Raw genomic sequence first — 71,067 nt, forward strand, 5'->3', positions numbered from 1 at the left:
AAGATTCATTGAGCCAGATATACATCTCTGGTTGTGTTCTCGTCCACATGAATGCAATACCTCAATGAAAAAATTGAATAGAGAGATAAGGGTGGTTTGGACCAGGCTGTTATCAGTGGATGGGGGGAGATGTGGGGAGATTCTGGATCTCTTTTATAGGTAAATCCTACAAGATTTGAGGATAGGGACTTCCCTGGCAGTCCAGTGGTTAAGACTTCACCTTCCAGTGCAGGGGGTGTGGGTTTGATCCCTGGCTGGGGAGCTAAGATCCCACATGCCTCGGGGCCAAAAAACCAAAACATAAAAAAAAGAAGCAATATTGTAACAAATTCAGTTAAGACTTAAAAAAAAAAAAAAAGATTTGAGGATAGATCTAATGTTAGATGTGAGGGAAAGAAAAGGGCCCAAGATAATGCCATGAGTGGGTTTGAGAATCTATTTTTACATTAGGAGTGTAGTATGTGTGATGGATTCTGGAGCTACTGGTGGCCACCCTTGCCTGCATGAGGTTAGAAACTCCACGAGAGTGGAAAAAACAATGAAGAAATCAAAGTCAAGATAGCAAGAGAGACACAGTCCTCACAATAACTTGTCAGCACCTGGATCCAGCCATACCTGAAGTCAGTACTCTGGGTTTCCAGTTATATAAATCAATAATTCCTTTCTTTTTCTTCCTTTCATTTGTAACTGAGGAGTCCAGACTGATACAACCTTTTCACTTGCTTCCCTCTGTCTGTCTACACCACCAGAGACCCTGTATAGAAGCTATATCCTTTCCTTACCATTTTCAACACCTGCTCTGCACTTTCTTTCCTCTGGACCTTTGTTCCTGTGGGTCCCTCTTCCCAGAATGACCTTCTTTCCCTTGCTTCCTTCATTCACATCAAAACTGTCCTCCTGTTCAAATCTATCCTGACTCCACCAGCTGAAATTTGGAGCTGGCAGGGCCCTTAGACACCAACTCTTTACCCCCACTCCCATTTTGTGGATGGGAATACTGAGGTCACTCTGTTAGATATGGGCAGATTTGGGACTTCAGTATCCTGACTCCCTCAGGCGTGTTTCATGATCCTCCTTGTTCAGCCTTTTCTGTCCCCACCCTTGCTCAGGACTGAACTGAACTCTTCACAATGGTTTACACTCTCTTTCACACTGCTGGCCTTTGCCCATGCTCTTTCTCAATCTGGGATGCATTATGCCCCCCGTCCTTCTGGAAGAGTTCCCACTTGAACTTGAAGACTCAACTCAAGGATCAGACTTCTGGAAGCCTCCTTTTATTCCCAGGGTGGGTCAGCGTCCTGCCAGGTACTGCCACAGCTGCCTCTGGTACCTCCATGAACCTATTCATCCCTCAGTATTGTGGGCGTCTGTTTCCTGTCTGCCTTACTTTTTGGGCAGGTTGTTCTGACAAAGAAGGTTCCCAGCCAGTGTTTGTTAATCAACAGACATGGAGTGAGAAAGAGCACTGCTGGGGAGGAGAACCAGCACTGGGTTTGGAGGCAGGAGGTCTGAGCCGCTGTCCAGCCGCCCCCTCCTCCCCACTCTCTACCTCTGTGGCCTCAGGCAAGTCATGTCCTCTCTTTGAGCCTCGGGTTTTTCAGCTGTAAAAAGGACGGGACATCATAATGGTTAAAACCTCAGGCAGCCTGAATTTGAATCCTGGCTGTGTGACTTTGGGCAGACGACTTAAATTCTCTGGCCTTAGTTTCCTCTTTTGTAAAATCAGGATAATAAATGCACCCACCTTGTAGAGTATTTGTGAACATTAAATTAGTGAATATAAAGTTTTCAGAATTATATTGGCACATCATATAAAAATCCTCAAATGATAACCATTAAGCAAAAGAAACCCTTGTCTTCCTGAGTGGGGATGAGAGCTTGGCAACCATCAAGTGCTGTATGAGTGGGCTAGGATTACTCTCATTAGGTAAGCTGCCTGGTAAAGGCTGGTCCTGACACTAACTAGCTGTGTGTCCTTGAAGAAAGCATATCACCTCTCTGGGCCTCAAACCCCCCATTTACGAAATGGAGGGGTTGGGGAATTCCCTGGGGGGTCCAGTGGTTAGGACTCCGTGCTCTCACTGCCGAGGGCCGTGGTTCAATCCCTGGCTAGGGAACTAGGATTCCACAAGCCATGCTGCACAGCCAAAAAATAAAATCAAATAAAAAATATAAAATATAAAATAAAATAAAATGGAGGGGTTGGTCTAGGGCAGTTAGAGTTAAAATATGAGCCTCTCTGAGGCCCGTCACCGCAGTGGGCCAGATAACTGCATATCTGTCGTGGGCTCCTGGGGAGGATTACGTAGGACAGTGCCTGCAGAGCACATGCCAGCCGTGCCTGCCACACAGTGAGTGCTCCGTAAATGTGCCTGACTTTACTGCCACTGTTATTCTGGCCCTGACAGTCCAGGGTTCTCTGAGGTGGGGCTGGACAGAGGATGAGCTGGGCACCCATAAAGTACCACCCTACTTCCAGTTTAGAAAAGCGAAAGCAGCTGTGTGACCTCTGGCCAGTGCCTGCCTGTCTCTGAGCCTTATCTGCTGGGCTGTGACGTCAGCGAGAAGGATGAGGATCACACCCACTGGAGAAAGAAGAGCACAGTGCCACCATGCCACAGGGATAAGCTGTGGCTGCTTTTTTGAGGCCTCGGATCTTCCAGGGCCAACAATGTCCCTGCCACATGTGACCATCTCAAAATTGTCACCTGCCAACTCTGGGGGCCTGGGAGTGGGAGGCTGAGGTGGGAAGAGAGAGCAAGGTCCAAATTCTGGCTGCTCCTCTTTCTTGCTGTGTGATCTTGAACAAATCTCTGTGCCTCTCTGTCCCGTTTCCTCACTTGTCACGTGGAGATGCTTTGAGTGCCTTAGATGGGAGAGTATACTCCAGACCTGGGGGGGTGGGGGGCGAATGTTGGCCTGGGCTGGGGCAGGGAGGCCAGGAGTATGAACTGTTCCCCTGGACGTTCCCCCAGGGTGAGTGAGAAGCAGTTGGGAGTGTAGAGGCCTCTCTCTGGGTCCTGTAGGCTGGTGGAGGCCCGGGGCTCATCTTGGGATGGAGACAGATTGGCAGACAAAGGGGAGGTAGGCGGGTGGGGCTGGGGTGCCCCTGCGGAGGGAAGGAAGAGAGAGGGGCAAGGACCAGGAGAAAAGAAGGCAGGGCTGTGTGTAGCCTCACAAACCTGTGAAGTCTCCAGCTGGGTGTTGGACTGGTCCCTTCCCCAAACGGGGTGGAGAGGGAACCTTGTTGGTTCAGCCCTCTGGATTCTTGGAATAAATGAGGGAGGGACTCGGCGGGTGGGGAATTGCTGAGACTGTGATAAAACATTCCCCCCTTCCCGCAGACCCACCTGCATCCCTATCCCCCACCGCACTGCCACTATGATGTCTGAACAATAGCTCTCCTCTCTTATGGCAGTTCTGAAAGTTGAGTGAGGTTGCTGGGCCCCACCCCCAGGTCTGGGGTGAGGCCTGAGAATGTGCACGTCTTACAAGTTCCCGGGTGATGGAGGTGCTGTTGGTTCTGGGGACGCACGTTGAGAACCACTGCTCCATTCTGAGTGCCCTGTCAGTTTGGGTCATTTAGGTGCAGACACTGAGATGGAGCCAGGAGAGTAAGAGGTTTATTGGGGCTTGATGCCTATGCCAGACAAGGGGGAGCAGAACTGGACAGGGAGAACTTGAGACCACCACACAGATCTGGCACCGCCAACCCAATGGGGAACTCCGGAGAAGAGTGTGCCCATCGGAGGAGCCCCACTCTGGGCAGAAGCTTCCCCTGCTGGTTTGGACACTGGCTGGGATTGCCCGGGAAGGGTGTGGCCTTGGCTCAAAAGCTGAGGTGGATCCTGAAGTTGCCGCAGCTGGAGGCTGTCAGCTCACTGCTCTCCTGGTACCCGAAGGGCAAGTTCTCCCTTGAAGGGAGACCGAGCACCCTGCCAAGGCTGCCATGGTGTCTACCATGTGCCAGGCTCTGGGCAGAACATTTACTTGGATGAGTGCAGTTTCAGACCCAGAGCAATCTGACAACTCAAATGTAATTGTCTCTATTCAATAGATAGGAAGAGTGAGGCTCTGAGGAAGGAGGTCATCTGCCCAGAGGTGGAGCCAGGATATGAACACCTCTCGTGCCATAGTGCTCACTCCTCTCCACCTGGGAGGTGAAGAACACTAGTGCCTTTTACAGCTGGGGAATCTGAGGTGTGGCGAGGTCAACGACTTGCCTGACCTTGAAGATGAAGTAAGTGGAGGCTCTGGGGTTTGAGCCCTGCTCTGACCTGTCTCTTCTAATTGCAAGGTGCTGTCCTTGCATACTTCCAGGAGGATGTAAAAGCAGAATCTTGGGGCTGGAGGGGATTTGACCAGTGGGGACACTGAGGCCCAAGGAGGTCATCAGCCATGTCTCAATTCCTCCCTGTGCCTGTTGTGTGTGGGGCGTTACCATCATTCATGCATTCAGCATATAGCATTGGGCACCTGTGGGTCAGCCTTCCAACCCAGGGCACTTGGGGTGGGGGAGGCAGAGGTGTACAAAGGGCTCTATACAGCCATGGAGGATGCACTGGGGATTGGGCAAGGTGACTGACTCATGTAGGGATGCATTTAGGGAGGCTTCCTGGAGGAGGTAGCTTGAGAGGAGAAGTGAGAAGGGCATTCAAGGCAGAGGGAAGAGTAGAAACAATGGCTTGGAGGTGGGAGAATTCATGCTGCTTTTAGAGAATTGATCAAACCCCAGCAAGTCTGGAACGCTGAGATAGTGGGGGGAAGGTATGGCCAGAAGTGAGGCAGAGAGTGGAAGACTGGCCTTGGGAGTGTCGTGAAGCTCTGGACCCAAACTCTGTTCAAGGCAGGGCTACTCTCTGCAAGAGACTTCTGATCTCCAGGGCTCTGAATTCTCCAGATTTTCCTCTCACCTCTCTGACTCCTCTGTGGCCTCCAGCCCCTAAGGTGGCCCCCAAGGATCCTCTTCTCCTGAGATTCACATCAACTTAGAATTCTAATAAAGCTGACCTGTGTAACCAGTAGGATTTTGTGGAAATGGTGGAATGTGACTTCCAAGGCTAGGTCATGAGATGTATTGCAGCTTCTGCCTTCGTCTCTGGGTTTGGTCACTCTGGGGAAGCCAGCTGCCACGCTATGAAGTCACTCAAGTAACCTGTGGAAAGGCCCACCTCCAGCTGTCACCATCTTGCCAGTCATATGAATGAGCCACTTTGGAAGCAGATCTTCCAGCCCCAATCAAGCCTTCAGATGAGTGCAGCCCCAGAACCACCCGGCCAAGCTGGTCCCAAACTCCTGACCCTGAGAAACCATGAAACCATGAAATTATGGTTGTTGTTGTAAGTCACTGAGTTTTGGGGTGATTTGTTACACAGCATTAAATAATGAGGGTCCTCCACACCCCTTCTTGGCTCCTCCTGTTTGTTCCTCTGGTGGCCTTCTGTAAATTGTTCACTCATTCATTTATGAATGTTTAATGTTTACTGTGAACTGGAGACACAGGTTACAATAGACCAGGTCCCTGTCCTCAGATTTCCAAGATTCAGGCCTCCTGTTCTACTATGATTTTCTAAATTCATCTGCATTAAGTCACAGACTGTTTGAGCTGAATATCTCTGAGTGACTCTTAACCTTTTGGGAGATTTAACCCTTTTTGAGAATCTGATGAAAACCAAAGACCAGAAAAGTTAATCTATACACAGAATTAAATTGGGGTGCACTTTCAAAGGGATCCTAAGCCATCCAAAACAGAATCTTGGGCCCCCAGACTCCAGAGGCCCCAACTGGCCCCCAGTGGCCACGTCACCTGAGTGAGGAGTAAGCAGGACCTCAGCAGCTGAGCTGATGTTTGCTTAATGACGCAGCCTGTGCTGACTGCAGCGGGCCTTCAGCTTGGTCCAGGCTGAATGTGAGTAGCCTGGGCTCCCTTATCTGTGCCCTCGGCTGGGGCTGCTGAGTAGGTCACTTTAAGAGGAAGAGGGTGAGCGTGCCCATAGGATTGTGTACAAGCTGGCTTCTCCAGCTGAGCTCTGCCTGCTGCTGAAGCTGATAGTTGGCTGGAGACTCCACCTTGTGAGGACAGAGGCTGGAGACTGTGGAGTCTGAGAGTGAAGCAGCCTCCAGGGTGGACTGTGGGCTCCAGCCCTGCACCAGAGCTTTACCAGCCCTGTGCCCTGGGGGACTTAACTTCACCTTCTGACTTTGGCTTCTTCAACTTTGAACTGGGGACAAGCCCCCCCTGGAGGGTGGCCGTGGGGTAGAAATAAGCCCTCCAGGCCAGGCACACAGGGGCTGACAGGCCCTCCAGTTCTTAGGCCCTCAACTTCCCCTCTCTGGCTCTGGGCCCCTCAGCCCCTCCCAGGAAAGCCACTGTTTCCAGGGGCCCAACTCTCCTGGTGTGCCTGTCAGGAAGCAGCTCGTGCAGCGGGGTGGGGGTGGGGGTGGGGGCTGGGGGGTGGGGGCGGGGAGGTGAGGGAGATGGGGGTGTAGAGGGAGAGGGCAGCCTCCCTCCCCCAGGCCCCCAAGGAGGGGCCTCCTTCCCTCCTGAATGTTTGCTTCTCTCTACTCCTCCACCCTTTCCACTTCTCTCTTCTTCCTCCTTCTCTCTCCTTCCATCTTCGTTTTTCTTTCTTTCCTTTTCTCTTTTTCTCCTTCCTCTCTTCCTTTTCCCTTCTCTCCTTCTCTCTGCCTTTCTAGTCATTCTTCTCCTTCCCCTCTCTTTTCCCTCCTCTTCATCTTCATAATGATTTAGAGCGTGGACCTTGGCAGCCTTGGGTTCAAATCCCAGCTCTGCTACGTACTGGTTGTGTGACTTTGGGCAAGTTACTTAATCTCTCTGAGCTTTGGTTTTCTGAGCTGTAAAATGGAGTGCTAACTAATGGGCATCTCTCTTGAGGTTGTTATGAGGAGCAACTGAGACCAGGGCCCAGCCCCCTGGGTGCTTGTGAGCGTCAGCTGCTCGCGTTAATATTTTTCCCTCCCCTCCTTTGCTCCTCACTGTGCGCGGGCTCCCTCCCTCCCTGCCGCCAGGCCCTGCGCTCCAACTCTTGCCCCTTCTCTGCCCGGATCTTGGGCCTGCCTCCTGCCCGTGCCTGCCCTGCTGCCGCATCTTTCCTGGCCGGGAGAGGCGAAGCAGGGAGCACAGGCTTGGGGCCAGGCTGCCCCGGGAGCAGTTGCAGAGCCAGGTGGTTGGAGCTCTTCCCCGGCCCCGCCCATGACGTTTGGAGCTGCCTTTGTGCCGCCGGGCGACAGCCTCTCTCCGTGCCTCCCTTGGCAGAACCGTGCCTCTGGCCTGGGTACAGCTGAAACGCTCAGCCTGGGAGGCAGCAGCCTTGGAAGGCTGGGGGGGCTCCGGGGCTCCTTTGTCATCCACTTGCTGGACCACTGGGCCCACAGGGACCCCCCCAGTGCCCAGCCCGGTGCCCACCGCACAGCAGGAGTTCAATCAATGGGCGGGCATAGAGGGTGGTATCAGCTAAGGCTTCCCGAGTCCTTGCTTTGGGCCAGTCGCTGCTCTAAGTGCAGATTTCTTTCATCATCACAGCAATCTTATGCCATAGGGACTGTTCTCATCCCCATTTTAGAGATGAGCAGACTGAGCCACAGAAAAGTGTAGGAAGCTGCCCCGGGTTGAATGAGTGGATGAAATGACAACCTCGGGAGGGAAGGCATTTTACTGAGGGGGAAACCAAGACGAGCGACTGATCCACAGTCACACAGGTGGTGAGTGGGAAAAATCAGGACTTGAACCCAGGAATCCAGCGCTGCTTTTCACCTGCCTGTAACCACTAGAGGACAGTGTAGCTGGCGCTCAGACATGGCTCCCTCCCCAGGCTGGGCCTGAGCTAGGAGGAGCAGCAGTGAGCAGAGCAGCAGTGGGAGTGAAGCACTGACCAGAGGGCCACCACCATGCTGAGGGCAGCGCAGCCAGTGTCCCAGTCCTTGCCACACTTCTTTGAGAGTATTGTCCTTATTCTCCAGGTGAGGAGCCTAAGGCCCAGAGAAGGCAAGCAACATGCCCAAGGTCACACAGCCAGTGGGTGTGACTCCCAAATCCCACTTTCTGTCTTCCAGGAGTGAGGCCTGGGGTGAGAAAACAAAGAAAGAAGGCCTTGACCGACACCAGCCCCTTCGTTCTGTTTCTGTTGCCAAGGCTACATCTCGGTGACCCTCTGCCTACCATTTGCAGAAAGGTCTGGGCATGGGCCTCTCCCCTTGGTCCTGGAAGCCAGGCTTGGCAAAGGTCATTATGCTCATCTTTCTTCCTTCTCTTTGCTTTCCTCCCTCCCTCCCTCCCTCCCTCCCTTCCTTCCTTCTTTTTTACCTTTTTATTAAGGTATAAAATATACACACTAAAGTACCTAGAGCACACACATCTAAAGTGTGCAATTAAATGAATTTTTATGTAAGTATACACCTGTGTGACTACCATCCAGATCTATAGAACATTTCCACCACCCAGCAGGCTCCCTCCTGCCCAACCCCCAGGTAACCACTATTCTGATTTTTATCACCATAAATGTTGCATGTTCTCAAAATTTGTATACGTATACTCACCGTGCCCATTTGACAGATGAGGAAAATATAGACCAGAGACCTGCTGGCAGCTCAGAGCCCAGCACTTGTGTGCACAGTTTTGAGCGAAGAGACATGGGTTGTAGGCACTGTCCATTCCTCCCTGGCACGCTTACGCTTTATTTATCTAGTCAGAGGGAATGCAACTCCTAACTCCCTGCTGATAGGATGGTCAGACGCTTGATACTGCTCATCCAGAGGGTCTCACAGGAATCCTGGGGTTTTTTGCAATCCAGAAAATGTGGGGAGGGTCAGTTTCCTTCAGGATCACCAGGGAGATGCTTGTTGAGGTTGAATAACATCCCCCTCCCCCAAATTCGTGTCTACCCATAACCTCAGAATGTGACCTTATTTAGAAATAGGGTCTTTGCAGATGTAATCGTTGAGATGTGGTCATAGTGGAGTAGGGCAGACCCTAATCCAATGCCTAGTGTCCTGATAAGAAGAGGGAAATTTGGACACAGACACAGACATAGAGAGAGAATGCTGTGTGACGATGGAGGCAGATATGGGAGTGATGTGTCTACAAGCCAAGGAATGCCACAGATTGTGGACAAGCCCTGGAAGTCAGGAGAGAGGCCTGGACCAGATTCTTCCTCAGAGCCCCAGAGGGAAGATGGCCCTGCTCACACCTTGATTTCAGACTTCTAGCCTTCAGAACTATGACACAATACATTTCTGTTGTTTTAAGCCATTCAGTTAGTGGTGCTTTGTTACAGCAGCCCCAGAAAACTAATACAGTCTCCAAGCCTGAGGTCTCGGGAGCTGCCACCTTTGACCCCAAATTTGGGTGGGCTCCATTTCAGGAAAGAAAACGCTAGACCCATAAAGAAGCTGCCAAGGACCCCCTAGCAAGATCCTGGAGCTCAGGGCACAAACAATCATTGTGTTGGGGTGGAAGATAGAAGAATACCCCTCCTCTCAGGTGCTGGCTGTAAAAGCAAGAGCCAAAAGGCATCTCAACAGGTGACCTGATGGGTGACATAAGCACATTCGAGCTTTCACACAACCATGAAACTAAGTTTGCAGCTGCCACGACAGCTGACCTCTCTGCCAGGCAGAGTCTGCTTTCATCTGGCAACATCCCCTGGAGGTTTTGTTATTCCCATTTTACAGATGTGGAAATGGTGGCTCTGGGACATTATGTGACCAAGGCAGCAGGCGTGATGGCCCAGGCTTTGGGACCTTGTGACTTTGGGTGGTACGTTACTTCCCCTGCCTGAGCTTCCGGATGCTGAACCACAAGTAACACAATGCACTACTGATGGAGCTGCGTTCTCAAGCATTATCCCACTACACCTTCACACAATCCTGGGAGGCAGCTATCACCAACCTCGCCTCATAGTTAAAGCCCTATGTCTTGAGGAAAGTGATGCACAAAACTGGAAAATGTAAAAGCAAATCTCCTCTTGCAGTGATGTCATGCAATTTGAGTTGAGTAAGAGATAAGAATGTGGATGAGTCTGGCACAGAGACGGTGTTTACCCAGATCTGTCACCCTAGAGTCAGCCTCTAAGCTCCTTCTTCCTAGTGAAGCCCTGAGGAAGGTGCCTGGCACAGAGAGAGGCTTCAAGAAAGGTTAACTGGTTCAAAGTATTATTTTCAGAAAATTGAAAACACGAAGCTCATGCAAATATGTAGTAAGCACATGTCAAAGCTTTATTTAACTCATTAATGGGGGAACCAGCAGGATGGTAAAGCTGGTTCAATGGAGGACAAGACGGCCAAGTTAGGTGAATGTCTTACAGAGCAACAAAATCACAAGCTTTTGCGTTATTTTTACTATAGGACAGAAATCATTTGCAACTGTGCTTATTTATTTATTTATTTATCTATGTATTTATTTGTTTTTTGGCCGCATTGGGTCTTCATTGTGGTGCCCAGGCTTCTCACTGTTGCAGAGCACTGGCTTCTCTTGTTGCAGAGCACAGGCTCTAGGTGCCTGGGCTTCAGTAGTTGTGGCGGGCGGCTTCAGTAGTTGTGTCTCGCAGGCTCTTCAGTGCAGGCTCAGTAGTTGTGGGGCATGGGCTTAGTTGTTCCGCAGCATGTGGGAATATTCCGGGACCAGGGATTGAACCCATGTCACCTGCACTGGCAGGTGGAGTCTTAACCACTGCGCCACCAGGGAAGTGCCTGTGCTTCTTTTTACAAGATAACTTGTAAGTTCACTGAGTAAGGACATTGATCAATAAAAAACAGCAAAGTCAAACAAAGGTGTTTGAGAACAGGTGTAGAGAAGGTTTGAGAAAGGTGTAGAGAATCAGGTGACCCAGGCAGGCTGATCAGACAGTGCTTAGGATGACATTGAAAAGACACACAGACTTCCTTTTGTCTTATTTCTTATGTTTTGGATATTTCTGCTTAACAGTTGCTGCCGCTGTTGTTGTTATTATTATTATTTTTCCACTTCTCTCTGCTGAAAGGCAGCTCACAGACCTGATAGGTTCCCAGAAGCCCAGAAACACACAGATCCCACCCCACCCCCATTCACACAGGGACGCAAGGACAGAACCTTCTCCCACAGGGGGAAAGGCACACAGGCCAGGCAGCAGATCACACCCAGGCTGAAGGGGGGTGGGGGTGGGAGCTGACAGAGGGGGCCTTCGGTAGCGTTGTTCTGTAAACAACCCAGCCACGGAAAGATCTCTACCACATTCCTTGTCAAGTAAAGTAAAGCGACCCGTAGATAATAGGTAGTGCATGATTCCATTTAGGGTAATACATGTGTGTATATGCAGATACATTTATGAGTGTGCATGCAGAGAAAGCTCTCTGGAGAAATAACCCCAAACTGACAGTCGTGGGGAGGGGGGTGGTGAGGATGAAGGGGGAACAGTCCTGTAAAACCTACTGCATTCTTTAAATTGGTTACCTCCAGCTTGTTTTCCTGTGTTACTTGTATCCTCTTTAAAATATATTCCTATTAATTAAAAAAAAAAAAAAATATATATATATATATTCCTATATGTACCTATATATGTTAGAAGGTTTCTGGAAGCTTTTCTTGGGGAACTAGGAACGGGGGTGCGCTTTCCCACTGGTTCCCTCTGTACTCTTTGGCTTCTCAGCATTGTTATTATTTCTGACCATGAACGCACCTCCACCCGCGCCGTCTTTGAGGACGGACCGCAGGCTTGCAGGAGGGATCCCCGGCGCCCGCTCTGCGGGTCCCGCGGGCCAAGGCGGAGGAAAGAGGTGCGGGCTTCGCAGGCAGCCCTCGCCGGCTCCGGGCTGGGCCGGGTCCGCAGCTGACGGCGAGGGCGGGGGTGGGGAGCAGGAGCAGATGGACGGGGCGCCGGACAGCTCTGGGTCCCCCGGTCCCGTCCAGGTGGCTCGGGCCGACTCCGGGCCAGCTGCGGGGGCTGGGGAGGGGCCGGCAGCCCGGATGGGGAGGGGACCCCGTTTACCATGACAATGCCGAGGCGGCGGGTACAAAGGCGCCGCAATCAGCGTTTTATTGGTTCGAGTTAATTATCTGAGGCGGGGAGGGGGCGGGCGGGGCTGGGCGATTCCCTCGTGGGGCTGGGGGTGTGTGTGTGTCGAGACCCAAAGAGGAGGGGCGGTGGGAAAGCGGCTCTTCCCAGTCTCTTCCACTCGGTGCTCCGCGGTAAAGCGCCACCGCCCCCTGGTGGGTACTTCATTCATTCGTTCACTCATTCATTCATTCGTTCACTCATTCATTCATTCGTTCGCTCACTCGCCCATTCACGGTGTTGCTTTGAGTTAGGCAAGTGTAAGTGCTGAGAATAGCGCCTGACAAGTGGGTCACGTTTTTTTAAATGCTGCGTCCTGGGCTGGGCCCCTCTTGGTTACCCCCTCACCAGCCAAAGGCTCTCCAGTGCTGCAGGGTGACTTCTATACAATTATAACACAGCCTGGAAAATGCTAGAGGAAGGGCAGCAACAGGGCGTGGGCTCAGAGAAGGACTTTCGGCAGAGGAGGGAGCCTGAGAGGGCTTGCTGGAGGAGGCCCAGTCTGAGATAAGGCCAGAGAGGCAAGTGGAAATTAGCCAGGTGAGGGGGTAGAGGGATGTGGCAGATGAGGGCTTTGCCCATAAAAGGGTTCAGCAGGTACAAAATGTTGCAGTAAGAGCAAGTACGGTGTACCTGGGAAGATTGGCTCACTGGGGAGGGGCCTGGAACTTACTGTGCAAGGGGGTGGCCAAACAGGCTGGGGTCAGATGAAAGCGTGGGCTGTGGGTGGGGTGGGGTGGGAGCACCTGTCCTGTCATTTCTAGTTTATCATTCTCTCCTTTAGATTTGGAAAGAATTTGGCTGTCCCACCCCATCACCCCCCCCTTCCCCACCTAAACTGCTCTCATGAGGGCTTAGGCCTTATCATTCTCCCCCTTTACCACTGTCCCGGTGTCTCCCTGATTTCCTTAGCCCTTCAGTCTACTTGCACTCTGTCCCTCAAAATGACCTTTCTAAAAGCAAAGCTATGTGGCACTACTTTTCAAACTTACAAATGCATAGGATCTATAACCCAGTGGCCGCTTGTGACAGAAAACCCATATTAATAGTGATTTAAACAAAGTAGAGGCATTTCTCCCTCATGTAAATAAAGTCTGGTGGCTGGCAGTCTAGGGCTGGCAAGGTACTCCATAATTCAGAGAACTGGACTCCTTCTATCTTTTTACTCCACCACATTCAGTATATGGCTTCTACTTCATGGCCCAGAATAGTTGCTCAAACACCAGCCATCACATCTGCATCCCAGAGGGAGAGACTTCCGGTCATTAGAAAGGAGTCAAAAAGGGAGGGAAGTCCCTTTAAAGACCCTTTCTGGAAGTCAAATGTGATCCTTTTACTTACATTCTTATGGCCAAAACTTGATTCCATGGCTACAGTAAGCTACAAGAGAGGCTGAGAAATACAGTGTGTGTTCCAGGCATCATGTGTCCAGATGAAAACAGTAGGTTCTGTTTCAAAGGAGGAAGTGAAGCCTGGATTTTAGAGGACAGCCATTAGTCTCTGTCACACTCAGGACTTTTACTTCTAGGAGTGTGTCCTACAGGTGCACTCACTCATGTGACATGTGACATATCTACAAGGTTATTCACAGCAGTATTGTTTGTAACAGCAAAGGACTGGAAACAACCTCAATAAGGGACTGGTTAAACACATTTTGGGACATCCATACACTGGAGCACTACACAGCCATAAACACAAACGAGGACACTCATGGTGCACTGACATGAAACAGCATTTCAGATATTCCACCTTGGAAAACAGTTTAGCAGTTTCTTTCTTTCTTTTTTTTTTTTTTTTTTAATAAATTTATTTATTTATTTATTTTTGGCTGTGTTGGGTCTTCGTTTCTGTGTGAGGGCTTTCTCCAGTTCCAGCGAGCAGGGGCCACTCTTCATCGCGGTGAGCGGGCCTCTCACTGCCGCGGCCTCTCCCATTGCGGAGCACAGGCTCCAGACGCGCAGGCTCAGTAGTTGTGGCTCACGGACCCAGCCGCTCTGTGGCATGTGGGATCTTCCCAGACCAGGGCTCGAACCCATGTCTCCAGCATTGGCAGGCAGATTCTCAACCACTGCGCCACCAGGGAAGCCCCAGCAGTTTCTTATAAAGGTAAACATACACCTACCTATGACCCGGCAACTTCACCCTCAGGTTTTTGCCCAAAAGAAATAAAAATATATGTCCCCACAAGGACTTGTACACAAATGTCCATAACAGTTTCATTTGTAATAGACAATAAATGGAGGCAGCTCAATCTCCATCAACAAACTGGCGACCCCACATCGTGGGATGCTTCACTGCGGCACAATCACTGAGGGATTGTGTGATCTGAAGTCCTGACCCCTGGCACCTGTGAATGTGACCTTCTTTGGAAATAGGGTCTTTGCACATGTCATCAAGTACGAGGTCATATTGGATTAGGGTGAACCCTAATCCAGTGACTGGTGTCCTTATAAGAAGAGGGAAATTTGGACACAGACACAGACACAAGAAGGGAGAAGGCCATGTGATGATGGAGGCTGAGGCAGAGTGATGAGTCTACAAGCCAAGGAACACCAGGGATTGTGGGCAACCCCCCAAAGCTGGGGAAAAGCAAGGAAGTATCCTTCCCTAGAGCCTTTAGAGGGAGCATGGCCTTGCTGACACCATGATACTGGATTTCTAGCCTTCAGAACTGTGAGAGAATAAATATCTGTTGCCTTAAACCATCTAGTTTGTAGTAATTTCTTAGTTCAGCCCCCGGAAACTAATATTCATACTAGACCAGTCAACACCTGAGACAATTCTAGGTAGTGACAAGTGCTTTGGAAAAGTGAAACAGCTTGTAAACAGGGCATGTATAGAGAGTGACTGGGAACAGCAGCGCCGCGTCAGCCAGGGTGCTCAGGGAAGGCCTCTTGGAGGAGGTGGTGTTTCTAGATGAGGAGTCCACCACCCGAGGGTCACGCAAAGGTGCTGAGGGCAGGGGGTGGGCTTGGGGGTTTGTAGGCTACTGGCTGCAGCCCTGACAATGGAGGACACCTTGCTGGGGTCTTTGGGGGAAGTCCCCAGAAATGAACTAGGAAGAGACTGTCCTCTCTCTGCCTCTGTAGGTCTTAGAATCTGCTGCATGGCTGGTACTGGTCGTCCCTGGCCTGGGCCGGCTGGCAGTCAATGAAGGAGGCCAGCCTCACAGCTGACACTCTGTGCAGTAATTGTGATTAACTACCGGGTCCTCTTCCCTGCTTGGGCCTGAGGCTGCGGGTGTGACAGCTGCAGAGTGAAGCAATGAGGCCAGGAAGGGGTTAATGGGCTGCCCCTCCATCTGAGCCCGTCAGACAATGAGAGGAGGTGGGGAGGTCTCTGGTGGGGGGTGTGTGGCATCAGCTGGGGTGAGTGAATGGAGAGGACAGAGGCCTTGTCCCGGGGGGAAAGGGCATGAGTGCTCTGTGGGGAGAGGGGTCAGAACCCTCCCCCTGCTATTATTTTCATCCATCCCCAGCATCCTCTCCCCTCCCCCACCCAGCCAGCGCATCCCAGACAACTGCCCTCTTGGCTCCAAAGTGGGCCGCATCTTCAGCTTCACAGAATTTTGAAGGAAAGCGTCTGACAGCCAGAGAACTGGAGAATCGTGAAATGTCATCACTGGAGGGAAGCTCATCCATTCTCGTCATTTTCAAACTTTTCTGCTTAATTATTAGCAGTGGAACGCAGAAGGCCCACCCCACCTCATTTTTCTCCCCATGTAATAAATAGCGCATTGATTACCTTGAGAACAGTCTCAGTGCCAAGCCTGCTTCATTCATTCCCAGTTCTGCCACTTACAACTGGGGGAGGCATGACAAATGTATAAGTTATGCAACTGTCACCACAATTGATATATGGAACATTTCCATCACCCCCCAGAGTCCCTCATGCCCCTTTGTAGTTAACCTCTTTTCCCCTAATCCCTGTATAGTAGGTTGAATAAGGACCCCGCAAAGGTCCGAAATTCTAACCCTGAATTTCGTAAATGTACCCTTATTTGGAAAAAGAATCTTTGCAGATGTGATTAAATTAGGGGTCTTGAATTGAAGATTACCCTGGATTATTTAGGCAGACCCTAAATGCCATCACATGTCCTTATAAGAGAGAGGCAAACATGCAGAGGAAGAGCTGATGTGACCACAGAGGCAGAGATTGGAGTGATGTGGCCCCAAGCCAAGGAATGAGCCACAGAAGCTGGAAGGGGCAAGAACAGCTTGTCCTTGGGAAACTGTGGAGGGAGTGCAGCCCTGCCAACACCTTCATTTCAGACTTCTGGACTTGGAGTATTAGAGAACAAGTTTCTGTTGTTTTAAGCCACCCAGTTTGTGGTACTTTGTGTTACAGTAGTCCTCAGAGATGAATACGCCTAATAACCATGACCTGTTGTCTGTCTGTGTAGTTTTGCCTTTGCAAGAATGTTGGATAAATGGAATCTTACAGTATGTAGCCTTTTGAGTCTGGCTTCTTTCACGCAGCATAATGCATTTGAGATTCATCCATGCGGTTCCATCTGTCAGAAGTCTGTTCCTTTTTATTGCCGAGTAGTATTTCATTGTATGGATACACCATGACTTATTTCTCCATTCACCAGTTGAAAGGCATTCGGGTCAGTTCCAATTATTGGTGATTATACATAAGGTTGCTATGAACATGTACATGCAGGTCTTTGTGTGGACATGAGTTGTCATTCCTCTAGGGTAGATACCTAGGAGTGCAATTAGTGGGTCATATTATAACTGTATTTATAATTCTATAAGAAATTGACAAACTGTTTTCCAACATGACTGTACCATTTTGCATTCCCACCAGCACTTAGTATTGTCAATTAAAAAAAAAAAAAATTTAGGGCTTCCCTGGTGGTGCAGTGGTTAAGAATCCACCTGCCAATGCAGGGGACGTGGGTTCGAGCCCTAGTCTGGGAAGATCCCACATGCCGCGGAGCAACTAAGCCCGTGAGCCACAACTACTGAGCCTGCGCGTCTGGAGCCTGTGCTCCGCAACAAGAGAGGCCGCGATAGTGAGAGGCCCGCGCACCGCGATGAAGAGTGGCCCCCGCTCGCCGCAACTGGAGAAAGCCCTCGCACAGAAAAGAAGACCCAACACAGGCAAAAATAAATAAATAAAAATTAAAAAAAAAATTTAGCCTTTTTAATAAGTACCTAGTGATCTTAGGGTCACAAGTTTATTGTGAGGATTAAATGAGTATATCGCTGAGAATAATGTCTAGAACATGAGTACATGGTCCCTGTCTTGGAAGCATTAGCACCTCCTTTTGTTATCACTGTGGGGAGGCCAGGACACAACCAAGGATGGAGAACTCGAATGCCAGGTGGGCTAGGCCAGGGCCTTGGGGAGCAGGCAAGCACATGCCTTTCTTGAAGGTCAGGGTTCCCAGGAAACAGACCACGAGATGGAAATTTGGGTGCAGGTGGATTTCCAGGGAACGCTCTTCAGATATCGGGGGAGTGAAGGTAGCAGGGTTAGGCAGTTGCAACTGCCTTGGGCAGTCCCATCAGGAGCTCTAGAGTGGGGACAGCCTAGAAGGGGACAGCCCTTCAGAGATGTCACAGTCTGAGACAGGCAGGTCAGGCCTCTGTGCTCTGCACTGACCAGTCTTCGGAGTGAGTGACCCTGGGAAAGGTGAGCCATCAGTAGCCAACACTGTAGGCATGTGGGGGCTGGTACCTTGATCCAGGTGATGTCGGCCAGGTGGGAAAGCAGGCCCAAGTGGTCAGAACTTCCAGTTTTTCAAGAGTAGCAATAAATCTACATTTTGATGTTGTCTCCCAATTTTTAAAAATGCTGGAAACTCTTTCAGACTTTTAGAACATGCTATGAGGAGCTGACATGCCAGGCGCAAGGGTTGAAAGGGGCCTGGGGCTGCCTGCTGCTCTCCCCTGAAATAAAAGCCACTCTGTCACCAGCTGACATCTCGTTAGTGCCTGGTTCCCCATGGAGTGAGCTCCATGGGGCAGGAAGCTTCGGGTTCTGCTCCCCACAGCATGCCCATCATATAGGGCAGGGCTTGGCATGGACTGAGAGTGAGTGGAAAAAGGCAGAGCCAAAATGTGTGGTTTGCTGCAGCGTGCAGGGTATATACTTGCCAAGAAAGGAGAAAACAACAACAGAAACCAAACAACCCAATGAAAAAATGTCCAAAAGACTTTATTAGACGTTTTTCCAAAGAAGATATACAAATGGTCAATAAGCACGTGAAAAGATGCTCAAAATTACTGATCATTAGGGAAATGCAAATCAAAATCACAATCAATGAGATACCACTTCACACCCATGAGGATGATTATTATTAAAAAAGAAAAACACAGAAAATAACAAGTGTTGATGAGGATGCGGAGAAAATGTAATCCTTGTGCATTGCTGGTTGGAATAGAAAATGGTGCAGCTGTTGTTGAAAACAGTATGGCAGTTCCTCAAAAATATTAAACATAAAATTGCCATATGATCCAGTAATTACACTTCTGGGTACATAGCTAAAGGACTGAAAGCAGAGACTTGAACAGATATTTGTACACCCGCGTTCATAGTAGCATTATTCGGAACAGCCAAAAGGTGGCAGCAATGCCAGCATCCATCAACAGATAAATGGGTAAATAAAACGTGGTATATATAATGGAATGTTATTCAGCTTTTAAAAGGAAGGAATTTCTGACATATGTTGCAATATAGGTGAACACTGACGATGTTAGGCTAAGGGAAATGAGTCACACCAAAGGACAAACGTTGTATAATTTCGTTTACGTGAGGTACCTAGAGTCATCAAATTCATAGAGACGAAAAGTAGAATCGTGGTTGCCAGGAACTTGGGGGAAGGGGAAATGGGACATTATTTTTTATCAGGTACAGAATTTCAGTTTGGGAAGACGCTAAAGTTCTGGAGATGATTGGTAGTGATGGTTGCACAACAATGTAAATGTATTTAGTGCCACCGAACTGTATACTTAAAAATGGTTAAAATGATAAATTTTATGTTATATATATTTTACAACAATTAAAAAAAAATAAGACAAAAAAAAAAAAAAAAAAAGGAAAGGAGAACAATTTTCTTCTTATGTGGTAGCCAGCTCCAAGATGGTGCCCAGGGATCCATGCCTGCTGCCATTCATGCCTTGATGGCTGCCTGTGAAGCCAACAGGTAGTGCAGGAATGAGAGAGTGTGACTTCTGAGGCTAGGTCATAAAAGGCCCTGCATCTTCCATCTTGTTCACTTGGTCACTGGCTGGGGGCCCAGCAGCCATCGTGTCATGAGGACGCTCGAGCTGCCCATGGAGAGGAACTGAGACTCTTTGGCAACAGCCAGCACCATGTGAGTGATCTACCTCGGAAGTGAATCCTCCAGCACCAATAAGCCTTCAGAGGACTGCAGCCTCAGGAAAAATTCTGAGCCAGAGCCACCCAGCTAAGCCATTCCTGAATTCCTGACCCACAGAAACTGTTTGAGATATAAATGTTTATTGTCATCCTAAGCCACTAAGTTTTGAGTTCATTTGCTATGCAGCGCTTGATAACTAATGCCTTATTACAAAATGTATGCAATATATTTTATTACATAGCATAACAATTTCTCTCACACCCACATATCAAATTCATCAAATTCTGTGAGCTCGTCCTTCAAAACAAATCCAGACTCCAAATCCTTCCTCCCACCTCCAAAGCTGCCACCGGGGTCCAAAGCCGCCACCGGGGTCCACCACCACCACCGGGGTCATTGCCACGGCCTCCTCACGGGTCTCCCTGCTTCACTCCCGCTCTTCGCCAGCCTGGGCTGCCGCAGCAGCTAGAGAGATCTTGCCTTCAGTGCATAAGTGGAGCTGCCACAGGAGGGGTGAACTCCTGGTGTCTGGGGGGCTGCAGGAAAATTTCACAGAGGAGGCTCCCTTGGGGAAATGGGAGCATTTAGCAGAGTCCTTCCAAGGGGAGGTCTCCCCCTCACCGCCACAGAGGAGGGGCTCCTGATGTGGCCAGACAGGGAAGGTGGTGTCATGGCCAGGTGAGGGGTGCGTTGTGGCCCTGTTCACTTCATAGCACCCAGGGACCTTGCACTCTGTACAGTTTGGAGCCGCCCTGGCTGAGAATGTGAGTACGAGAGGAGGGTGTGTCCGTGCATCCCGTGTGCCTCAGCAGGCCAAGGAGTGCAGTGGTTTAAAGCAGAGACTCTGGAGTTAAAATCCCAGCTCTTTTGCTTTGGCTGTGTGGCCTTGGGCAAGCTGCCCAATCTCTCAGTGCCTCCATTTCCTCCTCTGTAACCTGAAACTAAAAATGCTAATGCCTACCTCATAGGGCTGTTATGAGGATTCAGTGAGTTAATGTGTACAGAAGGCCTTGGGACAGTATTAACACATGTAGAAGGGTTGGCTGTTAATATTATTATGGGCAAAGATCAAATCCCAGCTCTGCCATGGACTTGCTGTGTGAGCTAGCACAGTTCACTTTGCTTCTCTGGGCTCAGTTTTTCTCACCTGTAAAATGGAATCACGTTGGCACTACCCATAAGACAGTTGTGAGGATTCAAGGAGATCTTGTATGGGAAGGCCTCCTTCCCGTGCAAGGTCGATCCTTGGTTATGCACATATGCAAGATGCTGGGTGTGTCTGCCTGTGTGGGCATGGGAGGCACTCGTGTGACCTGGACTACTACCTTCCCTCTGAATGCCCCCCCCACCCCCCATCTGCAGGACCCCAGCTGATCAACCCTCCAGGCACACCCTTTTCCTGCCCTTTCTCCTGCTTCTTGGGCTGCAGCGCCACCTGCTGGCTCAAAGTTATGCATCCAGAGCCCACCATCTGTACGGAGGGAAGGGAGTAAACACAAGAGCCCTTGCTGCGTGCAGAATACATACATATAATGTATGCATTATATATATGTACACAGATGTGTATATGTACATATACACATGTTGACGTAGGTGTCAACCTCTATCTATAGAGACTGGGCCTCAGGGAGGTCACACAGAGCCAGCTGTGAAGCCGGGATTCTAATCCACACGCCCTTTCTCTCCACTCCAAACACCCTCCCTGGGTGAGTTCAAGCTCTGCAGACGAACCCCTCCTCCCCTCCGCTCAGAAAGGAGCCAGAAGTGGAGGTCGGGGTCTTTGGGAGAACGTCACGGTTGTCCCCCAGGGCCCAGATTGAAGAAGAAAGAGCACTGGCCTGTGAGTCCTCAAGCTGGGGTCTCACTCCGGCTCTCCCAACCACCAGCTGAATAGCCTTTGGAAAGTCCCCACTGTTTATTCTAGCGCTTGTCATTTTGAAACGATAGTTACTGCAGGGAGATCATTTAACGTGGGTGTTAGGTTCTAATGTGAGGAGAAAATTATAAAAATAAACATATTTTTTAAAACTCTGAAAAATTCTTTCAATCTCTCATAAAGAAAGGTATTGGCAGTCTTCTGAATATAGTCCTTTGCAGTAATAAATACATTCTGAACATAAGAAGTGGCAGTGTGTGGTAGCCATCGCATTGGTTTGCACACTGTAATTTTAGGTTCGGCTCTCACTCAGATGTGTGGGATTCTGTCCATGCCCCCAGCATCTTGCTCACAGCTGGGCTCCTGTCCAGGTGGAATCGCCCACACCATGTACTCATTCTCCCTTCTCTCTCTCTTTCTGGGCACACAGAGTTGCATTTCTGAAGTTACATAATAAAAACAGCTAACACTTATTGAGCATTTATTATGCAGCAGGCACTGTTCTGAGGCCTTTGTCTGCATTAATTCATATCATCCTCCTAACAATGCTATGAGGTAGGTACCATTATTACAGATGAGTAAACTGAGGAGCTGAGAGATTAAGTAACTAGCCCAAGATCACACAGCTAGTAAATGGTAAAGCCTGGACTTGAGACCAGGGAGTCTGGGACCAGAACCCACCATCTTAACTGTCATGCTACCCGTTTGAAGGGAGGCCCTATGGGAGCCACGTGTATGTGTCTGTGTGTCTGTTGTCAGTCCACAAGCTCCGTTAGGCAGGCTAGAACCTGGTCTGGGTCATCTTTGCATCCCCAGTACTGGTCCAGTTCATCTGGGGCCCACTCAGAGTGTATGCTCAGTAACTGTTGAACCAATGCATCAGGCTCACTGAGCCCCAGCTTCTTCATCTGTAAGACAAGAATAAGAGTCAGCACTTCAGGGCTTCCCTGGTGGCGCAGTGGTTGAGGGTCTGCCTGCCAGTGCAGGGGACGCGGGTTCGAGCCCTGGTCTGGGAGGATCCCACATGCCGCGGAGCAACTGGGCCCGTGAGCCACAATTACTGAGCCTGCGCGTCTGGAGCCTGTGCTCCGCAACAAGAGAGGCCGCGATGGTGGGAGGCCCGCGCACCGCGATGAGGTGTGGCCCCCGCTTGCCGCAACTGGGGAGGGCCCTCGCACAGAAACAAAGACCCAACACAGCCATAAATAAATAAATAAAAATTAATTTAAAAAATGGATTATAAACATCATTATCTATTAAAAAAAAAAAAAAAGAGTCAGCACTTCAGATTGCTGAAGGGCCCAACGAGCTCCTCGGTGGGAAACCTCTTTAAAGATCCTCTGTCCTCCCTTGCCCACCTCCCGTTGACCCCCTCCTTGGGCTTTCAGTCTGCACCAGCCTGGGAGAGCTGATTGTGTGCATCTTTTCCCAATGCTGCTTTCAGTAACATATTTGTAGCTTGAAACCGGCAACAGTGAGAGTAATTACACCATGGAAATTGGCAGTGGTACAAACAGGGGGATTTCCCTTTAGAGATGTTAAACATTTACCACTGCCAGGAGGAAACAGATCCTCTAATGACTACTTTCAGGGAGCGGCACAGTGGAGTGATCTCACCTGTTGGCTCTGGAGCCACACTACCTGTGTTCAAACTCTAACTATTACTTACCAGCTATGTGACCTGGTTCAGCTACTTAACTTCTCTGAGCCTCAGTAGTCTCATCCATAAGATGATTACCTATTTCATTAGGGGTTTCATGAGAGCATCCATGTTACTCCATAATTATTGCTCTCTTTGAACAATAAATGTTACTTATTAATATTATAAATCAGCCTAGGAGGTGGAGGAACTTTCTTGTTTCCCCACTCTAGGAAAGGGAGTGATGGGAATGGGACTTGCCGTGTTAAAGAGGGAACTTGACAGAGACTTCCCTGGTGGCACAGTGGTTAAGAATCTGCCTGTCAATGCAGGGGACACGGGTTCAAGCCCTGGTCCGGGAAGATCCCACATGCTGCAGAGCAGCTAAGCCCATGTACCACAACTACTGAGCCTGAGCTCTAGAGCCCGCGAGCCACACCTATTGAGCCTGCAAGCCACAACTATTGAGCCTGCATGCCACAACTACTGAAGCCCACGCACCTAGAGCCCGTGCTCCGCAAAAGAGAAGCCACCGCAATAAGAAGCCCGCGCACCGCAACGAAGAGTAGCCCCCCCTTCTTGCCGCAACTAGAGAAAGCCCGAGCGCAGCAACGAAGACCCAACGCAGCCAAATAAATAAATAAATTTATTTTTTAAAAAAAGTGGGTGGGGCGGAACTTGACCAGGGCAATGTGTATCCTCAGGTCAAGGGCCCTGTGTGGCTGAACCACACGGATTCCATTTGGCAGTTCCATCTTAGACCTGCAGTCCTACTCCCTCCCCTTCTGTGTGACTGACCTTTAACCTACTCACAAAGAATGTGCCCAAGCCAGAAAAATTCCTTATCAACTTTTACCCTTTCCTTCATCTGATATGAAAACTGAAAGAATGCCTTTTGCTGACACAGATGGTTAATGGTCTGCAAGGAATAATGGCCATGAGACCCCCCGGGAGAGGAAAAAAACCCCCGGTTCCCATCAGTGCAGACGTACTTCTCCCTTGCTAGTCAGATTCTGTTTTTAACTTTGGCCCCTTTAAATCCTCCTGTATCCCTTTTGGCTGCGCAGAGTGCCTCTGGATTGCTGTCTGCTCAATTTTGCCTGTCTGTAAGTTACCCACAATAAACTTCATAATTGCACTTTATGGAGTTGCCTGCTTCATTTTTAGGTCTCAAAGTTCCTTCTCAGTTTGGGGGATATTATTTAATATTCCTGCTATCCAACAGCCCTAATGGAGGGTGTCTTGAGGCACCAGCAGGCCAGATCTTTATGAACCTTTTTGGCTGTGTGCATGGCAGTTAGGGGATAAGGAGACTCCTCGAGTTCCTTGGAGGGAAAGCTGTTATTAGCTTTGGAGCCTGGAACAGATTTTGGGGGAAGCAGGTGATCTAACCAAATATTCCCTCCTCTTGCCTCCCTTCTTGCTAGTGAACACTCCTAGAGGGAGTGTTGTGGGCTTTTTAAACATATAAGATGTAATGCATATAACAAGAATAGTACAAAAAGGGGGAAAAAGAAATAGAGCAATAGAGGAGTAACACTTCTATATCTCACTGTAATTAAGTTAGTGTCAATCTGACATAGATTCTGATAAGATGTATATAGTAAACCTAGAGCAGTCATTTTAAAAAAGTGAAAAAACTATTAAAGAAGATAAACGGTTATAATAAAAATTACTCATTTAATATAAAAGAAAGCAGTAAGGAAGAATAGAGGAACAAAAAAGACATGAGACATATAGAAAACATAAAGTAAAATGGCAGATGTAAATCTAGTTCTATTCTTAATAGCATTAAATTTGAATGGATTCGATCAAAAGGCAGAGATATTCTGACTGGATAAAAATACCAAGCTCTAACTATATACTGTCTACTGGAGACACATTCTAGATTCAAAGATACAGATAGGTTGAGAGTTAAAGGATGGAAATATATATATCATGCAAACAGCAATATCAGAGGGTCAACCCATCAGGATGATTTTATAAAAACTATAAACACATACACACCTAACAACAGAGCCCCAAAATACATGAAGCAAAAATGGGGACTTCCTTGGTAGTCCAGTGGTTGGGAATCTATCGTGCAACTCAGGGGATGCCAGTCCGATCCCTGGTCAGGGAACTGAGATCTCACGTGCTGTGGTGCAACTAAACCCACGTGCCACAACTACAGAGCCTGTGTGTCGCAAGTAATGAGACTGTGTGACACAAATAGAGAGAAGCCCATGCACCACAATGAAAGATCCTGCATGCCACAACTAAGACTTGACGCAGCCAATAAATAAATAAATAAATAAATAAATATTAAAACAAACAAACAAAAAAACCCAAAACAAAAATGGACAGAACTAAAAGGAAAAATAGACAATTCAATAATAATAGGTGGACACTGTAATGCCCCACTTTCAATAGTGGATAGAACAACTAGGCAGAAGATCAACAAGGAAATAGAAGACTTGGACAACACTACAAACTAACTAGATCTAAAAGACATTTGTAGAACATCCCACCCAACAAGAGCAGAATACATTCTTCTTAAATGCACATCGGAAGTTCTCTAGGATAGACCATATGTCAGGCCACAAAATGAATCTCAATAAATTTTAAAAGATTGAAATCATACAAATATCTTCTTTGACCACCAACTCTAAGAAGTCTCTGAAATGGTTCCACATGAAGATTTAGCCAGAGGATTTCATGGTGGTTGTCTGAAAGCTGGAAGATTCTAGAAAACTTTCAGGGCATCTGTCTAAGCATTACCTCATGTCACCCTGTTGTGAGCATTAAATTAGTTAACTCTTGAGAAGCACTTAGAAAAGTGCTTGGCATGCAGTAAGCATGTGATAAATTTTAGATGTTATTATCCTCACTATAATGTTATGGAGCAAGCTTCGTTATTTCCCGTATTTTACAGGTGAGAAGATAGAGACTCAGAGATGCACGGTATGTTGCCTGAGGTCACACAGTGAATAAGCAGGGGAGCCAGACTAGAAGCTTCAAAACTCCACACAAGTGCAGAGAGGCAGGTCTCAGGACTGGTCTCACTGTGTTGTTTTCAGTAGCTTAAAATTGGAAACTGCAGAGGTCCATCAACAGAGCTTTTCTGTAAACCTGGCATGCCCAGCCAGGGAGTGCTTTGTGCTGGTTACAAGAAATGAGGCCACCCTACACATAGGGACATGGAACCATCTCCAAGACATTTTGTTCAGTAAAAAGAACATCTGAAAAAAAGTTCCACAACCCACAGGAAACAAAGCCAAATATTCTGTAAAATCTTATGTTCGTGTGTGTGTGTGTGTGTGTGACCTATGAAGGCTCATATGAAGCAAATGAAGGTGATTTAAACAATAGGATCTATTTATAGGATGCTCCCTTTCTTTAGGCTTTTCTTTATTTTTGTCAAGTTTTGAAATAACACATGCTCAAAGAAAAAAACTCATATTACAGCAAAGTGTCAAGAAGAAGAAAGAAATCACCAGAAATCCCTTCCTCCAGAATTAACTAGGCTAACATTTCAGTATATATCTTTCCAGGTCCTCTCCTCTTTCTGTGTGACTGACTGTGAGCGTGTGAGCGTATGTATGCATATATATATATATATATACACACACACACACACACACACATATAGAGAAACATACATATACAAATATGAGAATTCCACTGCTGTAACAAAATGTCCCCCACATTACAGACGCTTAAAAAGCAGAAATTTATTTCTCTGTCACGTTAAATCTGGGTTCCAGGCAGAATGGTAGCTCCACAATCATCATGGTTTCAGCCTCCTTCTATATTCTTGCTGTATTATTCTCAACTTGCGGCTTCCTCCTCTTGGTCTAAGGTAGCTGCTCCAGATCCAGTCATCACATCTGCATTTCTGCCAGCAGGAAGGGGGAAATGGGAATTGGAGGTCCTGCTCTGCCTTTTAAGTACACAACCTGGAAGTTATAAGCGTTATTCTTGTAACATTTGTCTAAACTTAGTCACGTGGTCATTCCCAGCCACAAGGAAGCCTGGGAAATGTGGCCTTTATTCTGGGCTACTATGTGCCCAGCTAAAATCAGGGGTTCTATGGACTTCCCTGGTGACGCACGGGTTAAGAATCTGCCTGCCAATGCAGGGGACACGGGTTTGAATCCTGGTCCAGGAAGATCCCACATGCCGCAGAGCAACTAAGCCCGTGCACCACAACTACTGAGCCCGCGCGCTGCAGCTACTGAAGCCCACATGCCTAGAAGAGCCCCGTGCTCTGCAACAAGAGAAGCCACGGCAATGAGAAGCCTGCGCACCACAGCGAAGAGTAGCCCCCGCTCACTGCAACTAGAGAAAGCTTGCGTGCAGCAACAAAGACCCAATGCAGCCAAAAATAAATAAAAAATAAAAATAAATAAATAAAAAAAATCAGGGGTTCTATGACTATGAAAGAGACAGGAGAATGGACATTGTAGCAACTAGCAGTGCTATTTGTTGCTTATCTTTGTTCTCTTAATAATAGTATCTTTCCTATCAAGAGAGAAAGCTACGTATCTTACATTCTAACCACTGAGCCCTGTGAGAAGACACGGGTCTGGGCCAAATTGCAAGTTGTAATAGAGCAGCCTTTCTTTCTTAAGGCACACCCAGAAGCCAGCTGATAACCCACCAGTTTCCAAATGAAAGGCAGAGTCCTGGAAACACCAAAAATTGTCATGGCACTTCCCCCAGGTTTTACCTCTATAAACATCATGAAGTGAATCAGGAAAGGCCCATGCAATGGCAAAATCAGAATTTCAAGGCGTTGTATGTGACAAAACTCTGGCAACTTCTAGCGCCTCTGCTACTCATTCTTAAAGGAATACCACTAGTCTCTGCATGTGTAAATCACATCCTGCCTACAAAAGCACTAATTTCTTCTTTTCACTTCCAGAGGAGTTGGAGTGTGCATGTGTGTGTGTGTGTGTGTGTGTGTGTGTGTTGGATGGTGATGAAGTTGGGGCCAGGTGGATTGGAGTTTTCTGTTTCTATTTCAAACCAGATGACTATGAGCCCGGGAGGCGCTGTATCTCTCTGTGGCCCAGTTTCCTCGTCTGAAGCCAAGGTTTTCCTGACGAGTTCACGTGCTTTGAGACTCATGTCGCTGACACAGAAAGATCATGTAATACAGAGCCTAGGCATTCTGGGTCTTGGTTCTGCCACTCACTGGCTGTGTGACCTCATGTAACTTAACCTTTCTGTGCCTCAGTTTCTTCATGTGCAAAATAGGACTGATAATAATAGAAAGTATTTCATAGAGCTTCTGTGAGATTTAAATCAGTAAAGGCTCAGGAGGAGCCCAGGTCATATGGAGGCCCTTGGCAATGGCCCTGTGCCCTGGCATCTGGCCCACCAGGAAGGGCAGCAGTGGGAAGCTCTTTATAGCCACTAAGTTAATGGTCACCATGGTGGACATGAGTGGGGGTAGACATGGTGGATGCTTCTCTTTTGGGGATTCCAGTGCTGACCAACCCCGAGGAAGCATGTTGGAATGCCTCTCAATTCCCTTTCAGATGACTCTGTGGGTCTCTCCTCAGAGCAGTCCTGATTTTATGCTTCCAAGTTCTTGGGACCACCTTTCTCCAGGATAAAGCTGACATGTGATACCTCAGTATTTATGCCAACAGCTCATTAGAAAGAACCCTAGATTCAGAGCCAGTGTCTGTGCCCTGTCTCTGCAGCCCATTTTCTGGGGCACTCTGGCTCGGTCACTCCCCATCTGGACCTCTGCTTCCACATCTGCAGTGTGATGTCGGACTCTGGGGGTGACTGTCATAATGCACGTGAATGTATCTTACAAGCTTAAAGGGGCTGTGAGAACAAGAGAGGGAACACCACTGTATCCGTTTTCTGTTGCTGCTGTAACAAATTGCCTCAAACAGCAGCTTAAAACGATGTCAATTTATTATCTCACAATTCTTAAGTTAGAAGTCGGAAACAGGTCTCACAGGGCTAAATCAAGGTGTCCACAGGGGGAGAATCTGCTTCCGTGCCATTCAGGTCACTGGCAGAATCAAGTTCCTTGCAGTTGCAGGTTCCTGCTTCCTCGATGGCTGTCAGCCAGGGCTGCGCTTGGCTCCTCAGGGCCTCTCTTGGTCTTTGCATGTGGGTTTTTCCTGAATCTCAGAGCCAGGACACTTGGCATCTCTCTGACTTCTGCCAAGTCTTTGTTTTTTCCTTCCTCCCTTCCTTCCTTTCTTCCTTCCTTCCTTCCTCCTCCTCCTTTTTCTCCCTCTTCTTTCTCTCCTTTTTTCTTTTTCTTCCTCTCTTTCTTTTCTCTTTTCTCTTCCTTCCTTCCTTGCTTCCTTCCTTCTCTCCCTCCCTTTCTCCCTCCCTCCTGCTCTCCCTTTCTCTCCCTCTCTCTCTCTCCCTTTCTCCCTTCCTTCCTTCCTCTCTCCCTCTCTCTTTCTCTCTCTCTCTCTCTCTTTCTTTCTTTCTCCGTTCCTCTCTTTCTTTCTCTCTTCAGCTTTATTGAGATATAATTGACATGTAACACTGTGTAAGTTTAAGGTGTATATTCTGATGATCTGATACATGTATAATATACGGTTACCACAATGAGGTTACTTAACACATTCATCACCTCAAATAGTTACTATTTTGTGTGTGGTGAGAATATTTAACATCTACTCTCTTAGTGACTTTCAAGCATATAATACAGTTAAAAAAAAAAATAAATTCATTTATTTATTTCTGGCTGCATTGGGTCTTCCTCATTGGGTCTTCGTTGCTGCGCGCCGGCTTTCTCTAGTTGCGGCGAGCGGGAGCTACTCTTCGTTGCGGTGCGCGGACTTCTCATTGCGGTGGCTTTTCTTTTGCAGAACTCGGGCTCTAGTCGCGCGGGCTTCAGTAGTTGTGGCACGCGAGCTTTAGAGCGCAGGCTCAGTAGTTGTGGTGCATGGGCTTAGTTGCTCCGCGGCATGAGGGATCTTCGCGGAGCAGGGATCGAACCCATGTCCCTTGCATTGGCAGGCAGATTCTTATCCACTGCGCCACCAGGGAAGTCCCAATACAGTTTTTTTGGTTTGTTTGTTTGTTTGTTTTTGCTGCACCGCGTAGCATTGGAAACATGGAGTCTTAACCGCTGGACTGCCAGTGAAGTCCTCAAGTATACAATACAGTATTATTGTTAACTATAGTCATCATGCTGTACATTACTTCCCCAGGACTTACTCATCTTGTAACTGGAAGTTTGTACTCTTTGACTAACATTTCCTCATTTCCTCCACCCCCCAGCCCCTGGTGAAACAGGAGGGAAGGGGGCAGGGCACAACCTTTAAAAGAACAACATAGCCATATGACAAGACATAAATGGTTAGAACCAACTAGGTCCAGGATGGCAGACAAGACTTCCACTAGACCTTAAGCCTCAGTATACGCTGAGGCTTATACACATCAGCACACTAAATGACATACCCACAGGCTCCATGACCGTTCCAAGGCTGACCATAAAGGTCAAAAAGTGGGCGGTGGCCCAATTCCTGGAAATCCCTGCCCCTTCCCCCAAATATCTGGACTACTCCTCCCACTCATCAGCCTATGAAATTACCCACCCCTATAAAAACTGACAACCCCATACCCTGGGGCTGCTCTCGCCTTCTGAGATGGGCCACGCTCTGTCTATGGAGTGTGTTTCTCTCTAAATAAATCCACTTCTTACCTATCGCTTCGTCTCTCACTGAATTCATTCTGTGATGAGACATCAAGAACCTGAGCTTCATTAAGTCCTGAGACCAGGTGTGTGATTACAGTTAAAAGACCGTGGGTTCAAGTCCCAATCTGGGTTTTGGCTGGGTACGAGTCCTGGCGTGTGGGTTCAAGTCCCAATCTGAGATGCACGGTTTCACCAGCAACCACCAATCTACTCTGTTTCTATCAGTTCAGTTTTTTTAAGATTCCACATATAAGTGAGAATATACAGTATTTGCCTTTCTCTGTCTGACTTACTGCACTTAACATAGTGCCCCTCAAGGTCCATCCATATTATCACAAATGGCAGGATTTCTTTATTTTTTATAGCTGATTATTATTCCACTGTGTATAAAAATACATTTCTTGATCCAGTCATCTGTTGATGGACACTTAGGTTGTTTCCATGTCTTGGCTATTGTAAACAATGCTGCAATAAACATGAAGGTGCAGATATCTCTTTGAGATAGTTATTTTATTTCCTTCAGTTATATACCTAGAAGTGCGACTGCTGGATCATCTGGTAGTTCTATCTTTATTTTTTTGAGGAACCTCCATACTGCTCTCCATAGTGGCTGCGTGAATTTACACTCCTGCCAACAGTGCACAAGGGTTGCCCTTTCTCCACATCCCCACCCACACTTAACTCTTGTCTTTTTGATAACAGCCATGTGGTAGATATCTCACTGTGGTTTTAATTTGCATTTCCCCGATGATTAGTGATGTTGAACACCTCTTCATGTACCTGTTGGTCATGTGTGTGTCTTTTTTGGAAAAACATATATTCAGGTCCTTTGTCCATTTTTAATAGGATTGTTTGGGTTTTTTGCTGTTGTAGTGTATGGTGTTGCATCTTTCTTCTCATTTCTTCAACTGAATCTCTTCTGATTCTCTGTTTTTTAAAGATTCATGTGATTAGATTGGGCCCACTCAAGAAATCCGAAATAACCTCGCTATTTTTAGGTCTGTAACCTTAATTCCAACAGTAAACTCCCTTTTGCCGTGTAATGTAACATATTTACAGGTTTCAGGAATTAGGGCACGCACAGCTTTGGAGAGGCCATTCTTCCCACCACTAAGTAATATTTGCTGAGCCCTTCTCAGGGCAAGGCATGGTGCTGAGGCCTGTGGGTCCAGGATAAACAGTCCAGATGCAAGCCTTCCCTCATGGAGCTCGGAGCCCTGAAGAGCAAGGACCACTGCTCGCACATGACCCCATTTGCAGGGCCTGGGACCCACTCAGAGGCCCATGTGCCATCTGTCTAAAGCATTAGAAGGTATGAATCAAACCATACCACCATGCCCCCTGCTCTCTGCAGTTTCTCTGGAAGGTGGTTTGCAGGGTGTCTCCACTGCAGAAAATGACAGGGCGGGGCGGAAGCTGGGTTCGGGTTCAGCGCTCTTGGACAGAGGCTGGCTGGACTTGCCTAAACCTAGGGCAGCTCTGACCAGGTCAATCTCCCCAGAGCACCGGGGCCTGTGAGACTCCTGCCCCAGGTGCCACTTTTCAGGCTCTGTTTTCCAGACAGTTCTAAACATTTCTCAGAGTATACTACCAGCAAAATGGTGGGAGGGAATGTCTCCTGGGGACCCCCACTCGGGAGTTTGGGTGGCCAGCTTCAAACCAGAGCAGCCCCTCTTGCTCTGGTTTCTTGGGGCAGAGGCTGGGACCCTACCTGCTCTCCATACTCAGATCCCTTTAGCCCCCATCCATGGCCTGGGGTGGAAGGAGGGTCGTTCTGTCCTTTTTATTTAGAGTCCCTTTGCTCAATCAGTCATTGACTTCCAGGAAAATTTCTTAGGAGACCAAAAAGGACAAATCATATATTTCAGTCTGTGTGATAAGCTGGCCTTTGCATGGCTCACCCAGTGCAGGGCCCTTTCTGCCCAGATGGCTGCAGTAGTTTCCAAGTCTGTTTGTATCTGCTGTGGTTCCCTGCAATATCACCACCTCCCCGCCAAAACCCACAGAGGCCAACACAACCCTCCACCCCTACACAACCTTGGCCTCTCAGGCCCTTGCCTCTGTGCCTGCCCCTGGCCTCCCAAACCTGGCCTCCTTTTAGGTGCTTGAATGCGGCCTGCTGCCTCCTGCCCCACCTCTTTTGCAAGTGCAGTTTCTGCTGCCCGGAAGGCCCCTTCCTTCTTGCTTTACCTCCTTCCCTCCAACCACCTTGAGATACCAGCTTGGGAAGCGGGGTTGTCCTCAGGGATGCCCACCCGCTGCCAACCCGAGGCAGAGTCCAGAGTCCCGCTCTCATTCTTCAGGGAAACTTCCTTGGTTGGACTGTAGAGACATCACGTGACGTGGGTCAACTGGACTTAAGTTCAGGGAGGGGGTGGGTGGGGGTGGGGTGGAAGGGGCATCCAGGGTCCATAGCAGATATTCTCTCAAAGTGGAAGCTTTTTAATGACAGTTATTGAACACTCACTGTTTGCAGGTGTGGGGCTAATTAACCCTCGCAACAACCCTGAGAGGGAGGGGCTTTTATTGTCTCCATTGTACAGAGGAGGAGATGGAGGACAGCTGACTTGTGCCTGGTAACTAAAAGGTTGTCAAGGTCACAAAGACTTCCAAGGAGGAGGGCCAAAGCAAAACCATAGAGAGGGCTGTCAGATGGAGGTGCCTTTTCCAAACAGCAAGTCACCCGCCCTGCCACCTAGTGCTTGACAGAGTGTATTAGCATGGCTAGCACCGCACTCTACACGTTCTGCTGCATCTGCTTCCCGTGTGTGTAATTAATCTCGGAGCATCTTCCCACGTCAGTACAGGGAGATGGTCTTCTTGCTCATTACCTACTCCAATACCTTTTCTGGGAGAGAACGACTGAAAACAACCCAAATGCCCTTGTAAGGGCAAATACAAATAAAAACATTTCTTTCTGGTGCCAAAAAGGGAAAGAGACATCCCCACTCCCTTTTCTTAAGAGCATTTACCTTAGAAAACATAAATTCTTTCTCTGCTCCTTTTTGCATGTATGCGAGGCTTTTAAAAAAGCTGAATGATAAGGACAATTAGCTAGCACAGAGAGCCACCCCAATCACTAGCTGAGTTCAGGATGACAAACGGTGTTATCTACTTCTCTTGAGGTTATCATTTGAGAACCTGATGTAATAGGTTGTGTCTGCTGGATTATACAGAAGGGTAGAGTTTCTTTCCGCCTGTGCAATCTCTTTAGCAGACTGTCTGTGATGTGCACCACAATCAGGTTGAACATATATTCAAGAGTAAAACTATTTTCTTTCTTTTCTACTTTTGTGGAGAGGTTTTTGGGGTTGGTGGGAGATTTAGTGCTTAATTTTGTCTCCAACACCTTCAAATGTCTTTCTACGGAGGGCTGGTTGAACAAATCTGGCACCTCCACACAGTGGAATACTATGCAGTCACGACAAAGAAGAAGACGGCTCTCCGCATTTTCACTGTTGCTTGAAAGTGCAAAGTACACAGTAGTTTACTACTTTTTATGTAAAAAGGCTCTATATTTGAATTTGCTTACATCTGCATAATCTCTGGAAGAGTAAACAGGGAACAAATAAAAGTGCTCATGTATGTGTTAAGGGGAACTGGGCAGAGGCGGGAGTGGACAGGGACGGAATTTTTTTGCTGAACATCATTTTATATTTTCTGATTTTTGAAACATGTGACTATATTATCTATTCAAAATTAAAAAGGAAGGGTGGTGGCAAGCAAACAAAACAAACCTCTAAAGAAAAGAAGTCCCAGGACCAGACATTCTCTAAGCCCTTGATTCTGTTTATTCCTGAGCTCGGCCTTGACCTTAGAACCAACTGAAAGCTGATTATATTGAAACTTTTTTTTTAACGTTCATGCTGGACTTTTTCTTGGAAGGCTGACCTTAGTGTAAAAGCAGGGAATGTCTTTATTTAAAAAAAGAAAAACAAAAAGTAAAACCAAAAAACTATCAGGTAGCTAACATACTCTTCCCCACTCTCCTCCTCCCCCCAGTTCAGAGGACTGCCTCCCAGTTCAGTGTCGGCCGGTGAATGGGGTGGGGGGACTCACGTTCAGAGTCTTGCTGTGGCCCCTCCGCCCCAATCCTCTCTCTGCCTCTTAGGAGGTCACTTAATCTCCAAGGAGTGGGCCTTACTGGGTCAGCAGGGGGTGACAGGAAGGGGTGCATGGGGTGCAATGTTCCTCCATACTGGGAATTGGGAAGCCAAGGTGCCTGAGATTCTACTGTTAGCCATCTGTCTTCTAGAAGCTTCTCTGAAACGATAGGGGGAAAAAGGATACGGGGAAGGGGTCATCTCTCAACGCCTCTGGCCACTTCTAGGCTTTGTAGATTGTCACTCCTGTTATTACTGTTGGGCGTCAGATCAGGATGTGCTGGGTGCTTCTGCATTTTATCCCTGTGCCACACCTATGAAGTAGGTGCTATTTATTATAATCCCCATTTTATGGATGAAGAAACAGAGGGATAGAGCAATCAAGTGACTTCCCCAAGGTCACATAGCTTATAAAGGGCAGCTCAACCTCCCAGCTGTTCCGCTTCTAACATCCTCCAGCTGGGTGCTGCAGATCAGTTAAAAGCTCTGCCTCCCAGCTCCCTACCACTGGCTCTGTGACCTTGGGCACACGCCTTGCCTCGAGGGGTCCCAGTTTCCGGGTGTTAGTAACGGGGGCGGGGCCTTATGATGGACCACGCCACTTCAGTTGGCCTAGGTGGAGCACTGCAGGCTGCAGAAGTCAGCGGATGAGAAGAGTCTCAACACGTTGACCAGTGGGAACATGATAAGCGCTCCGAGGAGCGAGCCCAGCTGCACCGCCGCCCCGCACCACAAGAGGGCGCTGCGGCTACGGTCACGCAGGATCACGCCCAGCATCACCTTGACATAGCTCAGACAGCCAATGAACAGCACCCACGAAGCCACCTGCGGGGATTGGTTGGGAGAGACTCAGCAGTGAAGGTAACTTTGGGGCGAGCCCCAGGGGCGAAGGGCGCTTCTAGGGTGACCTAACAGGGCTAAGGGGACCCCATGGAATAACCTCTAAGTTCAAGGAGACCCTTTTGGGGGTGACTCTGCTGGACTAATGGGGCCCCCTGAGTTGACCTCCCCAAGGACAAAGGAGAGCCCAATAGCTTTTCTGTCTCATGATCAAGTCAAGGGCAACTAAGAGAAGGCCACGCTGACATACACATAGTGGAAATAGTGTGGCATTCAGGGGAGAAGCTGGACTGTCACCTTGGACCAGCCGGCTCACCTTCTTAAGCCTCTATTCCCAAATGAGAAGCATCCCTCCCCCTCCCCCCAACGTTGGGCTTCCTGAGTGAGTAACCACAAAGACTTTGGTCAATAGAAGGGGCTATACTCTCGACCTCCCAGGCCTTGGCTAGCTGGGGGGTGGGAGGTGGACAGCTCCACAGGCCAGATACTTACGATGAGGACTTCTCCACCCCAGTGGCCCTGCATGAGGGGGCAGGGGCTCATCACGGCCATGGCCATGTTGTAGGCCCCAAAGCCGGTCCCGAGCGCTGTAAGGACCCCCAGGAATGGCAGAGACCTAGGACAGAGCGGGGGACCGGGGTGAATGGAGGAGGTGAGTAGCCTGACCTCTGCCCCTACTCCCCCACCCTGCCCCAGCTCCAGGGGGCCACACGGAGTGGTCAGCGTCTCCAGGCTTAGAGGTTAGACCCATGTGGAAACTTCCAGGCTACCCAGTTCAAGTGGGTCAGCGACGTTCCTGGGGTCAAGGCTGGCCTAAGTCATCCTGAGTGTTAACGGCAGGGCCTAGCATCCCAGCAGGAAAAACAGAACAGACTCTAGTGCTACGTGAGCCTGGTTCAAATCCCAGTTCCACCTGCAGGACTGGCCCTTAAGCCTCAGTTTCCTCACCTGCGTAATGAGTCTTGTGGGGCTGGGGAGCAGAGTGTGCAGGGCCTGGCCCCGGCTGTGGGCCCACCTGGTACCATCTGCTGCCATTTCCTCCTGCGATACTCCCCAGCCCAGCCAGGAAGCCGCGCTGATGAGCGGGAGGCTTGGATCATGGCACTGGCACTGCAGGGTGCGCTGTGCGACCTCGGGTGACCCTTCTCCCTCCAGCCTCAGCTACCTTGTCTACAACGTGAGGTTTGCATGATCTGGGGGTCCTGGTGGCTGGCTTAGATGCACTACACTGGTGGCCTTCCACGTGGGCCCTCGGTCTGACCACTGAGGACACCATCCTTCACTTGAGGCCTTTTCCCTGGGGTCTCCCTGGCCACATTCTTCAGAACACTGACAGGTATGCACCCCTAGGTGAGAGCGGAGGGGCTGCCCTGCCTCTAAGGACTCGTTCTGCTCCAAGATTCTTGAATTCTGGGACTCTCAGACTCTGTATTGCTAACATTCTGGGCGTCTCAGCGTCCACAGGTCTGTGGCCTCTGGTCCTGCTCCCTCAGAAATCTCCAGCTTCCCTCCACAGTTTTTAAACCTCAAGGGAGAAAAATCAGCTTTCTGGCAAAGTGACATCTTCTGTCCAGCTCTCCTGTCTTCATTACTCCTCCTTCCCGGGCTGGGGGTGTGAGGGGTGGGCAGGGCTGAGAGGCTGTGAGGCCAGGCAGGGCAGAGGAGCACGTGGGAGGCAGGGAGACCTAAAGTTTCATGACCCCAAGGTGGGTGTTTCTCCTGTGCGGATCCGAAGTCCCTACATCAGAACCACTTAGGTTGCTTATTAAAATTTGAAATTGGGACTTCCCTGATGGCACAGTGGTTAAGAATCTGCCTGCCAATGCAGGGGACACGGGTTCGAGCCCTGGTCCGGGAAGATCCCACATGCCGCGGAGCAACTAAGCACGTGCGCCACAACTACTGAGCCTGTGCTCTAGAGCCCGTGAGCCACAACTGCTGAGCCCGTGTGCCGCAACTACTGAAGCCCGCGCGCCTAGAGCCCGTGCTCCGCAACAAGAGAAGCCACTGCAATGAGAAGCCCGCGCCATCGCAACGAAGAGCAGCCCCCGCTTCGCCGCAACTAGAGAAAGCCCGCGCACAGCAACGAAGACCCAACACAGCCATAAATAAATAAATATTTATATTAAGAACAAATTGAAATCTAGGCTGGCTCAATCTGCATTTTATCATTTTGCCCAGCCATTCTTCTAGAACTGCAGCTGTAAGGGAGCTGACATGGGCTGGAGGCAGGAGGGCAGGGCTGAAATCCTGGGAATTAGACCATGGCAGACCCTTTCTCCAAGCCTCAGGGTTTCCATTTGTAAATGGGGAGCTCAATTCCTGCTTGCTCCTCTACATGGGCCAATGGTGGTGACGGTGGACCTGACATGAGCCACTGCTCTAAAAGCTTTACGAAATTAGCTCGTCTTATGCTCCCAGCAACCTAGGAAGAAGATCAATTATTATCCCCATTTTTTAGATTCCTGAGGCACAGAGAGGTGGAGTGACTTGTCCAGTGTCACAAAGCTAGTAAGTGGCAGAGCCGGGATTTGAACCCAGGCAGTTGAGCCCCAGAAACCATATTCTTAACCACTACACATCCAGCCTGATAGGTGGGTGTGGGATTCTGGGTCCTGACATGAAGTGTGCCCCCAACCAGAGTTCTCCAGGGCCAGGTGGGGGTAGACCTGTTAGGCAGAAACATGGAGAGGAAGCAGGCGAGAGGGTTGGCCACGGAGCTGAGGGTGGCGGACAGGTGGTAGGCCACAGGCCCGTAGGACAGGCAGGAGTAGGTCTGCACGGAGGGTAGCACGCCGTTGGTGAGCGCGTTCACAAAGGCCACCAGGATGTAGATGAAGGTCAGGTGGGCCAGGTGCCGGGGGGCTGTCTTCTCCTCCAGAGGCTCCTGGCCCTTGCCGCTGTCCTCCGGGCCTGGGGGGCCCAGGTCCTTCCCTTCCTGCGGCCGGATGGAGTGGAGGGTGACCTGAGAGGTGAGGAGGTCTTCTATGGAAGCTTCCCAGCGCCTGGGTTGACGCTGGAGGAAAAAGAAAGCAATGAGGCAGCAGGCCATCATGAAGGAGAGCAGGAGGAAGAAGACCAAGGGCGAGAAGTTGGCGGGGAGGTAGTGGCTTTCCAGATGGACCACGGAGGGTGCCGTCCTAGCGAGCTCAGACACCAAAGTGCTGCTAGCTCCCTGGGAAAGACAAAACAAGGGTCAGTCGGATCCGTGGGTGATATCAGGGTACAGGTAACACAATTAATGATGACAATACAGGCACACCTCGCTTTATTGTGCTTCACTTTGTTACACTTCGCAGATATTGCATTTTTTGTGTGTGTATACAAACTGAAGTTTTGTGGCAACCCTACATCGAGCAAGTCTACTGGTGCCATTTTCCCAACAGCATTTGTTCACTTTGTACCTCTGGGTCACATTTTGGTAATTCTCGAAATATTTCAAACCCTCCACTAACAAAAAGATTACGACCTGCTGAAGGCTCAGATGATGGTTAGCATTTTTTAGCAATAAAGTATTTTTTAATTAAGGTATGTACATTGTTGTTTTAGATATAATGCTATTGTACATTTAATAGACTACATATAGTGTAAACATAACTTTTATATGCACTGGGAAACCAAAAAATATTTGTGTGACTCTCTTTATTGCAATATTGCTTTATTGCAGTGATCTGGAACCAAACCCTCAATTATCTCCAAGGTCTGCCGTATACAATAATATTAGGCATTATTATTAATAAGTAAGTGATGGATAATAAATGCTCACACTGACTGATTGCTCACTGGGCAGCAGCAGTGTGCATGTAGCAGCTCGTGTGCGCCTTCTGACGGCCCCGTGCAGTGGGGTCCATTACCCCTGGTTTTAGAGGGCACAGAGGTGTCAGGACGGTTTGTCTTACCTGAGGGTCCCGGGGAGTATGTGGCGAAGCCAGTGCACTTGGTTCTTTCTGACCCGGAAGCTACAGCTTCCCCCCCCTTACTGCCCTCCAGGGCTGGTAACCACAACATACATGTTCAGAGGAGGGGCTGGCTGGAGACGGGAAAGCAGCCCCACCCAAAGGTGCCCTGTGGCGACTTTTTTCCAAGAGATGTCATGCATCTAGATTTATGTGTGTGAAATTTCAAAAAATTTAAATGTTATCAACTAATTCAAACTCTCGAAAAAGAAAAATGCTTTCAGGCTATGGTGGCCCAGGCCACTGGTTTGCAACCATGGCTGTACTGCGGTGGTTTGGATAGTGTTAGATGTATATATTGTCCAATATCTGGTGAGGAAGTTTGATGTTGTAACAAGACGAGGTATTGAAGCAATGGCTAAAGTCTATGGTTCTCAGCCCTGGCTGTACATTAGCGACACCTGGGGAATTTTGAATACATACAAGTTTACAATCCCTTATCTGCAATTCTGAAATCCAGAAAGCTCTAAAAGTCAGAATTTTTCTGTGACTCAGTTGACAGCAACACTTGAGCTGGATATGAGTCTGTTTACAGCCTTCGTCTGCCTACTGGGCATGAATGCCCCGGGCTGTGGGCAGCGGGGGTCACTGTGCTGCACTGCTGAGTCACAGGCCCTGTCCCAGACTTGGGGTAAGTGTGTTCTAAAATCTGAAACTCCAGATTCCAAAACACATCTGACCCCAAGGATTTCAGAGATGGGGGTCAGGGGGGTGCCCGCTGGTACGTCTCAGCAGCTCCCCCAGGTGATCTGAAGTGCTGTCAGGTCAAGAACGCTGGTCTACCCAACATCTGGGAAACACCAGCCCTCCGTATGACCTTGCTTATGACCAAGAACAGAGCTGCAACAGCTCTGGGTAATGCCAGGTACCTGTGGGCTGTCCATGTTCCTGGTGGTCTCAGGGATCGGGGTGGTGTCTGATGTCTCAGTGATGTTGACACAGGTAGTGAGACCCGAGCCCTGGGCAAGAGCCACCAGGGCAGGCAGGAGGCCGCTGAGTCCTTCACCCACAAAGAAGGTGGTGAGGTGGCGGGTGGGCAGCCTGCTCATGAAGGGCAGGAAGGTGACGGAGGAGGTGCAGTCCACCAGGGCCAGGAAGAAGGTGAGGACCAGGAAGGCGATGCTGTGGTGGCTGCCCAGCACCCAGGAGGTGACATTCCAGAGGAAGGCGAAGAGGGTGCAGGCGACGGTGCCCACCCCCAGCACAGTGAAGATGACAGGCACCTCAGAAAGGCAGCCGGGTTGGAAGTGATGGAGTAGGGTGACCAGCAGGGGGCCGATGTTGGCCAGCTGGATGATTACTGTGAGGTAGGAGGGCAGGTACCAGCCCTCGGGCAGCTCCGTTACCAGCAGGGGCAGCTCTACCCAGAGCCCGTGGATGGCCACCCAGGAGCCCATCCCGAAGGTACAGACCAGCAGGTGTATCAGGAAGGCCATGGTGACGTCTGCCCTGGGCCGGAGGCTGCTGCCTCCACAGATCAGCCTGCAGTGTTTGATGGAGAAAAATACTAGGTGAGCAATGTCAGGTTCACCATCTAGCAAAGGACTGTGCTTCTGGGCCCTCCCCATGAACAAGGTGGCTTTTTATTAGCAGAAAACATGGACAAATTCCTTTATAAGTAAGCTTCCAGTGGGGCAGGCTTTCCTAATCATGACTTGTAAATCCAGAGACTACAAAAGAAAAATTTGATGCATTCAACTGCATAAATATTAGAACACACGAAAGCAAGCAAGCAAACAAACAGACAAAACAGCCTCTGCAAAAACTGCCAAAAAATACCACCAACAAGATCAAAAGACAGATGACATCCTGGGTGAAAATACTGCAATGTAAATCACAGACAGAAGATTTATCTTCCTAATGTATAAAGAGTTTTATAGATTAAGAACAAAAAGACCCAATAGAGAAGTAGACAAAGGATATGAACAGCTCAGAGGAAAAAGTACAAATAAGTCTTAGACATGAAAAGATTACCTTCATTCACCATGGGAAATGTCAATTAACAGTGACTCCAAGGTGCCATTTCGCACTGTGAGATTGTCCCAAAGCCAATGTTTACCTGCCCTGGACAAAATGATGTATGTACGAGGTTATTATTTCTTGCGGCCTTGGTGGTAATAGCAAAATATGGAAGACAACCTCCCCGCTACCCACAGAAGAGGGGCTAGTGGAAGGGATGGCTGCCTCTTGGAATAGCACACACCTGTTACAAGGAGAGGGATGCAGGAGAGCTCACTGGCTGATAGGATAACGACAGGCCTCGAGGCCGAGCCGATAAGTGAACAACATCAAGGTAGGTAGACAGGAGAAAAGGAGGAAGAATATGTTCTCTTTGCTTGTATTTGCACAAAGCAGCCCTTGAAGGACACACAGAAACCGCTGGGATGTTTGCAGCACCTCAGTATAGATCTTTTTATATAACTTTGATTTGTGAACCATGTAAACATACTATCTGGGGACTTCCCTGGTGGTCCAGTGGTAAAGAATCCACCTTCCAACGCAGGGGATGTGGGTTCGATCCCTGGTCGGGGAACTAAGATCCCACATGCCGTGGGGCAACTAAGCTCACGCGCTGCAACTACTGAGCCCACACACCTCAACTAGAGAGAGAAAACCCACACGCCACAACTAGAGAGAAGCCCACATGCTGCAACGAAGAGGCTGTGCGCTGCAACAGAAAGATCCCGCATGCTGCAACGAAGAAGTCGCATCCCACGATGAAGACCCGATGCAGCCAAAACAAAAAAATAAAATAAATATTAAAAAACAGTCAGGATCATTGTCAAAAAAACATTAAAAAAAAATACTGTCTGTTACAAAAATAAGGTTATCTGATATAAAATTGCAGTCTGGAGTTTTTCTCCTCAAATTATAGAGCTCCCTCTCTGGACAGGCCCTGGGAGACCGCCTGACTGTAGCCCCCCTGGAACCATTCTGTGATCTGTTTACCACCTTCCCAGTTACCTGTGTCATACCACCTGTGCAGTTACCCTCAGTCTAAGGAAAAATATTGGAGAGGCTTTGTCATGTGAAAAAAAAAATCAGCACCGCACAACATAAGGGCAGTGAGTTTCAGTTTTTATTCAGGGGTCTTACTGAGGACTACAGCCTCTGAGGAACTGCTCCCGACAGGTAGGGGAGGAGCCAGGATATGTAGGAATTTCTTGGCTGGGAAATACACGTAGTCATGCATACATCTTGGTAAAAGATTACTGCTAATCACACACACATAAACACACACAAACCCAGATAGCTCAAGTTAATGATTTTAGTGTTTTTCTATGTAAGGGAAGATGCAAGATTTCTGGGTCACTGAAATTCTTCCTTAGATATGCATCTTAACTGTCTAGGGGCTGTATATCCAAAACAGAATGCTTCATGCTGTTTTTCCATCCTGAATTCCCCCCAGGGAGCCCCGTCGGTGGTCAACTTCTGTGGGTTGCAACTAGATCCTTGTAGAGCTGGAATGTCAGACAACATCCTTTGTTTACAGCTTTGAGTGAGACTCTGGAGCCAGCTGCCTGGACTTGAACACAGCTCTGCCTCTTAACTAACTGGATGATTTTGGACAACTGAACTCATGCTTCTCTGCCTCAATTCCCCCCTCTGTAAATAGAGAGCAGTGACAGTATCAACCTCATGGTTTGTAATGAGATGCAATGTGTTAATGAGCATGTGTTGTCTCAGTGCCTGCCGCACAGAAGACGCTCACTAAGGGTTAGCCGTTATTGCTATGTATGGTGCAACGCCAGGTTTGGTGACAGTTATTTTTTTTCTAACTTGCATGAAAATTAACATATGACTATTAAAATTAATAAAGGAAAAAAAGTTCCCCATGAGGTACCACCTGAAATACTGGTGGCACATGCACCATTTTGGAAAGAGATGTTGATTGGGCCAATTACCTCCTTTTACCGATGGGAAAAGGGGCAGGGTCTGCAGGGGTGCAGGGGCTCTCCTGAGGCTGGTGATGGGATTTGGAGCGGGTCCCCTGCAGCACTTGGCTCCGCCTACCTCTCCTCAAGACGCTAATCTCTGTTCTGCTCAATTCACATGGTCAGCCTTTAACTCCTCGTCTCTCTTCTAGAACCCGCAGGGGCAGCCCTGTGGCTACGCCCCACCCAGGAAGCTCCTCTCCAGGTTCCCACATACAGAACTGACTCTCCAGTTCCAGACTTCCTCCTTCCTCCTTGGAGGGAGCCCAGTCCTCGGGCTGCCACCTCTTCCTCTCTGGTGGGCAGAATGCAGAATGCAGCCCCACCTGCTTTCAGTCCCACTTCACCACCTCCTGTCTGGGAGTCTTAGGTGAGTCACTAAGCTCCGTTTCCTCACCTGCGAAGCTGGCCCACTAACAGCTCAGGACAGGCCTGGTTGTGGCCATGCCCAGAGGACCCATGGAGAGAGGGCAATATTCTGCCTTTGCCTGTGCAGTGCTCCTTGCCTGGGGCACCATCCCTCTCCCGTCCATATCCCAGATTTCTCCAGGACCCCACCCCCCAGGAAACCTCCTCTGGCTGCCCAGCCCTGGGACCCAGGACCCTCCATTTAGGGTTTTCCTGGTGTGGGTGTATGCTGGTACATTTCCCGGGGAGACTGAAGCCCCTGGAGGGCAGGGGCTGCTTTGGAATCTGGCATTTTGACCGCAGAAGAGCCTTTACAGATGACCTAGCTCCGGATTTGTAAACTGGTAACTCACTGGCCGCAGGCGAGCAGCAGATGTATTATTTTGATGTGTGGCGTGTTGTAAATAATTAGTTACTGAAATCCACAAGTCAGGAAGGAGGTGGCATACAAAACTCAGGATTTCTGGCTTCTCGGGAATATTCTGGAAGACCACACCAGGACAACGTGCCCACATGGCAACAATCACCCTTGGCCCTCTGTAACTTAGGGCACCTGCCTGGGCCCCTCCGGGCCCGGTAGACACTGCAACCCCTGATCAAGCCTAGCCCTTATTTCTGAGAGCAAGATGTGGCTTGCCCAGGCTCCCCAACTAGTTGGGGGCAAAGTGGGGGCTGGGATCCAACCTTGGGCCTCAGTCCTGGACTCTGGGCACTGACTCCAGCCACCTGGAGGCAGACGCCTGGGCTCAAACTGCAGCTTCAACCCTGCGCAAACAACTTAACCTCTGCTATCTGATTCCTCTTGTGCAAAACGGGAGGGTCCCAGTACCAACATCAGAATTGTTAGGACCATGAACTTGCAGAATGCTAGCATGATGCCTGACACATAGTAAGTGCTCAATAAACGTGAACGATCATGATCACGATTTCAGCAAACATGTCAGTTGCATTTAAAAACACACAATTTTCCTGAACACGCTTCTAGATACCACAACACACATAATTCCTGATGGCAAAATTCTGTCATCACTTCCCCCTTAACAATCAACCAGGGATTATCAGGCACCTACTTTGTGTCCAGTGCTGTGAGGGATGCAAGCAGAAAAGCCACAGGGGCTATGCCCAGAGAAAAGTGTAAGGAAGAGGTGTGTGGGCTGCAGGACCCAGATGCATCATGGGCCAAAGCAGGCAGAGTTGCAGGTAGAGGGGAGGGTGCAGTGGCTGGGACTGGATGGAAAGGCAGGGTTTCCCACCTGCTGGGAAAACTGGTAAAGTAGTCTTGTTCAGGCTTCAGAGGCAGAAGTAGGCCTCTGACTGACTTGTGACCCTGCCTGGACTGCACTGCGCGCCTGCTTACACACTTCACAATTGTTACTAACTAGTCAAGCAGCACTTACCATAAGAAAGGGAGTGGGTCTTGGAATTTCTTGAGCCCTGGGGACCTGGTCAGTCCCCTGCGGTCTGGAAAATCTTGTGACTCACATGGTAAAATCAACAGCATTGTTACAATTGAACCAGAGCTGCATTTTTGCGCGCAAACAGATGATATCAGTTTGCGGCCTGGAATTATAAACGGAAGCCCCCAGAACTACAATTTGAAGTCTCACCCGTGGGGTGGACGCACTGCCCAGGACCCTTCCCAACTGGGACTTCAGATTGCTGTTACTCGGGACTTCCCAGCTGCTGTTTGAATCTGGATGAAAGTGTCGGCCCAATCTGGTGATGTATACTTGGTTATATCTCTCTAATACTTTTATTCATCCCCTTCTAATGACTGTATATTGAAATTATGTTAAATAATCTTCTATTAAAGAAATTAATTAAATCTGTTCAGTTGTGTGAGACGAGTGGTTATTTTGCCAGCGAATCCAACGAACCTTGAAACTGAAAGCAGGCTTCCGGCAATACACCACCCTACCTTGGCCAAGGCAGGTAACTCAATGGCTGCAAATCAGGGGCTGTCCCGCCCTGGAGGATCAGTGGAGTGGAAGAGGGAGAGGACCTTTTTCAAAAGCCAGCAATTCATTGCAGCTTCTCGGCTGCCCAAAGTGCTGTCCAAGTAGACCCAGAAATAGGTGCTGCCTGCCCACTCCCACCTGAGACCAGGATCTGGTATAAAGCAGGCAGAATCCCACTGAAAAAAAGCTGACCCACGTCAGTTAAGGTAGAATTCTGCCTAGGATTGGTGAAACGATACAGAAGGAAAGAAAAGGTAGAGCATTGTATGATATTCCAAGGCTGAGGCTACTAGCTGCTTCCCACTGGCCACTCTTCCTTCTTCCTTAGTTATTACTGAGACCAGATTTTTGGTTGGGCAAATGGCCACTGAGCTAAAGGACTACATTTCCCAGCTTCCCTTGTAGCTGGACATGACCATCCAATCAAGACCAGGCCAATGAAGTTGGAAGTGACTTGGCAAGTCTCCTTAAAGGGAGTGTGTCCTTCTGTTCTTCCTTATCCTGCTGTCTAGAATTCAGATGTGATAGCCAGAACGCCAGCAGCCATTTTGCACAAGGGGAGATGACATGGGGGCTAGATGGCGACTAGACCCCCTCAGGACTTTGTGGCCCAGAACTGCCACACCAGCCCTGTTCTGTCTACCATCGGACCATTTTGCTTGTTTAATGTTGTTAAGGTATAAATAAGTTTCTATCTTGCTTAAGCCACTCTTATTTTATAATTAGCAAAGCACTGGCTAAGTGTACGGAGATACATGTTCAAGGATGTATACTGACCAGTGATAGTGAAGTGGAGCAGGACCCTCCGGTCCTTGCCCCCCAGGTCCTCAGCCTACCTTTTGTCTGTGGAAAAACTTTAGCCAAAGAATAAGTTTAATCAGAAAAGTGAGAAAATGCAGAAACAAAGGAAAACAGTCCAACAAAACTAAATAATAATAGTTTAGCCATTAAGCATAGTCAAGGACCTTTATTTCCTTCTCAAAGGGCTACAGATAATATTCTGAGCCATATTCTATGAGCAGTCTTATAGACAGTGAAACCCCCACCAGGTGGAGAAGTTAACTGCACGATGATCAGGATGTAGCCCTGACATAAGCTGCCACAATTCCGAGAACTGGCCTCAAGAAATGGAAACAAACCAACCCTGGAACTAAAGATTAATTGTACTTAATCAGGATGACACTGCTCAGACCACTGATGATCAATTTCAAGATGACTGTCAGAGCTGACTATGCTGTTTCTGCATGTAGCCCCCTCCCTCTGTCTGTAAAAGCGCTTTTCCCCTGATGGTCGGGGTGGCGGGGGAGGGGGGGGGACGTCGGCCTTTGGACAGGCATCTGCCTGCCACCCCCACCACCCCGGTTGCTGGCATCCAAAATAAAGCAAACTTTCCTTTCCACCAACCTTGCCTCTTTATTGGCTTTTGAGCTGCGAGCAGCTGGACCCCACTTCTGGTTACAATAGTAGCCAAAAACTAATGAGTACATTTATCTCATTTACTATCAAAGCCCCGACTCAGAAACTCAGGTCCTGCCACAACTAGGATCTGATCAAAAACCAAAATCAAACAAAATTAGTTGTTGAGACACACCTTAAAGAGATACCAAAAGGAAAAGGTTAGGAGTAAATGTGGGGGCAAAGGTCTTCCAGAAAAATGCAGAGGGTGGGGGAGAGGGAGGGAGAGGTAGCTCTCAATATGGAATTTGATGGCAAAAGTCAAAAGTAGGAACTGAGACCCAGAGTCATTTCATATTGATAAAGACAAGTTCATAATCGAGTCAAAACAGTAATGAATATCTATATTCTGAATAACATTCTCCAGAAGCCTCAGAAATGCTGGGAGAAAAGGACAGAAGCACAGTAAATGGTGGGGTTTTGACTCATTGTTCCAGGGCTTGAGAGCAGAAGAAAGTAAAAAATAAACAAGAATATAGAAGAGGCAATAAATGATATGCCAATAAATATGATATGCAATAAATGATATGATAGGCATATGCCTATGTCTCTTAAGGAATAAGTAAATAATTAAAGGGAGGAAGCGAATTTGCAGAAGATGGTTACCTTTTATCACTTGAACAGCTATTCAACTATGAGGTCAGCAAGGTGGCCACTTACACATTTACAAATATGTAGTTTTCCTGAATAGAACCAGTTAGAAAATAAGACTTCTATTGGGTAGCCATTTAGGAAAAATAAATAAAGCTGGACCTCTTTCTTATCTCTTACTCAGCCCCCATCCCCATCAAAAAAAAATATCAATTTTAGCTGGATCAAATGTTTAAATATTTTTTAAATTAAAAAAAAAATCATAAAAATACCCCAAAGAACATATAGGCAGAGGGAACAGCTTGTGCAAAGGTCCTGGGGCAGGAATGAGCCTAGGCCAGTGTGGCTGGAACAGTGGGCTTAATGGGGAGAAGAGGGCAGACAGGGGAGGTAAGGAACCTGAATTTCATTTATGTGCAATGGGTCCCATGCACTGAGAGCCTAAATCCCCACGGCCCACAGAGCTTTCTCTGGGTCCTTAGGAAGGTGCCACCACAGCTGCGAGGGAACTGATTTGGCTCTGCAAGTCTCTGTTTCTTCATCTGGAAAAAAGTCACAGTGGTGTATGGTCCAGCATGACCCATCTCCTTTATGGTTCCCCTGCCTTGGCTTACTCCCAGCCAGCCACACCAAGTGCCATGTGCTCCTGGACCCCGGTGACACAGCCATCAATGGCAGTGGATGGGGGATGTCCTAGGCAGAGGGACTTGCCTGTGCAGAGGCCTCGTTTCTTCAGAGATCTAAGGAGTGGCTCAGAGTGTGTTGGGGATATTGTTTAAAAGTGCACATCTCTGTTGTCTGTTTTTTCTACAGTGACCTTGCAGTTCTTGTTCATTCATTTATCCAGTATTTATTGGATACTTGGTGTGTGCTGGACACAATCTCTGCTCTCAGGAAAGTGTGGGAAGAAACAATCACTAAGCAAAGTAGGAACACAGAGCAAGTCAGCTGGTGATAGGGCTGTGGAGGGAAGAAGCTGGCCGGGGGAGCAGGCAATCGGGAAGGGTAGCTGCAATCGTAAATGGGGTTGTCAGAGGGAACTTGAAGGAAGCCTGGGAGTGAGCCATGTCGGGGGAAGGAGTGGTGGTGGGGGAGGGCGCAGCAATTGCAAAGGCCCTGGGGCGGGGCCTCACCTGTCTTGTCCCAGCCAGACACAGGTATTGGTGTTGGAAGAACAGCCAGGAGGCCAGCGTGGCTACCGCAGTTCCCGTGGGGAGGAATGGGCAGGTCATGTAGGGCCCTGTAGGCAAGAGTCCGGGGGTTTTCTCTGAGCTAAAATCTCCATTGCTGGACAGAGGTGGGACCAGCTCTAATTTCGTTTTTAACAGAATCATACTGGCTGTTGTGAGGAGAATAATGGGGGGCCAGGGTAGAAGCAGGAGTGAAACCTATTAACCCATTAGGAAGCTGGTGCAGTTCTCCAGGCAGAAAAGATAAAAACAATAACGGTAACAACAACTACAACAATGGCTGCTATTTCTTGCTGCTTGTCTTGCAGGCCTGGCACTAAGCACTTCACACACACTGTCCATCAAATCCTCTCAACAATCCTGGGACAAGCATTATAATTGTCTCCATTTAAGAGATGAGGAAACTGAGGCTCAGAAAGGGAAAGTCACTTGCCCGAGGTCACACAGCTGGTCATCTGGGAGCTGAGGTTCGAGCCCAGGCATATCTGACTGTGGACCCAGCCCCATCAACCAGCCTGAGCAGGGCCCTGTGGGTGAGGGGCTTAGGAAGCTGCTGCAGGGGCCAAGCTGAGCAGGACCCCTCTCCACTCACCTCCAGCCTCCCCAGCACTTGGGCTGGGAAAGGGAGAAATGGGGTTCAGGCCCTGGAGAACCTGGGAGAGGCTCCAAGACATATCTGTTTCCCGGGCCCCTTCAGTGACTGTGGGAGACCAGAAACCTAAGGCTTTGAGTGAGACACTTGAGATGCTCCCACAACAGATAGGCAAACACACAGGGAAGCCAGAAGGACAGCCTCAGGCAAAGGTGTCTCTTTCCTTCACATTCTTGCATGGAAAGCTGAGTCCCAGGCCCAAGGGAGTGAAGGGAGTAGGGGGTGAGGGGCCAGCACACTCTCAGTGTGTGGGCTGGGCCATCTCCTCCCCAGCCAGGCAGGAAGGGCCTTGTCCAGCCTTGCCCATCAGAGCCCGAGCCTCCAACCCTGCACTCTGTCCTGCTCTCTGCTTTCTCCCTTTACAGCATCACTGGGCATCAGCTTGGGGACGGCAGTTTATGTGTCTATCTGTCGAGTGCTGCTCTCTCCCACGAGTGCTGCTCTCTCCCACGTGAGCCCGGCCCTGTCCTCTCTCCCAGTGTCCAGATGGCCACCTGGTTTGCTAAGGGCTGGACCACCTGATCGAGCCTGCCTCAACCATGTGGGTTAAGTCGGCCAGGGCAGCCCGGGCAGTGCCAGGTGACGGCATGGGCACTGGCCACACACTGCTCCCAGACAAGGGTCTGAGTCAATGTTGTCCCAGGTTCCAGACTCCTAGTAAGACTAGAGGGGTGGGGATGTGGTCCAGGCAGGAGCAAGATGGCTTTGAGTGGACAGAACAGGGAGACAGAGAGGGGCAAAAACAAAAAACCTAGAAGAAGAGATGGGGAGATATAGACAGAGACTGAGACACAGAGGGACACAAAGAACCAAAAGCTAGAATCGGAAATGGGCAGGAAGACAGAGGCACAGAGGCAGGGCAAAAGGACGGGCTGAGATGAACAGGAGGTAGAAGCAGAGGGGAGAGTCTGTGTGTGCTGGAGGCCCGGCCCAGGTAAGCCACCGCCCTCGTGGCTCACGTCCACGTGTATCAAGAGGGCTTCACCTCTCCTCGCCATAAGCTTGGCGTTACCCTGGGCCTCATCCCATCTCAACGTTCCCATCTCACAGATGTGGGGAAACCAGGCCCAGAGAGGAAGCAGTGCTTGCCCGCACCTTGTCCAACCCCTGGTCAACCAGGCCTGTGCTCGCTTGGCTGTGCATCCTCAAGCCACAGGCTCACCTTCTCTGGGTCTTTGTGTCTCCAAAGGGTCTGAGGATGCCCAGGCTTTTAGGGCTTGGCTGCCAGGGAGGAAGCAAGGAGATAACGGGAGCCCAGCCAGCCAGTGGGGACTGAGTTCCCTTTCTCCCCCTCGCCTCTCCCAGGGCCTGGAAGGGCTTCAGGCCTCCCAAGGGGCTGACCTTGGCTGGCTTCCTCTCCCCTCAGTGCCCATCCCTCGGTCTCCCTGCCAGGCTGGTGAGATTCCGGCCCCCACCTGGTAGGAACAGCTGTCCCATTGGCGTGGAGATGCAGCCGGGTAGAGGTCGGGGGGGGGTGCAGTCTTTTGGCCTGGGGAGGAGGGGTCTGGAGTCCACCCAGCCGGCTCAGGGTGCCCCAACTCCAGCCGGACCTGCGGGCCAGCGGAGGAGGAGGCCCTTCTTCCCCGCTATCCCTCCGCCTCCAGCCCAGCAGCTGAAATTTCCTTTCCCCACGGCCAGGGGAAAGGCCATGGGCCACCTGCTGTCCCCAGACTAGACTGGCCCCTGGTACTTGCAGCTGTGCACTTACAGGCCTGAGCCGCCCAGCTCGGCGGGCTTACCTGCTGGTCCTGTTCCCAAGTGGCTCTGCATGGGAGGGGCCAGAGGCAGCCGGTTAGTATTAACCTGTCCCCGCCCCAAGGAGGGGCAAAGGCGGGGGCAGGGTGGGCGGGGCGCACCGAGAGCCTAACTGTGTGTCTGAATCAGCCCAAGCAGCCCAGTCCAGAGGATCCTGATGATTCAACTTAACAATAAAGGGCTCATTACCCCGTGCTTTAACCCCCAGAAGACAAAAGGGCTGCCCAGGCATTGGCTCCGGCCCCACCTTCGGGCCACCGTAATTCCCTTCGTGCAGGAATGGCGCCCCCTGGAGCAAAAACTCTTGGTTCAAATAGTGGTGCTTAAATAAGTCACTTGGAAAGTGGGGATAATAATAACGCCCTCCTTGTAGAGCAGAAGTCAGAACAGCCAGTGTGTGCTGAGCGGACCCGTGCCAGGCCCTGAGCTTGACGTGCATTAATACGTTTAATCTACCACAGGCTTTTAAAAAAAAATTTATTATTTATTATTTATTTATTTTTGGCTGCGTTGGGTCTTCGTTGCTGCACGTGGGCTTTCTATAGTTGCAGTGCGCGGGCTTCTCATTGTGGTGACTTCTCTTGTCGTGCAGCACAGGCTCTAGGCGCGTGGGCTTCAGTAGTAGTGGCACGTGGGCTCAGTAGTTGTGGCTCGCGAGCTCTAGAGCATAGGCTCAGTAGTTGTGGCCCGTGGGCTTAGTTGCTCCGCGGCATGTGGGATCTTCCCAGACCAGGGCTCGAACCTGTGTCCCCTGCATTGGCAGGAGGAGGATTCTTAACCACTGTGCCACCAGGGAAGCCCTACCACAGGCTTTTGGGGGAGATACAGCTACTATCCCCATTTTACGAATGAGGAACCGGAGGCCCAGAGAAGTCAAGAGTCTGGCAGAGGTAGTCTCTGATATCCACTGACAAATACTACTCTGCCAAATAGTAATAGTTCATATCCAGTTAAATCTGTCAATAATCCTAGGCAGGTGCTACTTTTATTCCCTACTTTGTAGATGGGGAAACCGAGGCTCAAAGAGGTTAAGTGACTCCCTCAAGGTGCTATAGCCGGTAAGTGCGGGTCAGGATTCGAACCCAGACTCAAACTTGTGCACACACGGTGTGAAATGAATCTCACAGGGCCTGGCTCACTGTGTGTTGAGGTCTACAAATAATTCTGGCTTGCTTTTTGTCTTATTCTCTGAGACAGTCATTTACTTGATAAGAAATCACTCCCCTGGCAAATGCTTGGGGTGAGAGGTAAGCAGACCCCAGGGGAGGAGACCGGGCTCCTCTCTCAGGTGGTAGGGGCTCAGGAAGTGATGAACCCAACACTTTGGGTCGTAGGGACACAAGAATTTGCTTGTCCTCTACCAGGATGCAGCCGTGAGGCTGCTGCCCCCCCCAAATCTCTCCTTCCCAGTGATGCCCCCTCTCGACTCTCAGGAAGTTCTGTCTTAGGTGTGACCCACATCCATCTCACGGGTGCTCCTTATGTCATTTTTATTTTTAACTTAAAAATATATATTTGGGGAATTCCCTGGCGGTCCAGTGGTTAGGGCGCCGAGCTTCCACTGCAGGGGGTGCGTGTTCGATCCCTGGTTGGGGAACTAAGATCCCGCATGCCAGTGGCGCGGCAAAAAAAAAAAAAAAAGAAAACTATATCTATCTATCTATCTATCTATCTATATATGTCTTTATTGTCAACCTTCAAAGACTCCCCCGTTGCTCACCAAACGAAGAGAAATGCCCAAGCCTCGCATTTACATCCTTTCTCAGCTGGGACCAATAAATCCTGACAACTTGATCACTTCCTCTTTCTTATATGTAGCCTTTGCTACTTACAGCCAGAACTGCTCACAATTCTCTAAGTGTTTACAGTACTTTTAAGCCACCAAAATTTCCGTACTGATCCTTCTATTAGAATATCCGTTCTGCCCCATCTTTTTCTGCCACAATCCTACATATGTTTCAAAGCCAATCTCAAATACCACCTCCTCCAAAGAAACCTTTCTTGACATCTGTGTCTAATATAACCAGTATACCCTGGGAATTTAATGTTTGTTGCATATGTGAATGAATGAACCCCAGCCAAAATGTTCCCCCCTTCCTTGTCATCTCCAGATATTTTTATAGTCTTTGTTGTTTAATTAATAGACATTAATTAATTAATTAAAAGTTGTTAGCAGTTTTAGGTTTATGGGAAAACATTCTTTATACAGTGGGGCAATACAGTGGGGCACATCATCCACGTCATTCTGAAGCTTGCTTTTACGGCTTAATATCTTAGAGATCTTTCTATATTCCCAGCATTGAGACCTTCATTCATTCATTGGCTTCATTCATTCAACAAACTTTTATTAAGTGTCAGTTGTATGTCAGGCACTGTGAGAGAAGCTTAGGATATAAAACTGAACAAAATAGACAAAGCTGTTGTCCTTGGAGAGCTGATATTCTTTCTGGTGGAGCAAGATGGACAGTAAATGGTAAAGAATAAGGAAATTATTCAGTACGTTAGAGGATATGCTCTGTAGAAAAAAGAGAGAGCAGGATGAGGGGGAGGTGGAGTGGGGAAGGACCTAGCAGGGGCAGGTTGCAGAGTGCAGGGAGCCTGTAGAGCCACTTTGAGGGAGTCTCAGGCCGGGAACGGCAGGACCTAGCAATGTTCCATCACCTAAAAGCACAGGGATGAACTTAGCCTGCCCCTATTGCAGGGTGCCTGTCATTTGCCATCAAGAACAACGCTGCAACAAATACCGTGGCAATCTGTCTTTTTGCCCAGGTGTGAAATACCTGTAGAATCAATCCCTGGCCGTGAACTACAACATACTTGAGAGCGATCACCCAGTTGCTCTCCAAGGACGCTGCACCAGGACCACGAGTCCTCCACAAAGCGCTGCCCCAGGTGCTCTCAAACAGGTAGACTCTTCTGGCCGGTCAGGAGGTCACTCACATTCCACCAGGAGAGTTTCCAGGGCAGATATCAGCTGATTCGTGGCGGGTCCCCCAAGGCAGGCACCGGAGGTTCACTTGCAGTTGCGGAGGTGTGCAGCGCTTTCTGAATGGGTTGACGGGCAATTGGATTAGGGGCTGAAGGCGCCACTGCCGTTACTCAGAGAAGCCACCAGGGGGTGCATGAAGCCCCAAACTCCGGGGAGATGGACCTTGCAAAGGGCATCTGGACGCTCAGAACCTTCTCACTGGGGTTGTGTGGGGCCTAAGTGCCAAGGTGAGAAAAAGGTGGAAGGTGGTAGGAAGGAGGAAAGAGAGCAGGGGAAAAGAAGACGCGGGAGAAGAGGATTAGGGAAAGGGGCTTCCAAGGGTGCCTCCAGACCAGTTTCAGGACTTGTTTGCTCCCTGATCAGGGCTCGCAGCATGGTGCAGACCCCACCAAAGGGAATACAATCTCATATCCATGAATTGAACTCAAGAGTCCAGAACAGACTGGAGAAAAAATTCACAGGATAAATATGTACAGTATGATGATTCCATTTGTGTAAAAAAATTATATTCTCCACAAATAAAAGCTACATATTCTTTAGGGCTGCGTGTGTGTTTACCACATATACGTCTATAGGAAAAAATCTGGAAAGATGAATTTCAAGTTGACAACAGTGGTTACCTTTGGGACTGTGTGTGTGGAGGGGGTCAGGGAGTAGGAAGTGGAATGGGAAGTGATTGAAGAGGACTTTAGACTTAAATGAAATATTTTACTTTTCTAGGAGTCTATAACCCTGTTAGTTGTGTAACCTAAAATTAAAAATTGCTGAAAAAAAGAAAAAAATGAAGAAAAAGAAATAAAAGAAACATCAAATGCCATCCTAGTGTCGCATCAATAGAAGTCTTCCATGCAGCTCAAGGGGAGTGACAGCCTCCTCTGCTCTGCTGAGAGCATACCTAGGACCTCCTTTCCTCTCCTCGGCTCTGTCCTGTGTGAAGAACAACGACAGCTCAAGGCACGCCAAGAGTTGAAGTTGGGGGGAATTGTGGTGCCACCTGAATGGGGTGTGCAGATGGGGGAGCACGCCCCTTAACCAAGTTGAAAAAACTGGGCTGGAATGGGAACAACTTTCAGGTGTGTATGTGGCAAATGGGTCCCTGCTGACAGACCTCTGCTGGGCGCCCTGGGGCAGGATTCCAGGAGCGAATGATGGTGGAAATTCCAGCCCAGATGGGGTAGAGATTTCCCATCTAGCTAAGTAGGGAAGGTGTGGGCTAATTTGGGGATTTGGAACGTATGCAAGATGAGGCATCATGATGCTTCCTAGGAATGTAGGAATGCCAAGGATGGACTCCCAGCATCCTATGGGAGGTTGTGGGGGATTTAGTGAAATGCCCGCTCAGCTCTGGAAAACAACAGCTGGGAGGCCAGAAGGAGCAGCCATTGAGATGGAGATCAGACCTCAACTGTAGGTGGGCCTCAGTATCTTCATCTGTAAAATCGGTGAGGGCTGGGGTATGGTCTCTGATTTTTTTCCAGCCAAGGATGTTCCAGGGTTCATACTCTTCCTTATGGCCCTCAACCTGAGGATTTGCAGTTCCAATCATTAGCCACCAGAGGTCGCCTCTGACAGGCTTGAAAAAGAAAAAAGCCAGCCTGGTCTGAAGAGGAACCTGAGGCTGGGAATCTCTTGTCTTCCTTTATCTCTCTTTTACGTGAATATTGATTGAGATTAACTCTGTCCCCGCACCAGGGATACAGCAAGGAACACGGTCTCTGCAATGGAGCTGCTCTCTCCTCTCCCAACTCCTGTTTTTCTCGCACACCCCACATCTAATCTCTTAGCAGATCCTTTGGGACCCAGAATCGGGCCACTCGGTACCCTTCCACTGCCACCACCCTGTCCAGCCTCCTTCATGTCCTGCCTGGACTTCTGCGGTCATCTCTTCACTGGCCATCCTACTTCTCCCCCTTCTGCCCTTCACAACACGGCTCAGAGCCTATCCTGCCTCTGCTCAGAACCCTCCCAGCCCTGCTCAGTTCCTCCCCATGGACCGGCCCTGTGGGGTTCTGCTCCCATCATACTGAGCACGGCTTCCTCCCTCCCCCCTCACTCTCCACTCCAGCCACACTGGCCTCCCTGCTGTCTCTCATGTGGCAAACTCGTGCCCTGCCTCAGGACCTTTGCCCTTGCTGTTCCCTCTACCTGGGGCTCTTTCTCCAGGCAACCCCATGGCCCCTCCCTCACTTTATTAAGGTCTCTGCTCAAACTCACCCTTCAGAGGTGACCCCTTATTAAAATAGCCTGGTTGCCGACTCTGTCTCCCTGCACATGCCGTTCCCGTTTTCTTCACTGTGCCGTTGATGCTGTGTTACGTGTTCTCTCAGATACCTTGTTTGGTGTCTGACTCCCACCAGCATCAGCTCGGCAAGGGTGGGGACCATGTCTGATTTGTTCCTGGCTGAGGCCCTGGTACCTAGTTTGTGCCTGGCACACAGATAAGCTCAGGAAATATTTGTTGACTGATGAGTGACAGGGGAGACCTTGAGAAGGGACAGCTGGGCGTGAGGGTAAGAGTGACTTTCAGGTCCATGTGTGAGTGACAGGTGGAGGGGAGCTGGGCTGCACTGATGGAGGGGGGATCCTCTCCTGCTGGGGGGCACCGCACCCTCATCTCAACCTCCTCACACTTCTCTCCCCCACCCTCCCGCAATGCCCCTGACTTGCTGGGGGCCAGAGGCAGGCTTCTGACCCCTTTGGTGCCACAGGCCTTGTCTTCACCTCTTCCCTCTGCAGGACTGTGTGTCCTGGGTCCTCAGGAAGCACCCAGACCCTGGAGACAGGGCATCTGGGTCAGGCCTGGGCCTGTTTCCCCATCTGTGTAGTGAGGTAGCCAGTGAGAGGCAGATGCCCAGGCCCAGGTCCAAAGGGGGGGATGGGCTGATGTGAAGGGGCTGTGCCCTCTGCCCCTCCCCACGCCAGACACTGGCAGTGTGGCCGGGCCCCTCGAGGACAGCTAAGCTGTTGGCTTCCTCCCTGGCGCCAAACCTGAGAGCAAATATACCGGGGAGGGAACAATCAGTGGCAAGGCCTGGGGAGCTGCTCAGAGCACCAGAAGCCAGCCCTGAGGGGAGAATCAGGGGGTCCCAGGGGAAGGAGCCCCAAGCTTCTGGTTTTCCCAACCCAGAACGTTCCTCCCACCTTGCCCAGGCTTCCTTCACTCTCATGGCATGTTCACAATTTTGGCCATGCCCAGAGTCTGCCATAATGATTGTTGCTTAACGTTTTTTCTTTAAATCAACTGGCTAAGATTGAATTCGAATAATTTTAGACACACAGAAAAATACAGAATGACATTATGAACTACATACCCAATACCCAAATTTAACATTGGCATTTTCCATATTTGCTTCATCTATTTCTTTATGAAGTATCTTAATGTGAATTATAGATAGCATCAATTTTTGTCCCCAAATACTTTAGTTTGCATGTCCAAAAAGTAAGGCTATTTCCAGGACCACTGTTTCACTTAGTAATATCAACATTTCTCTGATATCTAATATTTAGTCCACAACTGACTTCCTTAATTTTCTCCAAAATGTGTTTTACAGTTGACCATGGATTCATTGTAAAAGGAAACTTGACACACGAAATGAAAAGCATGTATCTTCTGTCATGAATAGAATGTACCTCTGGAAATGGAGACAGTGTTTCAGGCTGATGCAGTGCCCAGGCTGCAGCTGAGGCCTGCTCTCTACTTGTTATGCAGGAGACTAGTGGGCACTGGTGTTAAACACAGAGCAGCAGAGAAGACTTTCTCACTGATGTAAGGAGACTTGAAAAGGACTCAGAAAGGGAATCACCTTTTCCACGTTGGGGTCAGAGTTATTTAATGCGGGACTGGTCTGCAGGGATGGGGAGGTGTGGGCGGGCCAGGAAAGTGGCCCATTCCCAAGACTCCAGAAGGTTCTGGGGAAGGACCTGGGATTCCTGGAAGACCATGCTGCAGTGGGAAGAACACTGGAGGGGAGTTGGGAAGGGGTGGATCTGTCCCTGCTCTGATTTGGGCCTCTGTGTTTCTGTCTGTAAAGCTGGGGAAATAGTGATGCCAGGACAGGTCTTCCACCCCACCCCTCCCCCGCTCCTGCCAGGGATCCTGAGGACCTGCGTGACCTTCGTGCCCTGGCTTCCCATCTCTTCCAGCTCCATACCTCTTTCTCTGTTCCCCTCCTGTGCTCTGGCTGGGTCTTCCTGCTCACTCTCTGGGCTGCAGCCCAGACGTGACTTCCTTCTAGAAGCCTGCCCTGCCCCATCGTCTGGACCCCACAGCTGCCCGTGATCACTCACAACTGTAATCCCTGTGCCTTCTCTGTCTCCCCCACTGGCTGTGGGCATGGAAAGCGGAGAGCTCCTGTCTTGTTCACCACTGTATCCCCAGCCCCTACCCCAGTGCCTGGCACATAGTAGGAGCTCATAAATTTGTTGAATGAACAAATGATTATTATTGCATTTCTCATCCCAATCTCTTTGCCTCTTCAGGGGTTTCAGAATGGGCATTTGGTCCTGCATTCACTCACATATATATATATATATATATATATATATTTTTTTTTTTTTTTACATTTTCTTTCTCCATTCATCTGTTGATAGACACATTGTTTCCATGTTTTGGCTATTGTAAATAATGCTACAATGAATATGGGGGTGCAGAAATCTCCTTGAGATAGTGATTTCGTTTCCTTTGGGGCTATACTTGGGAGTGGAATTGCTGCCATGGTAGTTCTATTTTTAATTTTTTGAGAAACTTTCATACTGTTTTCCAGAGTGGTTGTGCCAGTTTACCTTCTCACCAATAGTGCACAATGGTTTCCCTTTCTCCACATCCTCACCAACACTTGTTATCTCTTGTCTTTTTTTTTTTTTTAAATCTCTTGTCTTTTTGATGACAATCATTCTAACAGGTGTGAGGTGATATCTCAGTGGTTTTGACTTGCATTTCCCTGATGATTGGTGATGGTGAGTACCTTTTCATGTACCTGTTGGCCATTTGTATGTCTTCCTTAGAGAAATGTCTATTCAAGGATCAATCCCTTGAAGCCCATGCACTGCGATGAAGAATGGCCCCCCTGCTCGACGCAACTAGAGAAAGCCTGTGCACAGCAACGAAGACCCAACACAGCCAGAAATAAATTAAAAAAAGAAAAAGTACTTTACAGGATCAATTCCTTATGAGATATATGATTTGCAAATATTTTCTTCCATCCTTTCGGTTGCCTTTTTATTTTGTTAATTGTTTCTTCTTTTTTTAAAAATAAATTTATTTATTTATTTAATTTTTGGCTACGTTGGGTCTTGGTTGCTGCACGCAGGCTTTCTCTAGTTGCAGCCAGTGGGGGCTTCTCTTGTTGCAGAGCATGGGCTCTAGGCACGCAGGCTTCAGTAGTTGTGGCATGTGGGCTCAGTAGTTGTGGCTTGCGGGCTCTAGAGCGCAGGCTCAGTAGTTGTGGCACACGGGCTGAGTTGCTCTGTGGTATGTGGGGTCTTCCCGGACCAGGGCTCAAACCCATGTTCCCTGCATTGGCAGGTGGATTTTAACCCCTGTGCCACGAGGAAGTCCTGTTAATTGTTTCTTTTGCTGTACAGAAGCTTTTTCGTTTGATGTAGTCCTAGTTGTTGACTTTTGCTTTTGTTGCTTGTGCTTTTGGTGTCATATCTAAAATATTGCCAAAACCAATGTCGAGGCATTTTATACTCATGTTTTCTTGTAGGAATTTCACAGTTTCAAATCTTAGGTTTAAGCTTTTAATCCATTTCCAGTTAATATTTTGAGTGTTGTAAGATAGGGGTCCAATTGCATTTTTTGCATGTGGGTATCCACTTTTCCAAGCACTATTTATTGAAGAGACTATCTTTTCCTCATTGAGCATTCTTGGTTCCTTTGTCAAATATTAGTTGACCATATATGCATGGGCTTATTTCTGGGCCCTCGATTGTTTTTATACCAGTAACATACTGTTTTGATTACTATAGTTTTGTAATATTGATTGATATTTTTAAAAGATCTGCCTGCACTGGGTGGAAGATGGATGTGGGGAGAGAGGGCAGGAGTGGCCCAGAGTCTGAAGCAGGGTCCAGGCATAGATGGGACAGGTGAGCCCATTTTGTGCCCATCCCCAGGGTGAGGAGTCTGAGGAATCTGTGCTGAGAATGGGCCTGGGGCTTGCAGTGTCTGGACCTGCGGGTTGGGCCCCAGCAAGAGAGAAGGGGAGGTGGGGCTCCTGCAGCACCGCAGGCTCATTTGCATCTGATTTGCATATAGAATAGAGAGGTCAAGTTGAAAGCTGAAAAGGCCTGCTCCAGGCCCTTAGGTGGAGGGTCTTGGGTGTTAAGTTTCCACAAAGATTCTGTCTCTGGGGCCACGACCTTCCAGTTCTAGAGGGGCTCTACTCCCCCCAACTGCACTCTGGCCTGGCCCTGCCATCTGGGGGGGGTTGGAACACTAGGAGAACAAAGGTCCCTCACTCTCAGAACACCCTTCCCCTGCAAAATCCCATCTGTCAGGCACAGCCTCTGACCTTCCAGGCTCACAGGCTGTAGGGTTGGGGAGGGGAGACCCCCGAGCCCTGAGGAGACCCAAGCCTCCCCTCCCAGCCTCCACCATCTGTCCTGGTCTGCACAGGCGTCCTCTTGCTTCTGCCGCCTCATCAGCGTGATCCAGGCTAGTCACCTCCCCTTTCTGGGCCTTGGTTTCCCCATGTGTCCCACGCAGAGGTGGGATTGGGTGGAGTATCCTTTGTCACAATTAGAAAAATACTGGGGAAAATATAATGGAATAGGAACAAAACGGTGTTATTAAATTCTAGTCTACCTTCAAGTAAAAGAAGCCGGGCACATTTATTTCCTTGAGGTAACCAGACTTGGTGCAAGGGAGGAGAAGAGGAGTAACTTTGACTCTAGAGCTATACCATTGAGTACAATAGCCACTAGCCTTGTGTGGTTATTTTCATTTAAATTAATTAAAATTCAATAAAATTTAAAATTCAGTTCCTCAGTTGTGCTTAATCACATTTCAAGGTCTCAATATCCATGTGTGGCTAGTGGCTACTCTACAGGACAAATATAGAACATTTCACCCACACAGAACATTCTAGCAGACAGTGCTGCCCTAGAGGATTTATTTGGTACATCTAATTCAAAATAGTTATCCCTCTTTTCTCCTACTGTGGGAAACACTGGGTTTGATTTTTAACCTCACAGTGAAAACCACCATCTCTTTCTTTCTTTTTTTTTTTTTTTTTAGGGTATTGTACTTTTAAAAAAAATTTTTATTGAAATATAGTTGATTTGCAATATTGTGTTGGTTTCAGGTGTAGCACAAAGTGATTGAGTTTTTTATATATATATTCTTTTTTAGACTCTTTCCTATTATAGGTTATTACATGATATTGAGTATAGTTCCCTGTGCTATACAGTAGGACCTTGACTATCATCTCTTTCCACTCTGACTTGCCCTGGTGTCAGGTGATGGCCTAAGGACCATTTCACCATCACAGTCTAAGGGATGAACATGATGGGCATCTAGGGTTTTAGACTGAAGGGATTCTAAGGATTTGATGACCTCAGGATTTAAAAATTCTGGGATTTTCAGGTTCAAAACTTGTCCCCACTCCTGAAACCTGAAGGATTTGGGAGTGGAGAGCTGATGGAGCTCAGCTGGGGCCAAATCCCCCCTGATCCTCAGGCTTGTCTGCTACCTCCCCTACTTCCCTCGGCAGCCCACTGCCGCCTACCCCCAGAAGACTGTTGGACGCCCTAGTTTGTGCTGGCACCTGGTGCAGCTGGCTTCCTGGCTCCAGGACCCAAGCCCGTGTGCTCTCTGCCAGGATTTGAGGAGATCTATCAGGAGCCCCCGTGATTGTGCTGTATCATCTCTGATATTGTCATTAGCATAGCACCTTTTTTATTGAGCCACACTCTGGCCAGGTTTTGCTGGCATCATCTTGGGTACTCAAGGTGACACCTTACAATGTAGGTGAACTTATTCTTCTGATTACAGATGAGGAAACGGAAAGTGCAGAGTTGAAGGAACTTTCCCAAGTCAGTGGGTGGTAGAGCTGGGATTGGAACCATGACTGGCTGACCCCAGAATTCCCAGTCTTGAACTTAAACTGCTGCTCTTTATGTTTAAAATCGAAACTCCCCTCTGTGGCCTACAGACTCTCAGCAATTTAACATCAGTCTCTTCCTCTGCCTCCATTCTAGCCACTGGCTTTTTGGCTCAAATGTACTAAGCTCATTCTTACCCCAGGCCCTTTGCACATGCTGATCCCTCTCATCCTTCCTCTCGATTTCCACGTGGCTGCCTCTTTCTTACCCTTCGTGTCTCACCTCAGAGGAGAGGCCTCCCTGACCATGCTATATAAAGCAGCCTCTTTTCTTTCATGCCTGTTTCTTTACTTTGCTTCATTTTTATTTAGAACATTTCTCATTTGTTGGTTCACTTGCTCATCTATTGTTCTGTCTCCCTCACTAGAATGTAACCCCTTGTGTTTTCATCTCTCTTCCTAGTAATTGGCACAGACCAGGGGCTCAGATAATATTTGTTGAATGAGTGAATACATCTTGAAACAAGACAAGAGGAAGTCAAAGAGGGAGGTCTGCAGGGGCCTCCAAACAAGTAGCTGCCATCTCCTAATTGTCCAGACAGAAAGCTGAGCCTCAGAAAGATGGAGAGGTGGAGGCATGCTCAGCCCCAGCAGCAGCTCAGTGATAACAGTCCCACCTGGACAGCTCAGCCCTGTTTTTATACTTGCCAAGCCCTTTCTCAGATGCTATATCCTGGGAGCTCTCATCTCCTCCATTTACCTGATAAAAGCCCGAAGCCTGCAAGGTCAGGAGACTCTCCCAGCTGGGAGGGTCACTGTACTGTCAGAGCAGGGGTCCCAGGTTTCCTGTCTCTGCAGGTGCTGGCTTCACTCTCAGCCCTTGCTGGGGCAAGGGGTTGAAAAGAACAGACTCTGCGTCCAATCTCCCTCCCCGACACAATAGAAAGGGGCCACAGACCTGTCCACAGTGAGCTTTACTCACTGTTGGGTTTTACTCTGATGGAACAGCCCAGGATTCAAGCCAGAAACTTTTTAGTGGAACCAGAATTTCACTCTGACCCATAACAGTAATTCCAATGGCAGTAGTGGTAGTAATCATGAGGTTTGTTGATCACTTACCATATGTGACAAGTCCCGTGCAGAATGCTTGGTTCCCATTACCTCATTTGACTCTCATAGCATCCTTGTGAAGCGATATCACCATTCCCAGTTTGTAGTGGCGGAGATGTAGCTCAGAGAGGTGGAGCCACTTTTCCAGGATCACACAGCCAAGAGAATGTGGAACCAGCATTTGAACACATGTCCATCAGGGCCCCCGACCTGCACCAGTCACCCCTCTGGAAGGCCCTTGGGAGGAGAGAAGCAGGGAGGATGGGGGATGTACAGGAGCAGTGGACAGGCTCTTTCTCAGTTCTGTTCTCAAATATTAATTGAGTGCCTGCTGTGTACACTGGGCTGGACCCTGGGGTGTGGGAGAGGAGCAGGCCAGTCCCTGCCACCCCTAGTGCTCACTGTTGCCTTCGTGGGGAGAGTGGACCTGTAAGTGGACATGCAACACAATCTGATAAATCGGGAAAAATCCAGGAGACTGGGAAAAGGGTCTCCCAGCTCAGCCGGGGAGGGGGACAGGAAAGGCTCCAGGAAGTGACTTCCACAGGACAAGGCGGAGTGAGCCAGGAAGAGCATGGCAGGCGGTGGGCACACAGGGGAACATCAGGGTGGTGGGTGGGCACAGCTCCAAGCAGCCGGATGTTGTAGGGTGGGCTGCACAGGGCTGGGGGTGGGAGAGTAGAGGCTGCGAAGGCTAGGCTCTCCGGGTGCTCCTCCTGAGCTGAGCTCTCCCCTGCTGCGTCTCCTGGCTGCTTCTTCCTGGGAATCCAGGGGGACTGGTGCCCCATCTCATGGCTCTGTGGTTGCTCTGATCCTGCCTAGTTTAGAATCAAATCCTTTCTAAGGACAGAAACCCAGAATCTCGCTTGGGTTGCGTATTCAGGGCACCTTTCTGAGTCCACTCAAGTTGAATGTTACTACCTCCATTGTACAGATGGAGCAATTGAGGCTCAGAGATAGGAAGGGCCAGCAGGGCGTGTCCTGGAATATCCCCATTGGAAGCTGGGCCTGATTCTTTGGCAGGTGGAACCTGGCCCCCTGGAGGCACTGCGGTAGTTTGAGAGGCATGTGTGGTGGGGACTGGAGACTGAGGACAGTTCCTGGGTCTGGGAAATCTGGTCCCAGGGGAAGCAGCCTGTACTTTTAAGCGAGGCACTTGCAGAGGAGGAAGGGCCCCTTGTCACATCCTGGAGACGCACCTTCTATACATGGTGTTTTCACTGTTCCTGTGGGCTGTTTAGGAAGTGTTCTGAGGACACAGGACTTCAGGGTTGAGTATGTTTGGGAAACAATGGAGGAAGCAAAGAGAAAGAGGAGTTTCTGCTCCAGGCCTTCTCAGAGTCTTTACTATGGTTAAGTGCATTGCCAATCTCTAACTGCAGGAAAAGTGGGCAAAGAAGTGTGGACCCTGCCTTCTGGGAGCTCACAGTTGGTAGAGGAGACCCAGACACAAGAACACACTGAATGTCAGGAGGCTGGAGAGCTATGAAAAGAAATGTGAATGATGGGGGGGAGGATGAGGGTTTTCCCTGGGAGGATGACACTGAGCAGAGACTGGAAGGACGTGAGGGAGGAGGTGAGGAGGCAGCTGTGTCTAGGGGAAGAGAGGCCCAGGCAGTGGGAATAGCATGTGCAAAGGCCCTGAGGCAGGAGGGTGCTTGGTGTATTTGAGAAACAACAGGAGGTTCGGTGGCTGGAGCAAGATGGGCTGAGGGGGAGGGTGATAGGACATGGGGTTGACAGGGATCAGCTTCCAAAGGCCCCCGTATTCAAAGCTTGTTGGGGAGCCCTTGGAGGGTTTGGGCAGGGAGTGATGGTGCCTGGGGACACGCTGCCTCAAGAGCTTGTACTATCAAACAACCTCATAAGAACGGTAGCAGAAACAACAGCCATAGGGTGTAGAGGGTCAGTCAGGGTATCATGCCTCTGATAAACCTGGGAGGTAGGCATGGTTAACACCTGTTTTCCAGGTGAGGAAACTTAGGCTTAGAAAGAAGTGCTTGCATCTACATAGTAGGTGCTCAAAAATATTTCTGGAACAAATAAATGAATTGAGAGAATATTTTAAAAATCTTTCCATATCACTTAATATTCTTCAAAAACATCATTTTTAATGGCTGTATGGTATTCTGTTCCAGTCCCATTCACCATGCATTGCCCTGTGGCCAGGAAATTAGGTTAAGGTTTTTTTTTGGGGGTGGAGGGGCATTAATAGCAATGTTATAGTAAATATTATTGTTGTTAAATCTTTCTGAATCTCTTTCATTATTTGGTTAGGGTCAGTTTCTTTTTAGAAACAGTTGCTAGATCAGAATACAGGACTATTGACACAGCACAAAATTTCTCAAAATTTTTTGAGAAAAGTGACTCTGTTGCCCTCCAGAAAGAACATCTCAGTTGACTCTCTCAGCTGCCGTGTTGGGAGGGACATATTTGGGCTGAGTTTTCTTTTAATTCACTACCTTATTCTGTTCTCTCATAGAATATCCTTAAAAGTGTTGTTTATTTTTTTTTAAAATAGATAATATGTTTATAAGGTACAAAATCCAAAAGGTTTAAAAAATACTTTCTAAAAAGCTTTTCTCTTTCCCCTGTTCCCCAGTCAGCCCAGTAGCCACCACTAGGACCAGTTTCTGGTGAGTCCTTCCAGAGAAATTCAGATACAAGGAAATGTGTATGGAGAGAACACCCTTTGAATTAAATGAAACAAAACAAAATACAGCCATGGGGTGCACAGAAAATAGGGAACTGACATCTGAGGCTGATTTCATCTTGGTTTCAAGCTGAGTGAAGAAAACACTGCCAAGCATACACCCTGAGCAAACCATAATTCAAAAAGACACATGCACCACAGTTCATTGCAGCACTATTTACAATAGCCAGATCATGGAAGCAACCTAAATGTCCGTCAACAGATGAATGGGTAAAGAAGATGGGGTACATATATACAATGGAATATTACTCAGCCATAAAAAGGAATGAAATTGGGTCATTTATAGAGACGTGGATGGACCTAGAGACTCTCATACACAGTGAAGTAAGGCAGAAAGAGAAAAACAAATATTGTATATTAACACATATATGTGAAATCTAGAAAAATGGTACAGATTGGCCATTTGCCTGTTTGCAAGGCAGAAATAGAGACACAGATGTAGAGAACAAACGTATGGACACCAAGAGGGGAAAAGGGGGCATGGAATGAGATTGGGAGATTGGGATTGACATATATACACTAACATGTATAAAATAGATAACTAATGAGAGCCTGCTGTATAGCACAGGGAACTCTACTCAGTGCTCTGTGGTGACCTACATGGGGAGGAAAACCAAAAAAGAAGTAATGTATGTATACATATAGCCGATTCACTTCGCCGTACAGCAGAAACTAACACAACATTGTAAAGCAACTATACCCCAATTAAAAAAAAAAAAAGAAAACACTGCCAAGGTCAGGCTGCTGGAGGAGGCACCAGAGCAGCCACAGGCCTGTGTACAGGGCGGGATGTTACTGTTGCTCACGTGCTGGGTCAAGATAAGGCATAAGGATCCTCCAGCTCCCTCCGCTCTGGACACACTAAGGACAGCTTGGCCACCTTCTTATTCTTACGGGCTCTCCCTCCCCACCCCACACAGTGGGGAAGGGGAAGGACTGGGACGCTTTCAATGACTCTAAACTGGCACCAGGTGCTTAACAAATCCTTGAAATAGAGGTCGTTACCAGTATGTTGTTGGCACATGAAGATGCTCAGCGTCCTGGAACCTGAGTGTGTCCAGATAATCTCTCTTTGTGTGGCCTGATTTGGAATCCGGGGGAAGTTCCTTCTGCCCTCCGTTTGCCTCACTTTCTTAATCTGGGAATGAGGCTCAGGGTTTTGGTGTTGTTTGTTTTAAGCTCCAGGGCGTGCAGGGCAGAGGCAAGCTTCGAAGATGCAAGGGTCAGCAGGGCCTTTATCCAGGCATCTCAAATATCTCCCAGCTCCTGATTAAAACTATACATTTCAGAGAAAAATTAGACCATGACACCATTGTTGTCATTCCTATTTTAATGACAGGGAAGCCGAGGTCTGAGAGGCACTCTAGTAATGTGTTCATATGGTCATATGCTTTTGTAAAATTTTCCAAAGTGAGGTAATTTAACCTCATTCTGTTAATACCACCATCTCCTTCCAGTCCGACTTCCCCTTGTGTCAGCTGATGTTGGAGTGAGTGTGAGCATTTTGGGGATCTGGCTAAGAGGACCTTGACATTTAATTTGGGTTCAGTGGTTTTATTTATGTTGTTTCCAGTCACTTTTGTGAGTAGATAATTATTACCAACTGCCCTAGTATAGGAATGGCTTCCAGGAATACCCCTACCTGGCACACTGAGCTGACTCACCTGGCACTGTGACATGAAAGTGCAGAGTCAGAGGTCGCAGCTCCATATACATGGATGGTCTTACGGTGCCCAATACCACCAGTATGAGGTAGTAGAGGAGAGGTTTGGAATGTATACATGGAACCGGAAGCTTGTTTATGGAAAGTCTTATGGAGGTATGTCAAACAGGTAATTCATAAAAATAATGTTATTTTTCTGGACTTTGTAATCTTTCTTTGTAGAATTTGTCATTTGTTGAGGTTTCTTTTATCTTTCTAACCAAATCACCACTTTATTACCTAATTTTATATCTGTAATTATGTAGTCCTTTTCTTAAATAACACTCCCTAAATTGTTTAAGCCCCAGGAAGTACAAAGTCTGGACCTGCTCCTACTCAGTTTTCTCCCTGTCTTTTAGGATCACAGACCCTCCTTGCCTCTCCTCACTGCTACTGTCAAACTGCAGTTACACGGTAATATAACAGAATGGCTGAGAGGACTCCTGCTGGATCCAGACAAACCTTAGTTTTCTCATCTATAAAATGGGAATATTAATAGAATCTCTCTTCTCAGACAGTAATGAAGGCAAATGAGAAAATGTGGGTACATTTGAGCACCATCTAGCAGAGGGCACAGTTAGTGCCAGGTTTGATATTTAGCTGGTCCTCACAGACTCCCTGTTTATGATAGTATCTGTTCTGATATGGTTAGTTGGTGCCCACGCCAGAACATGCAGTCCTTGTTAGCTGTTTATTATTAGGCCTCCTCCCACCCCTGTCCAAGGCATGTACACAGTCAGTGCTCAGTCACTGACAATTCAATCAGAGAATGAAAAACACCACCTGGGATAGAAAGAGGCTGAGTCCAAACTGAGCAATGCCCTACACCCAAACAGTGACTCACAGCTAAAAAATTTGCTCATCTGGAAGGGGTGTTAGAGTTAATTTTTCTAAGCCTCTTTAAAAAAATGTATTCTTTTTTTCCCCTTGACTGGTTTAACTATTGGAAATTTGGAAAATTCATACAAGCAGAAAGAAGAAATTAACTGCTGTTATTATAAATGTTTATACATAAATATAGTACATGTGATATTACCATTATGTATTTAATGCATATTTATGTTGTACATAGTGCTTTGAAACATACTTTTTAAAAATTTAATACTTTCTTAGTGTTTTCCCCATACTTTAAGTGTATTTTAACTGCATCATTTTTAATGACTGCATAATATTCCTCATCAGAAAGTGGGGATAATTAAAGGTACCTATCTCAGAGGGTTATGCCATGAGCACTGACAAGAGTTTTGTCATGCAAAGCTAACTGGTATGTAAAAAACTCAGTTCTTCTGCAGGATGGATTTATATAACCAATCTCCTTTCACTGAGCACTGAAGTTATTTCCATTATTTTGCTATGATAAATAACGCTGGACTATATTAATCTTTGCTCACATCTTTGGTTATTTTCTTAGTAAATTTCTGGACTGCTGGGCATGCACATCTTAGCGCTAACTCACTCATAATTGTGCGGTTAGGGGAACAGAGAGGGAAATGGGCTTGCACTGGCTCACACAGCGCGTTAGCTGAAGTCGGGACTAGGAACCAGCTGGGGACCAAGAGAAAGTCCCGGGTGAGCAAGGAAAAGAATTAGGTGCCTGAGCTAAAGAGGCTGCCGGAAGAACCTGAGGCCACTGGGGAGGTGAGCGGCGGGGAGGGGCTGCGGAGCCGGGGTGCTTCCTCGCCCGGCCGAAGCTAAGCGGTCGCCTGGCAACGCGGGCCGCGCGGCGTTCGAACGGAAGAGAGAAACCAATCAGGATTTCCAGGGCAAACCATTCCGGTGTCGGGGGTGGGAGTGGGGCGGTGCGCTCACTTCCCCTTCCCCTGCGCCCCAGGACCTTCGCTCCGTTGGGGGCCTTGGGACAGTCAGGTCCCCCGGCTTATCTCAGTTAAGGAGGACAGCTCCGAAGGGGCCCCGCGGGTCCTCACGTGGGGCTGAGGCCTCCCGAGCCGCCTTGGGTGCGGCCATTGCCCGCCTGGGTCCGAGCTGTCAGCCTCCTCAAGACCCGCACTGGAGGAGCCGGACTCGCCTAGCGTGGGCTCCAGGTGAGGGCACGGGTGGTCCGGGGCGCGAGCCCGGGTCCGGGGTGGGGGGGGGTGCTCCATTCACCGAGCGCCTGCGGTGCGCGTCCTCCCCGAGTCGTACCTGCCGAGAGGTTGTGGTACCCCATTTCACAGATGAGAACGCTGAGGCCCAGGAAGGCAAGTGTCTTGCTCAGGCGAAGTCTGGCAGAGAATCCGATTCAGGTCCTTCTGCTCCATCTCTCAGCCTCTAGTCTGGGTAGATCTAGATTTGCCTTGAGAAACCCAGACGGGTAACCGGTGGTCACTTTCTTAGCCTCTTATCAACCGGAACATGGCCAGTAGAGCCCTGGCTGCATCCCCTCCCGGCTGCCTCTTCCCCGCAGCGTCCTGGGGTCTCCTCCAGGGCATCTGTCTTCACTTCTCCGGAAAGCCAGCGGGTGGATTTAGGGCTCACTTGGGATCCTTCCGCTCACGGGGCTCTGAATTACAGTGCTGTCCCTCTCAGAAAAAAGAGCTGGGGGGATCGGGAGGGACTGACATTCCTGAGCTAGGTGCCAGGTCAGCAGCTGATGGTTTGGTCCTGGACTCTTGGACCTTTGGCTGTAGGACTCTTGGGAATCTACCCCAGGTTGGGGGAAAGGGTAGGGGCACACCCTCAACGGAAGACACTAGTCACCAGAGACTTTGGAGTTGGGGGTGGGCCCGGGACCCCTCCTGGTAGAGCATCTGACCTGCACCAGTCCTTGCTTCCTGGGGAGCCCCCACCACAGGTTGCTATTGTTGTTTTCCTTTTGTAGGTGGGGAAACTGAGGTTCTGAGAAGTTAAGCCCCTTGCTCAAAGTCACATGGTCGGGCTTGGCAACTCTGGGGCTGGTTCCCAGTCTATCTGGCTTCCATCTTAGAATCCTAGACACTCAGAACTGTAGCATCTGGGAGTCTTGAATCTCTTCGAGGGGAGTTACTTACCCTCTCTCCTCCAAACCCGTCTCCTGGCTTTGGGTAGAGGAGCTCTGGGAGATCAGAAAGAAAACAAGTCTTTCCTTCATTCTTTCAACAAATATTTACTGCCTTCCTATGCCCTGC

The 71,067-nt window shown here is 48.8% G+C and overlaps 2 protein-coding genes across 3 annotated transcripts in view; one reads left to right on the plus strand and one right to left on the minus strand.

The window, feature by feature from the left end:
- Nucleotides 1-34,453: 34,453 nt before the first annotated feature.
- SLC52A3 (solute carrier family 52 member 3) lies at nt 34,454-40,935 on the minus strand. Of its 2 annotated transcripts, XM_068524212.1 has the most exons (5): nt 40,330-40,896; nt 38,174-38,679; nt 35,997-36,120; nt 35,445-35,489; nt 34,454-34,978 (listed from the first exon to the last, which is right to left on the minus strand). In XM_068524212.1, the coding sequence occupies exons 1-5, from the start codon at nt 40,894-40,896 to the stop codon at nt 34,862-34,864; spliced, it is 1,359 nt and encodes a 452-aa protein (XP_068380313.1). In that variant the 3' UTR covers nt 34,454-34,861. The 2 variants fall into 2 exon arrangements, with proteins under 2 accessions (XP_068380313.1, XP_068380314.1); XM_068524213.1 differs by having other exon boundaries at nt 34,951-35,489; nt 40,330-40,935.
- A 28,860-nt stretch (nt 40,936-69,795) lies between these two features.
- FAM110A (family with sequence similarity 110 member A) overlaps nt 69,796-71,067 on the plus strand; it is an 11,990-nt gene continuing 10,718 nt past the window's right edge. The window contains exon 1 of the mRNA XM_068523930.1: nt 69,796-70,005. The gene's annotated coding sequence lies outside the window, so the exon portion shown is untranslated. The remainder of the gene's footprint in view (nt 70,006-71,067) is intronic.

This window comes from Eschrichtius robustus, chromosome 16, assembly GCF_028021215.1.
Source record: "Eschrichtius robustus isolate mEscRob2 chromosome 16, mEscRob2.pri, whole genome shotgun sequence".
In the NCBI taxonomy this organism is placed as follows: Eukaryota; Metazoa; Chordata; class Mammalia; order Artiodactyla; family Eschrichtiidae; genus Eschrichtius; species Eschrichtius robustus.

What these genes read in the sequence shown, in the direction of transcription:
- SLC52A3 (XM_068524213.1), bottom strand. Translation starts at nt 40,896, where the DNA reads ATGGCCTTCCTGATACACCTGCTGGTCTGTACCTTCGGGATGGGCTCC. An exon ending in TCCATGTTTCTGCCTAACAG is followed by an intron (nt 36,121 to 38,173) that starts GTCTACCCCCAC and finishes GCTCTGTCCTAG; the next exon opens with GTCTCTGCCATTCCTGGGGG. An exon ending in GGGGTGGAGAAGTCCTCATC is followed by an intron (nt 35,490 to 35,996) that starts GTAAGTATCTGG and finishes CAATCCCCGCAG; the next exon opens with GTGGCTTCGTGGGTGCTGTT.